Source organism: Zeus faber (genome assembly GCF_960531495.2).
Source record: "Zeus faber genome assembly, chromosome: 14".
Classification (NCBI taxonomy): Eukaryota; Metazoa; Chordata; class Actinopteri; order Zeiformes; family Zeidae; genus Zeus; species Zeus faber.
In genome coordinates, this window is record NC_137200.1 from 22,354,452 (window position 1) to 22,426,540 (window position 72,089).

Sequence of the window (72,089 nt, forward strand, 5' to 3'; positions counted from 1 at the left end):
AGAAGCACCTGAAGACCCAGCTCTTCAGTGAGTACCTCCTGTCCTAACCTACAATTACTTAGCACTACCTAGCAGTATTTATTGTTACACCAATGTTGTTGTTGTTACACTAATCTCTGTCGCAATGTAGCTTGAATGTTATTCTCCCTTGTAAGTCGCTTTGGATAAAAGCGTCTGCTAAATGACTAAATGTAAATGTATGTAAATGAGATACATGTAAATGTATCACTCGTTCTAGCTCTAGTTCTACCTCTAATCCTATCTCAAGTTCTATCTGTAGTTCTACTGTATCGCTAGTTCTAGCTCCAGTTCTCGCTCTAGCTCTAGTTCTATCTTGAATCTGGAATCTCAAGTTCAGGCTCTAGTTCTACCTCTAATTCTATCTCAAGTTCTAGCTCTAGTTCTACTCTAACGCTAGTTCTAGCTCTAGTTCTAGCTCTAGTTCTACTGTATCGCTAGTTCTAGCTCTAGTTCTATCTTCAATCATGAATCTCAAGGTCTAGCTCTAATCCTAGTTCAAGCTCTAGTTCTACCTCTAGTTCTACCGGATATCAAGTTCTACCCCTAGTTCTACCCTTAGTCCTATCTCAAGTTCTAGCTCTAGTTCTACCCCTAGTCCTAGCTTTAGTTCTAGCTCTAGTTATACCTCTAGTCCTATCTCAAGTTCTAGCTCTAGTTCTACCCCTAGTTCTAGCTCTAGGTCAAGCTTTAGTTCTATCGCTAGTCCTAGCTCTAGCTCTAGTTCTACCCCTAGTTCTAGCTCTAGTTCAAGCTTTAGTTCTATCTCTAGTCCTAGCTCTAGCTCTAGTTCTACCCCTGGTCCTAGCTCTAGATCTAGTTCTATCTCAAGTTCTATCTCAAGTTCTACCCCCAGTTCTACCCCTAGTTCTAGCTCTAGTTCTACCCCTAGTTCTAGCTCTAGTTCTATTGTATCGCTAGTTCTAGTTCTACTGTATTGCTAGCTCTAGCTCTAGTTGTAGCTCTAGCTCTAGTTGTAGCTCTAGTTCTACTGTATCGCTAGCTCTAGCTCTAGTTGTAGCTCTAATTCTAGCTCTAGTTCTATCTCAAGTTCTATCTTGAATCTTGTCTTGAATCTCAAGTCCTAGCTTTAGTTCTATCTCTAGTCCTAGCTCTAGTTCTAGCTCTGATTCTAGCTCTAGTTCTACCTCCAGTTCTATCTCAAGTCCTAGCTCTAGTTCTAGCTCTACCTCTAGTTCTATCTCAAATTCTACCCCTAGTTCTATCTCTAGTTCTAACCCTAGTTCTAGCTCTACCTCTAGTTCTATCTCAAGTTCTACCCCAAGTTCTATCTCAAGTACTACCCCAAGTTCTATCTCAAGTACTACCCCTAGTTCTATCTCTAGTTCTAACCCTAGTTCTAGCTCTAGTTCTAGCTCTACCCCTAGTTCTATCTCTAGTTCTACCCCTAGTTCTAGCTCTAGTTCTAACCCTAGTTCTAGCTCTAGTTCTAGCTCTAGTTCTAACCCTAGTTCTAGCTCTAGTTCTAGCTCTACCCCTAGTTCTATCTCTAGTTCTACCCCTAGTTCTATCTCTAGTTCTAACCCTAGTTCTAGCTCTAGTTCTAGCTCTACCCCTAGTTCTATCTCTAGTTCTAACCCTAGTTCTAGCTCTAGTTCTAGCTCTACCCCTAGTTCTATCTCTAGTTCTAACCCTAGTTCTATCTCTAGTTCTAGCTCTACCTCTAGTTCTAACCCTAGTTCTAGCTCTACCCCTAGTTCTATCTCTAGTTCTAACCCTAGTTCTATCTCTAGTTCTAGCTCTACCCCTAGTTCTATCTCTAGTTCTAACCCTAGTTCTAGCTCTACCCCTAGTTCTAACTCTAGTTCTAACCCTAGTTCTATCTCTAGTTCTAACCCTAGTTCTAGCTCTACCCCTAGTTCTACCTCTAGTTCTATCTCTAGTTCTAACCCTAGTTCTATCTCTAGTTCTAACCCTAGTTCTAGCTCTAACCCTAGTTCTATCTCTAGTTCTAACCCTAGTTCTACCTCTAGTTCTATCTCTAGTTCTAACCCTAGTTCTAGCTCTAACCCTAGTTCTATCTCTAGTTCTAACCCTAGTTCTACCTCTAGTTCTATCTCTAGTTCTATCTCTAGTTCTAACCCTAGTTCTATCTCTAGTTCTAACCCTAGTTCTAGCTCTACCCCTAGTTCTACCTCTAGTTCTATCTCTAGTTCTAACCCTAGTTCTATCTCTAGTTCTAACCCTAGTTCTAGCTCTAACCCTAGTTCTATCTCTAGTTCTAACCCTAGTTCTACCTCTAGTTCTATCTCTAGTTCTAACCCTAGTTCTAGCTCTAACCCTAGTTCTATCTCTAGTTCTAACCCTAGTTCTACCTCTAGTTCTATCTCTAGTTCTATCTCTAGTTCTAACCCTAGTTCTAGCTCTAGTTCTAACCCTAGTTCTAGCTCTACCCCTAGTTCTACCTCTAGTTCTATCTCTAGTTCTAACCCTAGTTCTATCTCTAGTTCTAACCCTAGTTCTAGCTCTAACCCTAGTTCTATCTCTAGTTCTAACCCTAGTTCTATCTCTAGTTCTAACCCTAGTTCTAGCTCTAACCCTAGTTCTATCTCTAGTTCTAACCCTAGTTCTACCTCTAGTTCTACCTCTAGTTCTATCTCTAGTTCTAACCCTAGTTCTAGCTCTAACCCTAGTTCTAACCCTAGTTCTATCTCTAGTTCTAACCCTAGTTCTAGCTCTAACCCTAGTTCTAACCCTAGTTCTACCTCTAGTTCTATCTCTAGTTCTATCTCTAGTTCTAACCCTAGTTCTACCTCTAGTTCTATCTCTAGTTCTATCTCTAGTTCTAACCCTAGTTCTATCTCTAGTTCTATCTCTAGTTCTAACCCTAGTTCTACCTCTAGTTCTATCTCTAGTTCTAACCCTAGTTCTAGCTCTAGTTCTAGTTCAATCTCAAGCTCACATTTTAGTTCCAGTTTTACTTCTGAGCATTAGAAACCTGCCTCAGTTTAATTGCAGCGTTGTGTTGTTCGCTCAGACCCACTGGCCTATCACAGCGGCCCTTATGAAAGGCGTCTCGCCGTATGGCCACTGCGATTGGTCGGTTCTGACAACCCGACGTGACATTGGAGGAAGCTCTGCATCGTGAAGTCAATGGCGTCGACGTGAACCGTTCGCACCTTTAAAACGGGTTAAGATTTATTGTTTTTCAGGGTAAACCGACTGGGGACGCGTCTTCCAAATGAAGTATATTGCAGAGTTTCCACAAGAATTACGTCACAATGCATCCCTGCATTATATAGGCTTATATTTTACATCATTGATACCAGGTGTCATGACATTTCACTGCATATATGTATGACCGTATGTATATGTATGTGACAAATAATCTCTTGAACTTGAACTTGAGTCATTGTATATGACTATTTTGTTTATTAGACCTCGCTCTGCCCCTGGTCTAATGAGCAAACTATTTTCCGTGTTAATGACTTCAACAGTCGGATTCTTCTCAAGTATTGTATTGGCGGGAAGACAACCGAAATGTAATGTTTCAAATCTGAGGAAAATCATTTTCAAAACAAGAAAATGAACGTTCATGCCGAAGGAGATTGTGCAGGTAATTGCCTAAGAAACAACACGCAGCACGTTATTTTTGAAATCCGTCATGTAAACGGGAACACGGCCACGGTATTCGCTCGTCCATTTCTTTTATCTAGTTCAACGTTCTTAATGTCGGTGCGTGATCCGCTTACAAACGTTGGTATTTCATTCACGTGGACACGCATTGTCTCTCATTTCAATGTTATCTCCGTATTTATCACTTTTTTTTTTTTTTTAAACATTTAATTAACAGTTAACGTTTTTCCATTCATTTAAAAAAAAAACCAAACAAACCCATTACGGTCATTTCACTTTACAGAACTCTATGGTGTGAGTGTAACGTCTGGGAAATCTGTTTGACCAGAACTTTCAAAAGTTTATTATTTATTATTTATTATTATTATTATTATTATTATTATTTTTTATTGGTGTTTATTTCGAGATTTCTCCCGAATCGAGTCTCCGCGTGATTCTGTCGTGTGCGTTCCTGGCGTAGAGGAGCCGCTACAGGCTGATCATGCCCCGCGGAAAGTGATCGTTAGGAAAGTGAGACATGGAAAGAACGGGCACCGGGACGAAGCCCTCCGTCCACCTGTCTGTCGTCCCCTCCGCATCTCCACCGGCGGACGCGACGCAAGCCAGCTTCGCTCCTTTTGTTGGCAGGGATGTCCGTCGTTGAACCCTGAAATACGTCCAAAGTGTCCATCCGTCGCGTCCCAGCGTGGTCCTGGGAAAAATAAGACGAAGATAATACGAAGATCACGTTTTCCAGTGTAGATTCACCGCTTAAATGGGGACTATTATGAATGTAACGTTTGTTTTGACGTCTACTATTCGTTGGTTGTCGTTTGCTGGCACTTCAGCGCCCTCTGCTGGTTGTACAGCAGCAGCAGCAGCAGCAGCAGCAGCAGCAGCAGCAGCAGCAGCAGCAGCAGCAGCAGCAGCAGCAGCAGCAGCAGCAGCAGCAGCAGCAGCAGCAGCAGCAGCAGCAGCAGCAGCAGCAGCAGCAGCAGCAGCAGCAGCAGCGTAACAAGTACACAAGTCATACTTTACCTTTGACTTTACCTTTGAGTAATAAGTGAATAAGTGGGCAGCCTCCTCCGATTGTTCGAGGCTGGAGAATCCCTGTAGCTTTGCATTAAATAGGCTGAACAAACGGCCGATTCCGCGTGGGGGGGGGGGGTAAAAATTATACTCGACTTCATTCTAACCGATGGTTAATACAACAGTCAGTGTTGCTCAGGAAGCTCTTTCTACTACACTTAAAAAAATCTCCAATTTCTATCAATTATCATTTTTTTTTCTTTTCTCATCCCAGTATTTACACTTTAACCCCACTCAAATAGATGAAATGTTTGGAGATGGGTTTTTTAAGTTCTAGTTGTAGCTCTAGTTCTATCTTGAATCTTGTCTTGAATCTCAAGTCCTAGCCTTAGTTCTAGCTCTAGTCCTAGCTCTAAATTATACTCGACTTCATTCTCACCGATGGTTAATACAACAGTCAGTGTTGCTAAGGAAGCTCTTTCTACTACACTTAAACTCACAGCCACAGCCTTTACTACAGCTTTCACTTAATATTGATGCACGGAGCAGCCGTCTTGGATTTTGAGGTCGGGGGCGGTGAGGGACTCGCGACTTCCCGAGTCGGAAATCCAACTCCAGGGGGTGGACTCGTTGAAAGTTCTGACTTGGAACTTGGAAATTCCGACTTCCCGGTTCAAATGGAACGCACCATATGCGGGCAAAATCTGGTTCCAACCGGTCACGGGGCGGCCATTTTCAACTGTTTCTTACGCTGCGGTCCATTTGAACTGGGAAGTCAGAAATTTCCGAGTTCCCAGTCGGTGATTTCAACCGGGACGCCCCTTGAAGTCAAACTTCCGACTCGGAAAGCTGGAAGAGCCTCACCGCCCCCCGACCTCAAAATCCACGATGGCTGCACGGTGCATAAACAGTAAGTGAAAGCTGTAGTAACGTCCGCGACGTTAACAATGTTTATTTTGTTTTGTTAAATCGCCTTGGGCGTGAACATATATGTGTGCACCGACCCCAAGAGCAGCACTCCATATTTGTTCCGTAGTTGTTTCCCCAAAGAACAAGCGCAACAGAGGAGGCGTCCATCTTGGTTTTCCGACTAGTTGTACCGGAACGCGGGCAGCTCGGTTGTGACGTCACTTCCAGCTCGGACCTCCAAATCCCAAGGTAAAATGGAAGGCAGCATTGGCGCGCGGCGTTCAGTCTTTCCTTACATCAACTGAATCTTAATGGGCATTTGTCATATTTTATGATCATATCGGGTCTTTTGTTCACTAGTAGTAAACAATGGGTCAAAATGGTCGCCGGGGCTCATGGTTGTGAGCGGCGTAGCGTCTGCATCAGCCACCGTGTTGGTGTGTAAGAGTCCGTACGCGACGTAAGTACACATTTTTTAATAACATGGCACAATTTACAGAACACAAGTTTAAATGCGGGGCATGCTGAAGATTCAGTCGCTTCGTGTTTTTTTTTTTTTTTTTTTTCCTTTCTCATTTTTGTACACGCTCTAAAAAGAGTTCACTTCCCCTTCCCCCATACGTGGGTAACAACAAAAGAATTTGCTCATTTTACAATGTTGGGTTTTTTTTTTTTTGTTTTTTTTTCCCCGCAACACGCATCGACTAACCGCTACGGCTCCGGTGGACGTCCGGTGAATGTCTGGATTAGAAAACACTGCACGACATGATCTTACAGTTCGAAGCACACAACTAAACCTTCAGTGGACTCCTAAAAAATAGATCTCTGCTCGCTAGAAACGCACGTCCGTAGTTGAAACTCGCTTTGTTTTGTCCTTCATCTTGTAGGTACAACGGCAGCTTGGGGGAGAGCTCTGAACACACTGTTTGACTGAGAGAACGAGGGTTATGGTACGTCCAAAACATACTTGACACTCCTTCAAATAGGACCAACGTGCTGCATTCTCTCCAGAGCCAGACTGAGGAATATTGAATTTTTTGACTGCGTCTTTCCCACACATTGGAAACCCTCTTAATTGCGTTAATTTGCATTACATGCGTTTTCATAGGATTGCCACAATGAAGTGTCCTATTTTAAATATTATTTTGCCATTAATCAGACAAATGTTATTTATGAAGCCGGCACGTCTCAGTTAAAGCTCATACTCAAGTCTTGGAGTTGTGGAGAGAATTCAGCCTTTATGCTTAGTTTTATTTCCAGAACAGTCTGTTGTGGTGGGAAGGCCGGGAGCCTAGATGTTTGTTGCATAGTTGAAGGTGGCGTGGGTACGATGTTAATTAGTTGCGTAAACCCAATGATGACAAAAAATATATAATAATAATAATCTGCAAAGAGCACATTCGGAATCTCCCCCCTCCCAAATACTCCTACTGTATGTACAACTGTTCAACATAAAGCTTTCAAAACACCCTTTTGCATATTTGTACCTTGGTTTCTGTCCACATGGAGGGAGCACATTGACTGTACACTTTATCTACACGCGTCTGTCCACAAGTCCACAAGTGCTTTGAGTACATGTACATCTATAGTCCACACCCCCTTGCTCTACAAGAGAAAGTACGCACACAAAACAGGCGCAAACTGAGGAATCAGGGGAGGGGGGCGGACACTGAAAATGTTTTAAAAATGTTGTTCCGCGATCAGTTGCTGTTGTTTTGTACAAAAAGAAAATGGTTAATTGTCAGGGCGTGTTCCTGCCAACATAAGTTATTCACAGCTATGTTACAGTCATGTGTTGCCCAAGGCTAAGTGCTTGGTGGGAGTTCAGTGTCGCGGGGACACAAGGCTGTGAGGCTTCGAGGGGCCTCTAGTCCGAGGGCCAGGGGGCCAAAATTTGGCTCACCGGGCCTCAATGTCTTTGTGGGTATGCAAGGCCGGTCTGTCTCTGATGTCGGTTGCCAGAGGCGTAGTCCGTCTAGGCGAGCCCGGCCGTGGGCCCAGCGTGGGGATGAGAGGGGGTGGGGCACTAAGAGAGGCAGTGGGCGGGGTTTTGTTCAGAATGCCGTTCTGGTGGGCAACAGCGGCGGCTGCCGAAGGGCTGAGCCTGGGATAGTGCATGCTCAGCAGGCCGGGGGCCATGAGCCCCGGGTGTCCCTCCAGGCCCGGGTGGTGCATGGCGGGGTGGAGCCGCCCGTGCTCGTAGTCCTCTCTGAGTGCGTGCAGGCGCTCGCGCTCCTCCAGCTGGGCTCGCTCCTGCTCCCGCCTCTGCTCCAGCGCATGGGCATGGTCCCGGTTAAAGTCATGGGGCTCGCGGTCCCTGTAGGAGCGCTCTGCCTCGTACAGTCGTGGCGCCGCCAGGCGGTGCAGGGGGTCGTTCCTCAGAAGCAGCTCGCGAGCCAGAGGGTCCCGTCTGTGGATATCCAGACCCCGGTAGGGGTCCCGCATGGGATCCCAGTGAAAGGCTGGGTAGGGGAACCGCTCGGCCCCCGGGATGGGGCCGATGCCCATGAAGGGTGCCACCATTCGAGTTCTCTCCAGGACACTAATGCTGTTTATAGGGTGGACTCCGGCCATGCCCATGGGCACAGAGATAGCGGAAGGAGGGTGAAGGCTAGGTGCGGGTGGGGCCGGGTGGTCGCTCACCCTCTCCATGGGTGCTTCTTGCTCCTCCTTCACCTTCACCTCGCTGTTCTTCTTCTGGTGCTCATAGACCAGCTCTCCTTTCTTCTCCAGGAGCCTCCCTCCACCGTTGGGGCGCTCCAGGCTGCCCTGGCGGATATAGGGCGAAGCCGCCCCCCTGTTGGAGGTCTTGTCCTCCGAAACCCTCCCATCTTGGATGATCGGCGTGTCCTCGTCAGGGTGCTGGCTCTCCTTCAGCTTGTTTTCATCCACAGTGTTGTCCTTCCAGGAGTCGAGCTGCTCCCTATCTCGATCTTTGGCCTTGCTGTCCTTGTCCCTCTGGGGCTCCCCGGGAGTGGGAGGCAGGGTGTTCCTATGGTGCTCTGGGGGGCGACTGTGGCTGAGCAGGCTGATGGTGTTGATGGGAACTGGGGACGGATGGCTTGAGTGACGCTTCTCCACAGACTCCCTTAAAAAAAGAAAAATGGTAGAACACAAGTTCAGATCATCATCGTAACTCTTTCAATCACCTTTTTGAGAATGGTCAACCTCACACTCCAAAGTAACCACTATAATCAGAGAACATGGTGGCACCGACCTGTCCTTGTCGTCTTTGCCTGATGTCGAATCCCGTTTGTCCGAGTCCCGGTCTCTCTCATGGGAGCTGGCAGAGGCGCTCCTCTCTGAGTCCCCGGGTTTGAGCCAGGGAGGAGGCGTAGGGAAGGAGGGTGGTGTTCGGTGGAGGCGGTTCCAAGGCTCCTGGTGGTTGTTATTTGGGCCGTTGTTGAAGTGCTGCTGTGCGTTGGAGCCCTCTTTATGGCCGAAAACCGAGTTGGGTGCAGTGAGGGATTCAACACGTGAAAACAACATAGGTTGAAGTTAAGTTCACATCTGGCTACCATGGTCAAGTGCAACTTCAAGTGCTTTATGTTGATAAAGCTAGCAAGCAATGATGTCCATGTGGACCCACATTCAGGCATTGGTCAACAAAACAGGCTTTTTCTCTCTCCTTTCCTGCCACCTTTGTTGTTCTGTTACTAGTCATGGCTGTTTCATATCACACCAATGTGATTTGTCAAATGCATACTTAAGAAATGTATGGCTACATGTTCATGCACCTGACAGGACTCTCATGCAAGCTACAGCTAAAGCAACCATTTGCATTGAGTAGGTTTCATGTGCATCCATGATTCAGTCAGCCAAATATTTATCCTCAATGACCATCGTTCCCACAGGGTTAAGATAAATAAGGTTCTATTATAATGATTATAGCAAAATGTTTATTTAGCCCACAATAAAGCTGAAACTCACTTAGCGCTGGATTTCCCAGCCCACCAAAGGCTGACGTACTGAGGGAGCCCAGACCTCCAAACGACGTTGGCCGGCCAAACGGCTCTAGAGGCAAAAGAGGCACATTAAGGTGACTAGAGTCACTACTTGGAACCAGTAGCCACCTTTTGGCTTCACCTCCAGCTTAGTGTCTGAATGGGAGCAGGCTCTTACCTATGTGAGGGGCTGGGGTAAGGAAGTTTCCGGGGTGGTGGGACGGGTGTCCGAAGGGACCTGCAGAGGGGTGTGTAGGACCTGAAGAGAGAGAGAGAGCGAGCAGTCAGAGGTAGGACCAAGCCACACCATGCCTGATCTGAGAGAGAGAGATATATAAAGCTGCATTAAGTGATATTTCTGCTAATGAATTGAATCAGAAGACTCTCTGTAATGTGAAAAATGTGTGCTAAATACTGCCAATCGCCTCCCAGATCTACGGCTACGTGTTTTGTTTTTGAAGGCCCGGCTACCTGTTTTCTAAATGGACTCTCTAAATGGAGAGTGCGTCAATGCATTTACATGCACTTAAATAATGCAATATTCCGACCTCCTAACCCCGATGAACAGACCTGGATTTCTCCTCAATCATTCCATTTATCGTGGCATGTAAACACCTTAACCCGGATATGATCGATGTATCCATGTTATTGAACAAACCTCCCAATGATAACAGTATTTTTTTCAAAAATAAAAAACTCAAAATGCACTGCTCCAAATTATTATGCACAACAGCGTTTCAAAACATTTTATAGGTTGTAAAGAACTGAAAATGGTCATTTGTTGAATTTGCAGCATTAGGTCATTTTTACTGAAATCAAAAGCTTAATCAAAAATCTTAACAGGCCAAGTTACATGTTAACACAGGAGCCTTCTTTGATATCACCTTCACAATTCCTGCATCGATTGAACTTCTGAGTTTTTGGAGAGTTTCTGCTTGAATTTCTTTGCAGGATGTCAGAACAGCCTCCCAGAGCTGCTGTTTTGATGCAAACTGCCTCCACCCTCATAGATCTTCTGCTTGAGGGATGCTCCAAAGGTTCTCAATAGGGTTGAGGTCCGGGGAGGATGGGGGCCACACCATGAGTTTCTCTCCTTTTATGCCCATAGCAGCCAATGATACAGAGGTATTCTTTGCAGCATGAGATGGTGCATTGTCAGGCATGAAGAAGATTTTGCTACAGAAGGCACGGTTCTTCTTTTTGTACCATGGAAGAAAGTGGTCAGTCACAAACTCTATATACTTTGCCGAGGTCATTTTCACACCTTCAGGGACCCTAAAGGGGCCTACCAGCTCTCTCCCCGTGATTCCGGCCCAAAACATGACTCCGCCACCTCCTTGCTGATGTCGCAGCCTTGTTGGACGTGGTGGCCATCCACCAACCATCCACTACTCCATCCATCTGGACACATCCAGGGTTGGTTGCACGGCACTTGTCAGTAAACAAGACTGTTTGAAAATGAGTCTTCATGTATTTCAGGGCCCACTGCAACCGTTTCTGCTTGTGAGCATTGGTCAGGGGTGGCCCAATAGTAGCTTTATGCACAACTGCAAGCCTCTGGAGGATCCTACACCTTGAGGTTCGCGGGACTCCAGAGTCACCAGCAGCTTCAAATACCTGTTTGCTGCTTTGTAACGGCATTTTAGCAGCTGCTCTCTTAATCCCATGAATTTGTTTGGCAGAAACCTTCCTCATTATGCCTTTATCTTCACCAACCCGTCTGTGCTCTGAATCAGCCACAAATCTCTTCACAGTACGATGATCACACTTAGGTTTTTGTGAAATATCAAATGTTTTCATACCTTGTCCAAGGCATTGCACTATTTGAGGCTTTTCGGCAGCAGAGAGATCCTTTTTCTTTCCCATATTGCTTGAAACCTATGGCCTGCTTAATAATGTGGAGCGTCCTTCTTAAGTAGTTTTACTTTAATTGGGCTCACCTGGCAAACTAATTATCACAAGTGTCTGAGATTGATTTCAGTGATCCAAAGAGCCCTGAGACACAATACCATCCATGAGTTTAATTGAAAAACATTTTTTTTAATCTTTTTTAACACTTAAACCCAATTTGCATAATAATTTGGAACGCGGTGTAAACTGGTGTGTTTGCCACAACTCTGCCTGTGTCTCTGTGTAGGAGGGCTCTGAAAATGCCACAAGTATCAGAGGATTGTAGACTGAGGTTTTTCCCGAACGGTACTTCCTTTCAATAACTTCACTATGCCACTCGCTATGTAAACTCTGGTTTTTCAGTAATCACATTATTCCAAACGCACTAAGTGGGTGAGTAAACAAGAGTCTTACATATAATAAATTATTAAAAAAAAAAGATTTGTTAACAAGGTCAACGCAGTAAAGACAGAAATATCTCTGTATGGTATCGCCCCTTCTCGCTAGACATGACAGATTATTATTATTATGACTGCCTCCTCTTGGCCAAATGTTTCCCCAATTGATTTTCTGTGACCCTGCAATTTGTGTTACTTCTCAGTCACCATAATTAATCTACTGGAAAAGGGAACGAGGCGATTTAAGCTAGAGTTTGTTTACATCAATTGTCATTGCCTTGAATTTTCCCTAGCTTTAATGCCTCAACTCGCCTGGGGGTACTGTGGTAAAACAAGTTTAATCTACTCAGCCAAAACTATCTAGAATACTGACCCTAAGTACTGTATAACCAGACTTTCAATATATTATGTTTTGGTGGCTCACTAAAGATAGCCAACTTAGTTTGAACAAAATGGTGATCTGTCCAATTAATTTTGGTTACCAGGAAAAGTAGACTATGGGTGAAAAAGGTTGCTATTTCTAAACGTATAAGCAGATATTCATGTAAACACTCTCAAATCGATACAGACCTTTTTGGGGGCTATTTTTGCCTTAATTGTAGGGAGAGACAGGAAATGTGGGGGGTTGAGATACACAGCCAGATTTGAACCTGAGTCACTACAAGGTGTTTTTCCGATATGATGCGCGCCACAAGCATGCCCCTGGCAATCTGTACTTTAAGCTCATATTAATATGTTGTTTGATTGTTGATGAAATGTACAGAACCAAAACAACAGGGAATGTGTTATTGTGCATTTACTCATGGTTAGCACCATGGGAATTTAGACTGAGCAAGATGCTCACATGCTTCCTTGTAATTCAGGCGCTACGACTATTACTGTGACATGTGATTAGTTTTTTCCTGTTTGAGGTGAAATCAATTCTGTGTTTGTTTGTCCTCTCTCCAATGAAGGCCATGCACATGCACTCACCTGCTGCGGAGAACAGCGTGGCGGGCCGTGCCAGGTCGTGAGGGTGATGAATGGCGCCAAAGAAGCTGGGGCCAGGAGGTCGACTGAGGAACTCGGGCTTGAGGCCAAAGTCCAGCTTGTGGGGATCAACTTGCATCTGCTGCTGGAGGACGCCGGGTACAGAAGTAAAAACATCATATGAAGCCCTTAATCAGGGTCCCACTGAGATTTGAACCCAAGACCTCCTTGATGCGACATTGTACCAAAATGCCGCCTATGGGTACAGAACACTAGCACCTTTACAAACCACTGTATATCTTCAGCAGTACTGATCCAACGAGCAAATTAGGGTTGCTGATGCCGGCAAATCAAAGTCACACATCCCATGTAATGGCTCTGCTCCCTTAACAAACTCTTTATGACCCGTTGTGTTCACTGAATGTGCTAAAGCCAACACCTGCACTGATTGTGGTTTGAAGATGGCCGATAAAGTCCTAAGACTAGATCAGCGACAAGGCTGTCTGAGGGCACTGTGTAGACAAAAATGGATGTCGCCTGCTGGTCAATAGGGACAATTTGAAGCCTCGAGATTCGATTTACTCCACCTTGCTCGAACAAGAGACCTGTCAATTAAGGCAACTACACCTCCAGCTATAGACATCTTTAAGCCTTAATATCTTTTTTATGGGACAATAATCCAATTGAAATTCCCAATCAAGACACCCATTAGAAGAAAGACCCTAAAGTCTGACTTTATTTCTAAGCGGCATCTAGCAGCCATTAGTGGAGCTACAGTTCAACACGTGTGTGCACAGATGAGTTCTCACCTTTACTTTCTGTTGGTGGTGGTATATCTGCCAGGCGATATGGACATGCATGGCACACCACTTCCCCGGTTTCTGCAAGGGAATTTGGAAAAAAGGTTTGTTAAACGAGCTTAGGCCGAACCCCTTTGATAAAGTGCATATGAATCCATTTTTTAATGGGGTGCTTTAAATAGGCTGTAAATAGATTTTAATTAGAATGGACTTGTCCAACAGTCTGGAAAATATGATTATGTCTCAGGGCGCATAATGTGGCATGCTCCAATACAGTCCACCTTTTACATGCATGATTCATTTAATTAAAAGCGCAATTATTCGACTAACAAGGCCCCTGTTAAGCAGTACATTGTGTTCTTGGGGGTATTGGGGAACTCCAACTCAATCCAAATTGCAAATGAAGCACTCACCCTGAGAATGGGTCGAAACGGATCCGCTAGCTGAGAAAGAGAGAGAGAGCGAAATGGAGGTCATTCTGAGGTCACCCAAACTCCTCTGATTGGAACATGGATTCATGGATTCCTGAGCAAGTTAAAATTTAATAATTACCCGGGGGTCCTTCTGTAGGAGTGTGTGTGGGACGGCGCCAGGCCTTGCAGACACATCCAGCGCGTTTGAGGTCTACAACCCAAAGACACATACAGCGGGGATGTCAAACCGGCTCACTGTACGGAATTCCCAGAGGTCAAGTAACCGGCTGTGTCTCACTTGGCCAGTAGGGGGAGCTGTCGCAGGTCGTCTACCGTCTCCTCCCCGTTTGTCGAGCAGTAAGGGAGTGGACTGATAAACATGGTCCAACAACACATTTTCTAGTGAAGCATGTGATTTGTTCACCAGACTTTGATGTTATTCAGGGTGATATTATTTGGGATTATGCAAATATTGACTCATGTGACGATGTTTAGTGACATTTCAGTTTGTGTTTCAGATGCCATGCCTATACAATCCCCCCCGTAGCTTCAGATGTATTTCTGTCAAACCGCTCCAAATGCTCATATACAAAGAACATAAAACTATCCTTAATCAGGCTTCCGCGCCCAGGTCTACCCACAACACCCCGCTCTCGTAGTTCTTGACGATTAGAGACGAGTTCACAAACCCCATCGGTATTTTCTGTGAGAGGCGGTGTCGTTTCGCCTTTGACTACAGCGTCCCCCTCGTTCCATCGTAAAAAACTAAAAAGGGACTTGATATTGATGAAGAGCCGGCGGTTTTCTGATTCATGCTAGCCAAACCGCGCTCCGACTCTCTCTTTATTAAAAACAGCGTTGGTCGTCTTACCTTGGGCTGGAAGGCTCCCTGCAGCGAGCCGAAGGGCCCTGTGGGGGGGATGACAGGGGGGAGGCCGGACATGGCGGGCGGGTACGAATGGAAGAGCTGTGGGGCGCGAGAAAAGGGGGGAGGCAAGCGTGAGGATGGCTTTGGTGGCTTTTAAGCGACGGACCTATAAATACACTGGTCCGTGGAGGAAAAAAAAAAAAAAAAAAAAGAGCAACTGCGCCAGTTGAGGCCACTTTGGTTGTAAACTAGATGTTCTCGCTACAACGTTTACAGGCAACTCATTGCATTCTGGGATACGTTAACCGCTTTAGGAAAATCAGATTTTGCGCTCTTTTAAGCGAGTCATGTCCCATTTAGCTTAAGGCACCTCGACAAGGCGATGTCACATGCTTTCCTTGAACAAGATTCAGAGCTAACAATTTGGAAGTGTTTCTATATTTACTCTAAAGCTCACTGGCCAAGAGTCTAATTTATGAGTTTGTTCCTTGAGATCTGCCGTTCATTGTGTCACATGGCGCATGTTTAAAAGCGAATGTTGCTTGTTGCTTCCAAAATGGCATACTCGAATACTATTTAGTACGCCAAATAAGTGTTTAGAATGCGGTCACATACTACCCCTGGTTACATGGTGGTAGGCAAGCGTATCCCACAATGCATTGCGAGGTTCTCTGACTTAGTCTTTAGAGAAACGGCGTGAACCCTCGTCAATCTCTGGCCATGACTCAAATTACGAATGACTCCTCCCCCATTGAATCAATTCAAGGCGAACGTGAGACTGAGCGGCGTACGGTGTGATGTTAAGGTAACTCGGGTCATGTGCGTTCCTGCGTTCTCCAGATAAGACCGAAACAACACGGAGGAGGCTCCTCATATCCTGAGCTGTCACGCGAAGGCACGTCTTTAAATGTGCCCTGTTTCCACGATTGCCCTGTTCCTCTCTGCTTGCTTTTATTATCTGCATTCTTTGAGGGGCGGCGGATGGACGGCATTTGTCTCGCTTTTAAACGGGAAATAACAGGACATCCTCTGCAGCTATTTGTTTAAAACTCTAACCCTAATGCAAATTTAACAAAACAAGTAGTTATTTGCACGATATAAAAAAAAACCTGCTGCATTGATCCCATTAAATTGTATTGTGTAAAACAGCGTCATGGGTAATATATCCAGATTTTCTCACGTTACATGTAACAGCGGTGTCCTTTTCAAAAAATAAATATATTTATATAATATATAAAATATACACCATATTGCTCTCCACACATAACAGTTTCACCTTTAAATTAATCTCTAACCAAAGGCTAAACAAATCCAGCATTTTTTCATAAATCATAAACCCTCAGACTAAAACAGAATGAGCCTATTTAGAGAAGCGAATGAGCGATAGTCTAGAATCTGGTGGGATGATGTTATGGGAAAACTCACGCTGTGTCTGTAGAAGGGGTCGACTTTTGTCGGGTATTTCTGCTGTGGGAGAAATGAGAAAGCGACAATGAGAAGGAACAATAGGCAAGAATACACAATCTATAAATACACTTGGACGACTGGCTCCCTCTAGAAGACATTCGGGGCAAAACATGGAAATACTTCACAACATACAGTACTATTCCCAGGACTAGAACATTTGTAGAAGTTCAGCTCACCGTGTTAAAAGGCCACCTCCACTGTTTATTTACATATTTAAGCCAGGGTACATTTTGGACAAACAACTGATTTTTGGACCAAAAATTCAATTTTTTTAGCTCAAAATGGAACTTTGCAAAAAATCTATATATCACATTGGATTATCTAAACTAGCACCTTTCAAAATAAACGTATTTGTTTGCACTCATTCTGCCTTTTTGTGACTTCGCACTTACAGCCTTTGAGAAATAACTGCTCCGTCAGATATCTATATTTAAAAACTCTCCACCTCAAACAGAGATCAGACATTTTAAAGGGACATTCGCTTTTTATTGCAGTTACAGTCCAAAGTAGTACTAAAAGTTGCTGCATTTATAACTAAGATGTAGTTGTTATGTTTCTTATTTGAACACGTCATGAGGATGTAAGATTGTATCGCTCAATTAACTCAGCTTTTTAGATGCAGACATACAGTATTTCCCTATTTTTTACAGGAGATCAGCTAGCTTATCTCATCTGCAGCCATGCATTGAGCGAACACAGTTAGCGTGCAGAACGAGAACCTCAGGGAATTAACATTTAGTCTATTCTGTGAGTCAGAATATACACACCGATCAGCCACAACATTAAAACCACTGACAGGTGAAGTGAATAACATTGATCATCTGGTTCCAATGGCACCTGTCAAGGGGTGGGATATATGAGGCAGCAAGTGAACAGTCAGTTCTTGAAGTTGATATATTGGAAGCAAGAAAAATGTTCAAGTGTAAGGATCTGAGCCACTTTGACAAGGACCAAATTGTGATGGCTAGACGACTGGTTCAGAGCATCTCCAAAACGGCAGGTCTTGTGGGGTGTTCCTGGTATGCAGTGGTTAGTACCTACCAAAAGTGGTCCAAGAAAGGACAACCGGTGAACCAGCAACAGGGTCATGGGGCCCAAGGCTCATTGATGCACGTGGGGAGCGAAGTCTAGTCCGTCTGGTTCGATCCCACAGAAGAGCTACTGTAGCACAAATTGCTGTAAAGGTTAATGCTGCTATGATAGAAAGGTGTCAGGACACACAGTGCATCACAGCTTGCTGCGTATGGGGCTGTGTAACCGAACCAGTCAGAGTGTCCATGCTGACCCCTGTCCACCTCTGAAAGCACCTACAATGGGCACGTGAGCATCAGAACTGGACCATGGAGCAATGGAAGAAGGTGTCTTGGTCTGATGAATCACATTTTATTCTACATCATTTGGATGGCCGGGTGCCTGTGCGTCGTTTACCTGGGGAAGAGATGGCACTAGGATTCACTATGGGGAGAAGGAAAGCCAGCGGATGCCATGTGCTCTGGGCAATGTTGTGCTGTAAAACCTTTGGTCCTGGCATTTGTGTGGATGTTACTTTGACACGCACCACCTTCCTAAACATTGTTAGGCAGGTCAGAGCTGTTTTGGCCATACAAGGGGTTCTACACAACCACCTGCCTAATATTGTGTAGGTCCCAAAACCGTGCCGCCAAAACAGCTCTGACCCGTGGAGGCATGGACTCCACAAGACTTCTGAAGGTGTCCTGTGGTATCTGGCACCAAGACGTTAGCAGCAGATCCTTTAAGTCTTGGAAGTTGTGAGGTGGGGCCCCCATGGATCGGGCTTGTTGTTCTAGCACATCCCATGGATGCTCCAACAGATTGAGATCTGGGGAATTTGGAGGCCAAGTCAACACTTTGAACTCTTTGTCATCTTCCTCAAACCATTTCTGAAGATTTTTTGCAGTGTAGCAGGGCGCATTATCCTGCTAAAAGAGGCCACTGCCACAAGGAAATACCGTTGCCATGAAGGGGTGGACTTGGTCTGCAACAACTGAAGGAAGGTGGTACGTGTCAAAGTAATATCCACATGAATGCCAGGACCCAAGGTTTCCCAGCAGAACATTGCCCAGAGCATCATGCTGCCTCTGCCAACTTGCCTTCCTTGTAAACGTGATTAATCACACCAGGCCACCTTCTTCCATTGCTCCACAGTCCAGTTATGGACACTCATGTGCCCATTGTAGGCGCCCTTGGCATTGGACAGGTGTCAGCATGGGCACTCTGACCCGTTTGCAACTATGCAGCCCCATACGCAGCAAGCTGCGATGCCTTGGGCGCCCATGACCCTGTCACCTGTTCTTTTTCTTTTTCAGCAATTTGTACTACAGTAGCTCTTCTGTGGGATCAGACCAGACGGGCTAGACTTCACTTCCCACATGCATCAATGAGGCCATTGGTGCCCACGACCCTGTCGCCAGTTCACCGGTTGTCCTTCCTTGGACCACTTTTGGTAGGTACTAACCACTGCATACCAGGAACAACCCCAAGACCTGCCGTTTTGGAGATACTCTGACCCAGTCGTCTAGCCATCACAATTTGGCCTTTGTCAAGGTCACTCAGATCCTTACGTTTGCCCATTTTTCGTGTTACCAACACATCAACTTCAAGAACTGACTCACTTGCTGCCTAATATATCCCACCCCTTGACAGGTACATGATGAGCAATGTTATTCACTTCACCTGTTGTAGTGTGGTGTGTTGTGTGATAAATAAAGTCTGTTTCTGTTTCTGTTCTGTTTCTGTCAGTGGTTTTAATGTTGTGGCTGATTATATATATATATATATATATATATATATATATATATATATATATATATGTGTATATATATATATATATATATATATATATATATATATATATGTGTATATATATATATATGTGTATATATATATATATGTGTATGTGTGTATATACACACACACACACATAGTATGTACTATTGTAAAATCCTCCATTCTTCACGCGAGGTAAAAATCAGCTCTATTTATTCTTCGTTGCCATGGTGTTGTAAAACCACACTCCTATTTTCTGTTTGGGGGAAAAAAACTGGAGGAAGTGATATTGTCTGGAAGTGAGTGGCCTTTAACATTTAGGATATCGCCAGCTGAGAGTCCGTACCCCCCCACCCCCCCAGCTGTGCTTTGTGTTTTCGGGGTCCCGGCGGGGGTCGTGGGCGTCTCGACTCAGGCTGGTTTTAAGTGTCGCACTATGGGCTCGGGAGAACATTTCCCCCCAGTGGAGGCTAAACACCACAGCCATAAAGAGGCTTTTTATGGCCTCATTAGCTGTCAGAGGCCTCACCGCGGTGCCTTTGAGGGATCATCAGAGCCGAGCTGAAAACCACGGGCGCGCTCACATGAGCGTGCATGTGAGTATACCCCCCCTACAAACAGCTGGGTTCTAATTCAAAGCACTCCCTCTCTCCCTGCCTTACTGCCCAAACGGGGCTTAATGATGTCATTAAATTCAGAATGAATTAAGTGTGTTATGTTCCAAAAGTTGGCGCTGAATCGCAAACCGCTTTGGGCGAATTATTGCCAATTTAGGAAATGGACGCGTTGGGTTTCTAGAGCCGTTCTGGGAGAGGAAATGAATCGCCGTGGCGATGGAGACACACATCATTGACATTGAGAAAACACCATTGGCAAAATGAAACTGGGTTCACTGCAGCAGATCAACAATGTGCTTACATGTACATATACATATAAATATGTATTAAATATAAACCCCACCAACAAGATGGTGATCCCATCCATTGCATTAAACTCAAACTCTTGTTACTACCACATGAGGTGTAGGGCTGGGTATCATTCCAATACCTTGAGACCAATTATATCTATTTTTAAATACTGGAAATACTGACTTAAAAGTCCTGAGGACGATTATTTTTGCATTTTTAAGCAAACGCACCTGAAGCTGTTCTGTCAATGCTGGATCAATTTGAAAGATTTGGATAGGGATCACTGGGATTGACTCCCAATGATCAAAAAACAAGGTTTAGGTAAAAAAAAAAAATACCACAGTTTTAACTACAGGAAAGTGACACATGATGCTAAAGATAAACTCATTAAGAATTGAACCAAGAGGAAACTACAGACTATTTCAAAATTAGATGCTACCGATGCAAATATCAATCAATATATTGAATTTCGATACCCACAATAAAATGTAAATTTGTTGTTTTTCCATGGGTTGAAAATTAACTGCCGCAACAGATCTTACATTACAATATTGATTGTAAAAAAAATGGCTCTATTATTGCACGGTTAGAGGCTTAAACTATCATGTGGTATAAAATGAGCAAAAAATTAAATAAAAATTAAAATGCTCAATCAATCAGTTATTGGTATAACAGTTAATCGTCACCAAAATGTCATGACTGTGACCAAGCCCTCCTGGCGGCCAACGCCCTTTCGGGGTCTAGCACCTCAGGTTGGGAACCCTTCAATACCTAAACTCCCATTGTTCTAACACTGTAATACAAAGCAGTCTGTACCATAAATGTATTGATTTTCTACTTAACATGGAGGCACATAAAAAAAACAATATCGATATATATATTTTATGTTTTATTTTATTTTTTATTCTAATGTGCCTCCATGTACTATACTCCATATACTCATATAAAAATATATATTATAAAATATATTATATATAATTCAAAATATAAAAAAGAAACATTTCTTTATATAATACACATAATACAATACATCAAATAGAAACATGATAAAATATGTAATAAAAATCTAAAATAAAACCCATCCCAAACAATTGTGTGCTACTCATCCTCACATTTCTGGCGGGGGTACGCACCATGGGCGGTGCAGGCGTGGGCATGATGGCGTGGGGCGGGAAGGGCGTGAAGGTGTGCTGGTGCGTGTGCTGGTGGGTGTGCTGGTGCTGGTGCTGGTGTTGGTGCTGGTGCTGGTGGAACTCGGTGCGCAGGTAGGGCGGCGGGCCCAGCGAGGCGCCCCGGTCGGCACTCTGCGAGGCCAGGAACCGCGTGTTGAGCTCCTGGCGCAGGAGGTCTTGTTCTGGTTGGGGGAGAGGGAGGAAGGAGGGTTTAGTGCGGGTTTGTTTTTTTTATTATTTGTTTTTAATTGGTTTGGTTTAGTTTCAGCTTTTGTTGAAAACCAGTCAGGTAAAAAAAATTCAGCTGCTTCGCGGCAAAAAACGACCAAAATAGGTCAAATACGACTGCGATGACATCACTTTCCCATCAGGCTTTAGATGTTGCCGAGACGTTAACTCTGCTCAGCCTTTTGGAAACAACAAAATCAACTGTTCTAATAATAAAGGTTCACTCTTGTGTGAATTGATTTTATTTTCAATACAATACATACATGAACATACAGTTTATATCTGGACTAATGCGCTTGTGGACTAATGTGGAGTTTTGAACCAATACTTGACTATAGGGAACTTATGGCTAAAATTGAATAGATCTGTGGTGACTATACTGTAGCTGTGGTGATTATGACATCACCTGACCGCAGTTATTTGTACTGATGGCGATCAATTCACCTGAGTAGGCGCTCCCGGTGGTGGGGTGTCCCGGCAGCGCGCTAGACGTCAGCGGTGGCGGTGGCGGCAGTGCGGCTGGGGGAGCGAACATGTTGGGGTGGTGTGGGTGAGGCGGCGTCTGAGGCAGGGCCGGGGGGAAGCCGTGGGGAGGGGCGCCGCCCTGGGTCGCCGCCAGGGGCAGAGGGGGGAAGGGGGAGGCCGCCGCCGCCACCGCGGTGGGCCCCGCCCCAGGAGACGAGTGGGGGTGGGGTTGGGGGTGGTGGTGAGGATGAGGGTGAGGGGGGTGGGGGTAGTTGTGAGGGAGGTGGATGGAGCGAGGGGCAGGAGCGGACGGGGGAGGAGGAGGAGGGCCGTTGGTTTTACCCCCAGGGGTGCTGCTCCTGCTGCTGCTGTAAGGGGGGGGGGGGGGGAGGGTGAAAAATTAACACCTGCATCCCCACTATTTAAAATTTAAGACTGATGATTTTTGGACAAATCATTTCTCTCAATAAATATTACAGGTAAGTATACAGTTTATATATATATATATATATATATATATATATATATACACACACACACACACACACACACACACACAGGTAAATATTAGGTAGAAACAAGGCAGGTTATGAGCAACATGATTCTATAAACTGGTATTAGAACAGTTTCCTTCAGGTCCAGAGCAAGGTAAGATAATGTAAGTGATAAGGTAAGAGATTAGGAACTGTAATAAATCCAACCAGAAATTTTAAAAGCAGAACTTCAGATGTAGTGGTAAGTACAGGGATTTTCTCAGATTTCTCTCTCCAGGTAAGGTTGAAGGTAAGTAAAAGGTGAGCTGGGTTATATCTAGAACAGGTAAGTGCAAGGTAAGTATGAAGTTCAGAGGCAGGTTTAGGGTTTGAGAACATCCGAAAAGATGACCCTGATGCCGAAATATGGATAAATTGGCAGGGTTCCGTCTTTGTCATCGCGTGGTTCCTGACAGCAGCTTGGGCAACCGCTGCTGTTGCCCAGCTCTCCAGAGCCCTGAACTAATGACGAGAGCCAGGAAGACAGAGGAGAACAGATCAACGCTGCTGCTCTCTGAGGACTGCGGTTTATGTTTTTTTTTTTTGTTTCGTTTTGTTTTTTGGAGTAATGGTTCATTCAGGCGCAAAAACGTTGGAGGCCATGCAGGACTCTTCAGTGATGCATGAAAGCGTAATATTTAATACTTTGGAATACTTTGGAATACTTAATAGTTTGGAGAGCTGCGTCGTGCCGCTAAACAGGTATTGCTGTCAGGTGGAAACTAAGAATTTTACTGTGAGATGAACAGCGAAAGGAAAGTTCAGTCGTTAAAATGATGTCAGAATGAGTTGCTGACCATTTAAACGTCTCATGACAGAGCATTGACTGAAAGTAACTGGATAAACCCAACCAAAATCAAATACAATTTTGAGAGGTGACGTTGCTCTCCAAACGCTTAGTGCTGCTTCAAGCGTTATAAGGGGCTGGAGTTTAAATGTTAAATAAATGCAGACCAAAATACTGGAGAAAAAGGGCATGTTATATATTCATTTCATTATGAAACACGCTGCGGGAATCCCACGGCAGCAAATCGGGTGCAAGGACCAGACGGTGATTTGTGAGTCTGTGTTGAAGTCCAGGAATAAATCACGGGCTGTTAAGCGCACCCACTCCCACTGTGGACAATCAGCACTCCTGCTTGGCCTGAAGACTTTTCAAAAAGACCCCAACTCTGTCATTTGGACTCCACTTGCCATCACGGGAGGTTTTGCGGAAGCCTTCCTTACAAACCGCCACTCGCCGGCTGTCGATGCTCGGAAAAGCCTTTGAAGTCGCCCTGCGTGGGTTATTTCACCCCTTCTGTAAAATCACGCAAAACGCTCACTTTCGCTCAAATGACTGGATCAGTAGATTCGACTAATTTGTTGTCCAAATCTACTCCTCCGTTTTCCAAATATACCTTGCTTTCAAGTTCTCAAGAAGTTTCTTCAAGAACACAGACGCGTACCAAGCTGGGGTGTCTGCAGGTATCAGAGACTTACATTTAATGATTTTTCAGACACTTTAAGACAAATTTGAACAAAATCTAAGACCGACGTCTTTCGGACTGTGGTGTGGGGGCGGTGTGGTTTGAGTGTCCCACCTGTCTCGGGTCTAGGTAATTGGGCCCGGGATCAGGGTGGCTGTACGCCTGTTGCTCGTTAGAGTAATCAACAAGCAACAGGTAAAACCACCATCCCCACACACACACAGGAGTCCTTGTCATGAAATGTATTCCATCCACCAATAAAATTGTTACTTTTCAACCCCAGTGCCTGTGTCTCTGTGTCAGTGGGCCTTGAAAACGCCACTCATAACTGCTACAAGGACAAATTAAGTATTGTAGGTAAGTACTCTATCTTTAGTGCATAGGGGTGAGTATTAGGTAGAAACAGGGTAGGTTATGACAGGATTCGATGAAGTGTTACATCAAATGTATTGATGGATGCAGAAGACCTCAGCTAATTTGGGCAAAAACAAACAGATAAATAAAAACACACAATGTTTATGTTAAAGTGAACCCCCATGAATTTAAATTTGAGCCTATTTAATGACTTTTATTATCCTAATATTTGTGAAACATAAAACGGAATTTAAGACTTACATGATACATGGACATCGACATGTAGTGTTAAATGGCTCCCGCATTTAAATTCAGTTTTGTTAACTAAGAATATTCTCTACAAATCCAAGCGACAAGACAGAATAACGAACATTCAACCATTTTCACTGCAAACCAGATTGTCTTAGAAGATCTATTAGAAGATAAAAAATACAACTCTGCATAATAAACCTGGACTTCATAATATATACTTTACTGATCTTGGCATGTAGACATGGTTGTGGTCTATCGCTACCATAGCATATTATTACTACACTGCTGCTATATACTGTACTGTATAATATGCACTATAGGACCTGTACTTACTTACATACTTTAGCGTAACTCCATTTGCTCAGTGCTACTCAATGTTAACTCTGTTGATTTATGTGTACATAAAGTGTGTTATTTTTATTTAATCTTATCCTTTTCTTGACTTGCATTAGTTAAGTCTTATCTTATCGTGCATCTCACCTGTGGCCGTTGAGTCCGTTGTAGGCAGAGAGGGGGCGTGGGTGGCAGCGCGAGGGGGGCCGGTGCGGCCCCACCTGAGTGGGGTGCTGCTGCTGCTGCTGCTGCTGTTGGTGGGGGTGGTGGTGGTGAGGTGATGGTAAGCCGGGTGACGGCGGGTGTGGGTGAAGGGTGTTGGGTGTGGCCGGAGGCCTGGGGTGGGACAGCGGCTCGGGCTGTTGCTGGGGCCTGGGCCGGGGGGCCAATGAGGGCTCCTGGCCCTGGGCGAGAGGCAGGGCTGCGGGCGTGGGAGGCCTGCGCGGAGCCTCAGCGTGCGAGGGCAAGCGGGCTAACGCCTGGGCCTGGACGCGGGCGTTACTCTGGGCCTGTCGAGGGGGGGAGGGGGGCGGCTGGGATGACTGGGAGGCAGCCGGAGGGAGGGCCGGAGCTGATGGCGCGAGGACCCGAGGGGGCGGAGTCCGCTTGGCGGTGACGCTAGGCGTGGGAACCTGGGGGTCCCGGCAGCAGCTGTCCTGACTCCTCTCCTGGCTCCGCTCTAGGCCTGACACCTTGAGGGGGCCCGGGCCATGAGGCTCCTGGCTGCCATTGGTTGAGAGCACATGGACACCGAATTCTGGGACTGGAAGGAAGAAAAAAACAGAGGGAGATTAATCAGGAAGTCAAGCTTTGGCATCGATAGCGTTTCATTTTTCACCAAATACAGCGTTCTGCTGTCTGTAGATACACCTTTAGAAAAAGGTTCTCCGTTGTACCGATACGAGTTATCCAGTTTGTCTCCATAGGGTAACCCTGTTAAGTGTTCATGAACATCCCTCTGCAACTTTGATGGAGGGTTCTTCCTTGACCCCTAGTATATGAGGGTTTCCCTCTTGAACCATTTTTTGGTTGAAAGATTTTATCCAGTACCATTTATGAAGAGGTCTCACTGGAACCCTTTTCATGGTTACTATGTTACTCTCAACACCCTTTGGGGTCTGAAGGGTTCTTCACACTGTACATTGGCCCTTTCAGACTTGGGCAGAAGCAGAAGTACACATCTAGGGGGACGGTAGCTCAGGCGGTAGAGCTGGTCGTCTAGTAATCTAAAGGTTGCTGGTTCGATCCCAGGCTCCTCCTGCTAGCATGCTGTAGTGTCCTTGAGCAAGACACTTAACCCCTCATTGCTCCTGATGGCTGCGTCCGTCGGTGTTTGAATAATTGTAAGTCGCTTTGGATAAAAGCGTCTGCTAAATGTAAATGTAAATGTATCTTTTTCAAGCACTTAAGTAACCACATGAAATAATCTTTCATTCAAAGTAATTTCAATGAAAAGTCAGAATTGTATAACTTTAGCAGATCTTTAAAAATTGTGGTTGAACAAAATGTAGTTCATAGTGACAACTTCTGGCACCCACTGCAGGAGACTCGTACTTCCCAGTGGTGTCACTAGGGTTGGTGTCACCCAGTGTGCAGTGCTTGAAGTGTAAATAAATATGTGCCGGTACTCCCCTTATTCACATGTACGGGACGCACAGGGTTTTTTTTTGTTCTGTTCAATTCGGAAACAGAGGAAAATAAACACATCTGCAATGAAACCACACTGTTTTTATTTGTTGTGTTTGGAGAAACCCTCTCCATTACACATTTCGTATCAATAAGTATGCAATAAGAGATGCACTGGGCCTGAACACCAAACACCAAATAGCGAAGATCTCATCAACGCTACAGCTCCTTGTCGACCAGAAACGCCGGGACTAACTGGGCAGGGAATCTCCTCCAGGGAGGAGTTTCGCTCTGCAATTACAACAGAATGAATTAGAGAGACCAAACAATGTCTGAGCCTCGCAGAACAACAGCTAATAAGCTCCATCCAGAGAGGAGCAGCTCTGCAGGGACCTCCGTCCACAGAACAAAGTGCTCAGACATCAGTAGTTAGCAGAGGGGCCCGTGGGGGAGGTGATAGTGCATACATAAACTGTAATTAAGTCCCTCTGAGCCTCTGGAGGCAGATGGGAGGCGTGGGGGCCTCCTCCGGTCCCCCGGCGCCGCTCGCTAAATCCATCTCTGCCAAAGAGTTGCAGACTGGGACCAATTCCGCCCCCTCCCCACGGAGCTCCATCTTGCCAGGGTACGACCTGCCGCCGCCCCGACCCTACACTCTCTGCCTCCCAGGGAGTAGTGATGAAAGACGGGGAGGCTCTTTTTTTTTTTTTTTTGATTCGGTGATTCAGTCTAAGTCGTTTGGAAAAAAAAAAAAAAAAAGATTTGTTCGATTTTCCAACTCCTCATGTGTTCGTTCAATTCAGTCGGTGACTGACGCACGGTGAGCGAGGGAGGACTTCCTGAACAATGATCGAGTCAGAAGAGACGGTTTGGCTCGGAGCTGTGGATGGAATTCTCAAAGGAATCATCTGATTCTGTCCAAAGCATTTATTTTGTCACATTCAATATGAACAATGTCAAATGCTTTTTTTCCTCCACATTAACTTCATCATCTGTAATTATTTTCAATATGCCAGTTGAAGATTCCCTCGCTCCCTCTCTCGCTCCCTCTCCCATTTACTGGATGGAAACTTAAGGAGCATGTTGAGCTCGCTGCTGGGCTTGCCGAGGAGCGTGCGAGGCTTGGAAGTTCACAGCTCTTTTTGCTCCCGAATCGAGATTCCGATTCAGCCTGTCTGTCGGGCTGCAGTGGCCGAGTCACAAAACAAAACAAACCAACAGACGACTCTCTGCCAGAGTAACTTTCAACTCCTGATTCTTGTAAAAAGATTTATTCGCGACTACCAAATTGTTTGGGGGTCTCGCATACCTACTGGTATATCCAGAATGACGATGGACCCACTTGGAGGGAGAAGCATTAGCATCAGGATGTTAAACAGGGTATTGGCAAACCAACCCCCAATGTCAACCCCCCACCCACATGCAATATTATGCTCAAGGGTCAGCAAAGGTGATGCTTGGTGCAAGATCACGATCAATAGCTACAATAACAGCTATTGCTCGCTGTTGGGAGAGCCAGCCGGGACATCTGCCAGCCCCCGTCCGAGACAAAAGACACACTTGACCAAATTGGAGTGGTTGTGCATCTCTGTTACTTGGCGGGGTTGGGGGGGGAGCACAGACAGGAAAAGAAACACTCAGCCCGAACACTCAGAGAGGCCGCGCTCCTCAAGGCTAAACCAAAACCCAACGCCACGCGCCTAGCCAGCTGGCACTTTCACTTCCACGTTCATCTCCTCCAACTTACTGGATGCCATTACTGCCCGACGGAGGCCGCGCTGGCAGATAATTCAGCCACAGCAGACAGAAAAGGGAGAGGAGAACTCCAAAAACCCTCCTGCCGCCGAGGTTGGCAGGGCTTGTTTTGGAAAATGTGCTAACGCTAGGGCTGAAAAGAAGGAAGGTGTCTGTTTTCTGGCTGTAATGAAGACTCTAGGGCCATACGGGGCGGGAGGAGGAGGAAGAGAGGAGCTCTGCACCTCGGCATCATCTCATCCCGCAGGGATTCATTTGTCAGTCTCCTTCATCCCTGGAAACAAATAATACCAAAAAAATAAAAAAATAAAAAAATAAATTGGATAGGCGAAGCCCCCAGCCCCCCCGCCTCCATTTTATTTCTGAAGAGCTCACAACCCTGCTAACCCCTCTACATGTCATTATCCCGGCTTCCAAACACAACAGAGCGCTCGGTGGGGTGTTAGAATAGGAAATGAGCCCCTGCTGGTCAAATGAGGAGTTGGCTTGGAGAGGTGGGGGCCCAGAGGTGGGGTTTGGGGTTTCGGGGGATTTTTGTGGGGGGGCTTTGTGAGGGTCAGCTGGGTGTCGCAGCAAGGCTTTCGCTAAGGATAGCTGTTAGGGGGGGACCAGCGTAAAGGCTTAAGAAGAAACAACTGATCATCCCCAGATAAACCCTCGCTCACAGCACAAGAACAACTTGATTCATAACTCGCAGTACAAGTACTTTGTTACTGTACTTGAGTTTGTCATTCAAGTATCTGTACTTACTTGAGTATTCATCTTAGGAGACTTTCGACTTTTTCTCCACTACATCTCAAAGCAAATATCTATTTCTTTTTTTACTCACGGTTGTTTTTAACTTTTTTATTTTAGTTTTAGGTTTATATCCATCAGCTCCATATCCAGGAGCTGTCACTATGATAACATCTGTACTATTTTATTGTAATCAGGATCTCCATGAGGTACAGTAGATTAGATTCGATTAGATTAGAGTTAACAAATTGTCGTTGCACAGAGTATCTGGCGACTGGGGCAACGAAATCCATTTCTCTGCATTTCACCATCCTAGTAACTGACGTATCTAGGAGCAGTGGGCTGCCATGTAGCAGCACCTGGGGAGCAGTTAGGGGGTCAAGTGTCTTGCTCAAGGACACATCAACACGCTACCAGAAGGAGCCGGGGATCGAACCAGCAATCTCCCGATTACTAAGCGACCCGCTCTACCTCCTAGTATTATATAATGTTATATTAGGGCACTGGATATCACAAGTACTTTTAGTACTTTAAGTAAGTAAGATGAATTGTCATTTTAGAAGAGTCATTTTGTCAGAGGATTTGCCCATTTTTAAGTAAAAGGTCTGAGTATACTTACTGTCACCACGACATTCAATGATGAGATACAACTCATCTTCCATTCAACCCAAATACACTGTTTTAAACTCCTAAATATTTGGATACTGAGAACTGGCTGAGATCCAGTCTAATTCCTTGTACCACATGGGGACATTTGGAGGTTTGACGAATGAGATGTAGCACAAAATGGAGCTGGGTCACAATTGAAGTGTACCAGAGGATTGAGCAGCGGATACGCCTGTAAACATAATGATGTTGATGATAAAAATCAAGCGCTGACATCATCGCCATCTTGAAAAGTGCTAACTGCCGGATGACATCCGACCTTTAGCGAAAAACATTAGACCCTGAAGACCCCACCCTGACGAATGTGGAGACCTCTGGGGCATCGATCCCCACACCTCCTGGTTGGATCGTATCCAGGCGGAGGTCACATCACGTCAATCGCAACAAAACCAACGGTCCATTCCACTCAGCCGTCTATTCCGTTCACCAGTCCATTTTGTTTGCCCGTCCATTCCATTCACAAAAAAAACCCCTTCCGCTCCTCCTCCAATCCTCCCATCCTGTTTGGACAGGACCGCTGACAACCCAGAATCCCAGAAGTGTCCGTCACAGCTGACAGACACCTTCACCGCCCCACTATCCATCTCTCCCCGCCAACTCTCTTTTCCTGCCTCTGTCTCATTCCATCTCTCCATTTACAGCCCTGTCAGTCCATCTCTCTGTCTCTCTCTCTCAAAATTTTGTGCACACACAAAAATATATATATATTATAACTTTTAAAATTATTATTTTAGAAATTGTTGAAAAATATATATTTAGTCCAAAATAAATATAAAGGAAATATTTATATTATTTGGAATGTTTTAAAATTAATCAAGATACATACATTGTAAAAACCTTCATTTAAAACCTGATATTTTTGGGAGCAGGCTGTTTAAATACCAAAGAAAAGACCGGGCGCCCGATTGATTAGAACAGCTAGAACAGTCTATGAGGTTCAGAAAACTGCATTACTGGTACTTAAATTACTGTAACGCTCCTTGAAGACAATATTTAATTATACGTCGATATTACGATCCTCGGATCCCAGACGATATTTAGTCTGATATCACGATATTGATATGATACATACGTAACCACATATTGCCCAACCCTAGCTCAAAATGTGCCTGGTCAGCATATTTTGCTATTTTAGATTTTTTTCGGACAGTTTTTTTTTTTTTTTATGCTATTCTGATTCAAATTCATACATTATGGTCATAATGAAACTTCACAATGACATCAAAACCATTTCACCCTCTGAGTTTAAGCCAGATATTCAGGAGAGTCTCCCACTCCTCCTGAAGGGACAGAGGAAACCCAGGAGTATTAGTAAATGGCAGCTGAGCTCAGCTCTCCTGTCACTTTGGCTGCATTAGTCTTCACCATGTTTCCTAAAGCCGAGACATTCCTCTCAGCCTGGAGACTCGAATAGTGATGAAAAGTTTGGCTTTTTTCAGAGATTTGTCTCTTCACTAGACACCCAGGAAGGAAGGCTTGGTACAATTTTCCACTCTTCGTTTGTTTGATTGAGTCGACGTAACGAGAGTCGGAAGAGTTGGTTCGGTCCTGAGCTGTGAAGAGAATTCTCGCAAGAATCACATAAACCTGTCAAAATTATTTATTTTGGTGGAACGCTAACGAGTCATTTATCAAGAGCTGAATCTCTTGACTCGGCTCTTTTTGTTTGTGAATTGAGAGTGGAGTCTCAGTTCAGTCTGTGTGTTTGCCTTCCGAGTCAAATAAAAGACCTGTTCGGCATGAATGAATCGTTCGCGGGTCTTGCATCACCAGACGTGACCCTCGACGCAGCCCTCATCTGTCTCGGGTACGTTTCAGTCGGGAAATTTCAAGACGAAGCAGTTGGTGCCGGAATAAGCTCGCCGACTATCCCAAAAGTTAAAGGCTAATCCAATATTTACTAATGTGAAGGTGCTGAGCGCCAAGGCTCAGACTGGTGCGATGCTGCGGGTAACTTAAGTCTTCCTGATCTCACGGCCAAAGCACTCGGAGAATCCCCTGACTGAGACTCCCCTAAATCCCTTCCTTGAAGCCTTGAAGCTTTGAAGCCTTCAGGCCTTTAGCAGCATTAACTCTTGGTAAGTAGCAGTGGTCTCCAGAGTGCAGTGGCGAGCCACGGTAACACCTTCACACCACCCAGGCATGTGTTGGACATGGCCCAGATGGGGGGCCGGTGGGGCCCTCTCGGTGTCAGGTGGTGATAGACTACCCTCCCTCCTCCTCGGCCGACCAAACCCCCAACCCCCCCCCCCCACGACTCTCCATCATGTCAGCGGCTTGGGGGTGGCGGTGCCCGGTTACCAGCTCTGGATGCCCCCCTGCTGAGTGGAGGGTCTCCGAAGCTGTTTTTTTATTGACGCTGCCTTCGGGGGAAGGGGGGGGGGGTCATCCTGGAAGCTAAACAGAAATAAAGTAAAGGGGAGGGAGCGGGCGGCTATTCTGGCCAAAGCCGCCTGACACTTGTAGTCTTACAGTCGGAATGTGGGTGATGGCGGCGTGGTGATGTCATCTCACGTAGCGACGCATGGCGCTGCCTCAACGGGCGCTGATTGAGCAGAACCAGCCGGGGGGGTGCTAAGAGGGGGGGCTTAGCACCACAGCCCCCCCCCCACTAACATCTATATTTCACGACTACCTTGTTCCATGCAGGCATTTTGCACGGTGAGTGTAAAGCCAAAGTATGTGTACATCAACACGCTGTACATGTATCAGGGCCTATATATCAATAACGGTTGCCCGGTGGCCCAAACCAGATTTGGACCACTGTCAACCATCTTGTGTGTCAACCACTTTTCACATGTTCCAAAAATACGAACAAGCACAGTTGTGCCTCCCGTCTGTTTAGACAACTGCCGCAAGGTAAATGAGTTTGAATCGATTCACTCAAAAGCGGCGACACTTTTGAAAACCAACAGCCGATTCCTCACAGTTAAGAGTCGGAGAGAGATCAAGCAAAACGGACAGAAAGACCGAGAGCAGCATCGGAGAGCAGGTAGGGGCCGTCGCCCGTCATCTCCTACCTTCCCTAGCCTCCATCCTCCATTCCATTCACACTGCCTCGGCCTCTTCTCTCCTGAGTCATAATGAAGCCATTTACTAACGGGAACCCTTTCCTTCCGCCCACTGTGGTCTCTGGTTACAGCCGCTCCTTCTAATGGCTTCTCCTTCTTCTAACTGTTGGTCTCACTTTGGTTCTCTCGGCTCCGTGCTCCTCCGCCGCTTCTCGCCCCCACCCGCACGCCGAAAATCTGCTGCTTGTACAAGACCTACGAGCATGGAACATATGTGAAAGTGTGAGGATCCCATTTCCATCGCCACCCCCGCCCGCCCACCCACCCTCACCCGGTGGGAGAGCTATGGCTGTAGGACCCTTCGGAGAGGCCAGCTCTTTAAATATCTCCCGGGCTGGAAGGTCATGGAGCGTAACGGGAGTAGACCCCCCCCCCCCCCCGCCCCCCGCTCTTCCCCCAGACTCGATGATGGGAATGCTGGCACAGGTGCCCTGCCGGGGGTGGGGGGGGCAGTCAACAGTGGACGAGGGTAGGTGGTGCTCATGGGGGTCCCTCATGGGGGTCTTGGAGATCCACAGCTGACAGATTCTCCACAGCTTGGACATCGCACCGTCTGTCCCGGTGTGAAAGGTCCGGGGATCAGCGGTCCACAGTGGTGTAAAGTCACAAAATATAAATACTTTGTTGCTGTACGGTACTAATAATTTTTCAAGGACCTGTACTCACTTAAGCATATATATATACATATACTTCTACTCTTCATTTCAAAGCAAATAGCTACACTTTTACACAACTCCATTTTGAACACAGTTGTGTTACTTGGACGCTGGGCTGTCATGGCCTGAGATGAGGCAACTGCCGAGCGACACGAGACCACTTGACCTCGGTCGCGTCGGGTGTAAAGTGAGACATCTGATTGGATGCCTCGTGAGGCCTGAGCCCTCTAGTGGGGAGGAGGGGGCGGTGCAAGGTGGCGGTAAGTATTAAAGAAAGAGGCAGAAAAGTTGCTATTAAGTTTAAAAAGGCCACTTCCAGCCAAACGTCACATCCACTTTTCAGTTCCCATTGTTTCTCCAAAAGGGCACGAGGCTAGTGTCACCATCACCATGGTAACCAGTGGTAAACAGAGCAGATTATCACCAACAGCATCAATGATGGAGAGCAAATGCAGTGAAACTGAAATTTTTTCAAATGTTCTTTTTACTTGCATATTTGGCTTTTTTGCATATTAGGCAATTTTGTAATATTTGGCAATATAACATTTTTGACTGTTAAGCTTTTTTAATGCTTATTGTCTGTACAGAAATTCACCAATCTTTACCACAGCAAATCATATCGTCCTTGTATTTGAAAATGTACTTGGCCGAATGAACAGATTCTGAAAAGTGATATGTGGAATAGATGTATTGAAGCAGAGTGCCATAGAAAAACCATTAAATAGCTCAAAAAAGCAATAATAAAGAAAATACTGTATAGTTTAACCCTGTAACACTTTGCACACTACAGCTGTTTTACATTACATTACATTACATTTCATTTAGCAGACGCTTTTATCCAAAGCGACTTACAATTGTTCAAACACCGACGGACGCAGCCATCAGGAGCAATTAGGGGTTAAGTGTCTTCCTCAAGGACACTACAGCATGCTAGCAGGAGGAGCTTGGGATCGAACCAGCAACCTTTAGATTACTAGACGACCAGCTCCCAGGCAAAACAGTTTTGTTTTGTTTATTTTGAGATTCGGTCACTGCATCCAGACACACAGGCTGAACTGAGACTCGACTCTCGATTCGCAAATGAAAAGGGCCGAGAGCCGCGAGAAAATAGAAGGGTTGGAGCGACTGAATTGAACGAAGCGAAGTTGGAAAATGTAACTTCTTCTTTACGGTCACTCGTAAAGAGCCGAATCGGCAAAAAAGACAGAACCTTTCATCACTACACGAAACAACGTCTGCTTCAAATCCCAGACAAGGGTGAGGCGTCATAATTAATAACTGTACTCATGCATGGTGTGATGAATGAGGCGGCGGCGGTGGTTCCCAGTCTGAGCCAGGTCACCGCAGAGTTTTAAAAGCTCTGTTTGCGACAGCGTGGAGTTCTTCCCGGCGTAATGCTCGCTGTCGACAGTGGCACTTGGATTTTGGCACCGAAACCCGAGTGTGTGGGCCGTGACAAAACATTGATTCAAAGGCAGCTTGGTGGGAATAACAGGTAAATAATTGGGTTGAAGAAAACAAGCCCTCAATCATTTTTTCACAGCGGGAGATTCTGAAAGCTGGGGCTGGGGCGATATTGACAAAATCATACTACCTACTAATCAATACTACCAATAATTATTTGACAAATAACAGTCAATAACAATAGTCACCCCCAAACAGTAGTTTGGGGGTGACTATTCATGCTTTCCTAATATATTTACACACAAGAGACATTTCAGAAACAATCAATCGCAAAGTGGATACGAGAAGTTATTGATCAGATCAGCTAGAATAGTCTATGAATTTCAGAAGACCGCATTACTTAGTGTGACACTCCTTAAAGACAACATCAAACTATATTGCTATATTACGATAACCCGAATCCCAGGCGATATTGTATCACAATATCGATATGACATTGATATATCGCTCAGTCCAAGTTCAAATTATGTTAGTTAAGTCAACAAGATTTGAGATGGAAATAGGCATAAACGGACGATAATGAAAACCGCGGACTATTTCTAGTCTCATAACACAACATCGATATTATAACGCTAAATCGCCTGGGCCAAGACATGGTGTCCCATTTATCAGGTTCGCTTCATCTCAAAGATCAAAAGTCTTGTATATACTATAAAGTGCGGGACAGGGCATCGTTAGCATTAAGTCGGAAAGATATTTTTTTCTACGGCAACATCAAACAATTCTGCGGTCTTTACCATATGAAATGCAGATGGCGATACATCCAATGGATGTGAAAAATATGGACTCCCCCATTCAACGATGCAGGAGTCTGGCCTTGCTTAGCCCTCAAACTCGCTCGAGCCCCCGGGAGCGCTGGCAAGATGGCGCCTGAGCGAACAGACTTCCCTTTAAGTGGCTTTGGTTACGCGTCGCAACACACAGCGACTGCGCTGTTCTTAAAACATTTGTTCCTTGTCAGTCAACAGCGGCTCGGGGGGAGAACAAAACACAATAAAAAGCCTGTTGAGCCGGCAGACTTGAAACGCAAGAAGAAAATCCCGAATCTCCAGAACAATCTCGTGGTCGTGAGAGAAGCTGGAAACAGATTCTCAGCGCATGCCGAGGCACAAACAAACACGGAAGCCAAAAGGGAAAAGAGTTGTACCAGTCAACGGGTCCGGGAGTGACACCGTCGTCTGCGTTTCACCGCCCAGTTGGACTCTGAATTGGGGAAACTTCTCCGTGGAGCCCTCGCCTTCTGTCAACTGCCCCCCATCCCCCTCCCGCCTCTACTCCCCCCAGGTCCGCAGGGGTGGACGCTAAGCAGACAGCTGGCAGCCTTTAAGTGGTTGACGGCTCCCGTTTTGAGACACTCCGGCAGCCTGCGAGGACCTTTGAAAGTGCCACTCGTCGGTGCTGTGGAACGGGCTGGAAATGACTATTCCCGCTGCACTCGGCGGATTCCTTTGGCCGGAGGGCACGACGCAGGAGTCCCCGTCCGGACGTAATGCGCAGAGTGACGGCTCCGGCTTGACACTCTGGCACCGCAACGCAGCCGCCGGGGAGGGGGGGCGAGTTCTAGGGTTGTCTCTGGGAAGAGAAATCTGTCCCCGGAGGAACATCAGTTAGGCCTCTTTCACCCCCCCACTTGCCCCACTTCCAATGGGACTCCCAATGCCGTCCACACTGTCTAGCTGAAACTGAAACTACAGTCTACGCTAAAGTACGATGCAGATAGAAGACAAGAAAATTCCAGTGGGACCGTGACATGAAAGCGGCCCCCAGTCTGAGAATCTGGCAAAATATCGATTTGCACGTCGCCCCTGCCCCTCAAAACGTCTCCAGCCCATCTGCGTCCATGCCGGCGTGACAAGTGCCGACTTATCACCCTGTTCTCGGGTTCCTAAGCAGGACACCCAGGCTGGAAACAGAAACTGATCTGTTAATGGTTTTCTCCCCCGCCTCTACCGTCTCTCCATCCTTCTCCCTGTTCCGCAAACCCCTGCGTTTGTCTGCTGATCAGGCTAAAAGCCCATCGTCTCCATCGTGGGAGGAACCAGTATTGTACTCAGTGCTCACAGCCCTCTTCCCCATGCTTTCCCCACAAAGCCTCCGTGGAGTACGGCCACGTCCGCTCGCTTTTCAAAATAACACCACAAATTAACAGACGAGGTCTCTTGGCAAGGTTGACGGTGATGAGCTACGGCTGTGGGACGGCAGCCTTGGGAGAAGAGACGACCGGGGCTGTTTATTTGAACTGCACTGAGCCGTCTAAACTGAGCTGCCCCTGTCAGCTGCCCCCCCTCCCGCTCCCCTGCTCCTGTCAGGCCCCACAGCTTTAGACGAGTAGTTGTGGTGAAAGTGGGGAGGGGGGCAGACAACCTGATAGCCCCCCCCCGGGCAGCGGCTGCCCCAGGTTCGGGTTGCGACGGGGGAACAATAAGGCCCCTGTCCGAGGCTTCCTCCTGATTGGAGGCATGGAGTCCAGTGTCGGCCGCAGCCGGGGGATTCATACATCAACCTGAGCGCGGTGCGGCGAGGACGGAGCGCAGGGATTAGTGGGGGAGGGAAGAGCTTCCAAGTTCAACTTCCCAAACCTCACCTCCTAATGGCCTGACAATGCTACCGCCACCACCCCCAATAACTCGCTTCACTCAGCTAAGAGCTAAACCAGGCGTCGCAACCAGCCCAGAGCTGCTTCCACAGATCAGACCCCTTTTGCACTTTCCTAAGATTGGCATGGAAAAAAAAAAAGGAAGCCCCGTTTGGGATTTCTGTTTCTTTACAACATTGTTTACAGTCGAACCGGACACGTGGAATAAGGGGGGGGGTGCCACCGGGATCCCAAAATGTAATCACTCCCTCGGAGAGCAGCGTAATCTCTAACAGATGGCGACGGCCCGGACGACGCTGATGGGTTTGGGCAAGCTTCTGAGAACCGAGGCCAAAAAAAACTAGCCCCACCGATGGCTGGTGATAAAACAGAACATTTTGTAGCTTGTGGGGCGTTGTTTATGTAAAACTCACATGCTTTAAATTTCCTTTTTGCGATGTCCATGCACTGTAGAACTTAAAACACGTAAAACACGTTCCTGGCTGCCATTGGGAGATCACAACATATACTGCAACAGCACCGGAGCTGGCGGAAACTCGTCCGAGGCCTTCGGTCACACCGGGAATCCGTACTACAAACGCTGTCAGTCAAACAGATATATGGAAACATTTTACTTCTACCTCACGATTCACTGCAAACCACTTATTTTCTGGCAGCACAGAATTGTACAAAACAGGATGATTTGATACAGCCAATATGTTACGCTAGGTTTTCATCTCCTATTTTTTTCTCCTCAAATGTCGAATCAGCCTTGCTATTGGTCCACGGCACAATTTCAGGAGTCAAAAGTCAACCGAGGGTTAGTCCACTCGACACACAAAACTTTCTGACGATTTCCCTTGCTACCGGAAACACATAACACCGATTGCAGTGATTGCGTTGGGTTTAACAGATTGTTTTGTAAAAAATGACGCAGTCATTGCAAATGGACACGAGCTTGGTTTAGAGCCAAACGTGAGCCAGGCGGCCTGGCCACTGGCTGTGGAGGGCGGCCCGAGCTGGAAAACACATGCAAGGTATCAGTGCAACTAACAAGCCCGGATCCAGCCTAGCAGTTAGCTCTAATCTGCCCGGGAGCCTCTCTAGGAGGTTTTTTTGTTGCATATTTATGAAAATCAGAGAGAGAGAGAAAGAGCGGGCAGGAATAACAGAGGTTAACATTTTTTACTCTGGAGGGAGCAACTCAAGCCTTGCTTTCATGGATGCTGGCCCCATGCACCCCCTCGAAGGTATTCATCTTTTTATGCTCGTTGCAGAAAGGGGCTGAAGGAAAACCACAGAGACCTATTTCACCCTGCGTTTGAAGAGGGATTTGCAGGGTTTTCCAGTGATTTCACCGCTGCAGCCAATTAGTTGATGCAGGAAATGAGCATTGCTGTGAGCATGGCTAGCAGTCTACCAGTCCAAGGGCGGAAGACATTTTTATTCTTTACACTGTGGTTTGCTGGACACCTTCATCACCTTCAACGCCGCATTAAAAGGACTTTGACATAACATGTCAATTCAACCCACTGAACTGTACAAGACTGGACCACAAAAACCCAGGATGCTTGCTCCCCCTATTCTTCTCCCCTCACCATGACCAATGCCTTCGTCTCCCTGAGCAGGAAATATTAGATACAGTACAAAAGAGTAAATCCTGCTTCACACGGCTCAGAGCTACGCCTGTCCACCGGCTGAACTGCTGATCACAAGCCTGAAATCTCATCCGCGGTGTTAAACCCAGACATCTCAGTACATGTGTCCTCAAAGCTGCCGCGCTGGGAGTCTGGAATAGAGCCTCGGCTGCGTCTAAATCCGCCTGGCTGGAGGGTATCGTATTTATCAATTGGACATTACAAATAAGCTAAAAAACTGACCGGGGGGAGACAGGATAATGAAAATGGCCGAAGGCGAGAGGGCTTGGGGAGAAGAGGCTTTGACTCGTTGAATCGTTTCAGATCGGAATCCCATCGAGAAGATCATCCCTCTCTTCACTCTTTGGCAATGTCACCTCCACAGGGAGCCGCAGGCCAACGCCACTGCCACAACTGGCAACCGGCCTTTTAACAAATCAACACCAACCCCAACTGGGAATGTCAACTCGGTTTTTTTGTAGCCGCTGGTGTTGTGAGTTTGCTTTTTGACACCTCTAATGTGAGAATGGCGAGAAGTCACATTAGTCCGGTGGAGGCTGGTGAGACCGCAATCTCCCCTGAGGCTGGTGGAGGTTGGAGCCCATCTCCTCCGTGTCGCATCACCTCCTCCGTCAATCACAATCACACGTCACCGGGACGAACGGACACTGAGGAAGCCCGTTCAATATGGCCGTTATGCTCAAACCCTTACAGCACGGCTATTTCATGTATTGGTCCTTTAATGAAAGACTGCAACTGCAGCCCATTTCCTTATACCAATGCTGGGGAGAAAAACGGCAAGGGGAGAGGGGAATATAGAAATATAGGAAGCCTTAGGGGGAAAAGCTAAAGCCCCCACTGTAACTCTGACTCAACCGGGTGGAGGTAAAGACGGCCAACATTCCCTCTCTCCTTCCATCGCTCAGCCTCGGTATTGTCTTTGTAACAGAAGACGCTGTTCTGAGCCGGCTGAAGCCCACTGACATAAATCCTTCCTCACCTCCAACTGGCGGAGTATGTATGAACACGGGCCGTTACCCCGGGAGAGCCCCGGGCTTCCAACGATCTACGGTGGCTTAGTGTTCGATTCCTGGCAGCTAAACTAGGGGTTTGAAGGGTTGCGGGCAGTAAAAATAAGTAGGCCTTTCACTTTGATCTCTGGAGTGCAGCCCATTCAAATGTTTGCGTTTCGGGGATGTAGGCCTTTAATTTGGGGGTCTGATGTCTGATGCGTTCCAGGCCCTCTTTTGGGGGGTCTTAGTGCGGCATGTCGGATATAGGAGTGTTTACACAGCCCCTCCCCCCACAACCCCCTCCGGTGCTGAAATAAGTGCATTAAGATGGATGGATTTACTTAAGTCTCTGACCTCGGGACATTGGGGAAACAAACTCTGAATGACCTCTTTGTGTTTTTGGTGGTGGTGGTGAGGGGGACGGCCTGGACTGGACCATCAAATCAACTACAGTAGTAGCTTGAAAACTCTTTGAAGACGTGTCCACCATCGACAAGTCCACAAAGTATGGATGTTTATTTATGGACAACATCAGAAGTACTTCACAAGTACACAACCTAGACTGGACCATCGGCTACAGTAGCAGCCTAGAAAACGCCTTAAACACACATTGAGATGCCTGGAAAACTCCCTTAAAAACATTGTAAACGCCTTGAACGTCAATTATTTTAATGTGAGATATACACCATTAATAAAACAAAACAAATATAGTACTTTCCAATAGCAGTGTAAGAGAATATAGAACCTGAGGAAATTATATAAAATGTTTATTTTGCTTATTATGTGTTATTTTGCTCATTATGTGCTTATTATTATGCGTATTATGTGTTATTATTTTAAGTATTCCGATTGTGGGAAATGTAATATTTTGAAGAAAATTCTACAAATTTCTTTTCAACAAGTTGCCTGCTTAAAAAAAAAACAAGAATCTGCCCCCCAACAGAATTTTTTTTTTTTTCCTGGACCTGATTAACTCGGCTCTGGCTTGACACTCCGGCACTCCGGTCCAATGTTTATGTTTCCGTGTAAATGTTGTTTGGTTCTATGTTTAATTGTCTCACCCGTGGTGAATCTCCCCCTCTTGGAGTAGTGATTAGTTTTTTATGGACCAAAACATGGTAAAATAGTTCTCCAAAGAGGGGGATTAGTGGATCTGGTCATCCCACAGGTCGTCCACAGGACAGAGTTTTCGCAGCAGCTCTTGATGATTAAAGAATGAATAAAGAGTTGCATTGCAGGTTGAGAAGTTGAACTCCACTTGCAGACTAACTCTGTCCTAGATGCAATAGCATACAAATACTCAGCATTGTACACCAAGCATGCTGACAGCACAGGTAAAAAAAACAAAAACCCAAAAAACAAATATAGCTTTTCTTTATTTTATTTTATTTTTTTACGGCTTAGCTTATTTTTTAAAGCTATATAAAATAAGGTTTTATATTTTCCACATACCTGTGAGGTTGTCATTTTTTTAAACGAATCCAACCATTGCCAGGTATGCGATGAGTGCAAATTCAGCTGTTATTTCATCATCTAATAGAGAACTGAATATAGATTATAGATAGTACATTATAGAGACTAGAGTGCTTACTGGAACCTCTTTTTGTCCTCTGTGGACATTCTTGTGGCAGCATCCCATAATTCCCACACAGCACAGGGACTTCTTCATTTCAAATTTATGAGAGAATTTGAATCAAGGTTCGAATTTACTACGGACCGCCATGGCTTTAGGTGTGATTTAGCACATTGTGGACTATGAGTGCTTTTTGGAGATAAATGGCGCTTCCAGTTACACTTCATATATTATCACACCCCATGGATGTTGAAACCATGTGGAAGTCCAATTTTTTTATGGACCACATTGCAAGTAAGTAGAAAATAATTCTAAAATAACTTTCCCACTCTATTCTCCCTTTACTCTACCTCTACTCTACTCCCCCTCTGCTCCCCTCTACCTCTATTCTACTTCCATTCTACTCTACCTCCCTCCACCTTTACTCTACCTCCATATTACTCTACAAGCGGTGCGGTGAAAGTCGGAACAAACTTTTAAATGAGGCCTTGCAGATCTAATATGAGTGAAGATTCAGAAACTGGATTGCTTATTTCTCGCCTCAGATTCGTTCAGAAACAGATTTTGGAGTACCGATAAGGTAACGTAAACTGGAGTAAAGCTCAAACCCCATTGGCTCACAGAACTAGGGGCCTCAGGAAGGTGGCTCCACCCACAAAAAAACTGCTAGTTTTGAAGGCGTGTTACAATGGCTCAAATGCACAATCCGGTCGTGGTATTTTCAGCAAAAAAAACATGCTTTGCGGACCTCAGAGACATGCATTAACTTTTTGAAATGGAGTATAATAGGTCCTCTTTAAGATCGCATCAAGCCGTCGTCTACATGTCGATGGATAAACAGCGGATGTGAGTCGATGCATCACTCTATGAACTGAGAGCCACGGGCGGGCGCAGGGGTTAGGGTGGGTTTATGGCTCGGCGGTAAATCAAGCGGAGCTTCCTTTGATTTGTTTGCCTTTTGTCTGCCCCTGTTAGCCGATGGCTGCTTTTCAGAGCGGTTGAAATACAGCCGCCCTGCCCGGGGGGTGGTGGGGGTGAGTGGTCTACGCCTCCATTTGGGCACAGGATATGGAGGATATGAAGCTCCCACCACCTCGGAGAGAGGCTTAAAGCACTGCAGGCAACAGGGGGGACACCTAATAAAGCTACGATCCAGTGGGGGACGCACCTCAGAAGTACATTTTCATATATGAGGAATTTGCCGTGGAAAAGGATTGATCTGAAAAACAAGTAGCCAACAAAAGCCAACTGGAAATAAAAGTGAAAAAGTTACTGTAAAAAGGCACGATCTGGGGCTAAGTGGCAGTATGGTTGCTAGTTTGGCTTTGAGTATAAAATATAAATATTGATGGATATTCTGTACAGGATGAATACATATGTATTAACACGGACATGGATAACAATGTAGGTATGGCTATGTTATTACAACGTCAACCTTTACAAATCCTCTGCTTACTTTCTGAACATGCTCAATTTACAATTTAACCTTCCATGCAGCTGAAGACCACAGCTTTTCTCTAGCAGTAATGGCGTCCGGAGGGAAGAAAAGGGGAGGTCACGGGGGAGTCACCACCCACCACCGCCGCCACCCACCACCGCCACCACCACCACTGCCACCTCTCCAGAAGAAGAACGAAAGACCAGCGAGGGAGGGCCGGACCTTGACAGCTGTTTGGAAAGCCAGGTCCTCTTCCAGTCAGGTCATCAAGCTGACTGATAGATATTATATAGATGGATATTATATCAATACTGTATATTAGACGAGAGTGGATATCCTCTGGGATTTTTGGTTTGATCCTAATATCGCAGTATATACATCTTGTCTCAACGCCTCGACCTGCTCCGTCAAAATATTCACAAATTGGTCACAAATTGATTGTCATTGACTTTTATTGAGTATCAGCATTCTTCAAAACATATTGTGATGTATCGCACCAGCCCTAACTTGGGTTCTCGCAGGTCCCCGCCCCCCAAAAAAACCCCAACGGCATCAGCGCCGCTAACAACACCACGTGCTCGCGCTCCTGCCATCCCCCCACCGGTGGTGTACTGCGGCACTCCAGCTCCACACTTCACCACCGGGTGTGAAGTGGTGCGTCGCCGCCGGCTTCGTTTTCACATGAGCAGCGGTGAAAGATCAGCGCTTAATGGTGGAGGACGGGGGAGCTGAGATGTAGAGTCAAATGTTCAATTCTCTCCTCTGGTTGCCAGGTTTGGTTTCAATACACAGTTTTTTAGGTTTATTCGTCTGGTTCATTGTTAGGTGTTTTTTATTTTCATTATTGATTATCGTTAATCGTTGTTGGGTTTTTTTGTCTATTGGGTATTTGAAGGTTTATTTTTCTGGTTTAATTTTTTATTGCCAATTCATTTTTAGTGACGGTGGCTTTTGAAAGAGTATTCAAGGCTAGGGGGCTGGGGGGGACCTTTAATCGCCTGATGAAGCTCTGTGCTTGGCTGCGTTGGCCTGTCCTCCATGTCCGAGTCGGCCGCTCTGATACACTCCCTGGGCCATCCCTCACACGGCATCCCCCTGAGCGCAGGCTTCAGGAATCAAGGAGCCATTCCCAGGCCTGGAAACCCCTTAAAAGCCGATTGGGCGAACCAGGCGGCACTCGTTTGATTTTCTGTTTTTTTTTTGTTTTTCTTTCTTTTTCTGTTTGTGCTAATTCCTGCTTTCTCTGTCCAATTCCCTCCCACCCGGGAGTAAATGAATCAGTTTAGCTAAGCAGACACCTGCGGGGCGGCCGTGACAGCCTGGGTAATTACAGCCAACGTTAAATGACTCTTAAGTTAATGGAAGCTGTGCCTGGGAAAACTAAAGCCTCCAAAAGTAGGAAAGGCAAAAAAAGAAAGGTTAGTCCGTCAGTATCAAACAGTATTGGAAAAAGCAAAATCTTATAAATCATTATTAAAAAACCCCCGTAGATTTCTGATCTTCATTTATTGTGCATGATTTGAGTTTGCCGTCTGGACTCTACTGCTCATCGCTCCCGGTGAGGTGTACAGCAAACACAGGCATACTCAGGGAACTAGAAATATAGAAGTGATGAGCTCGGAGGGAAGAGCAGAGCCCGACAGGTGAATGCAGGGGAGGTGGAGGGAGCGCAGCAAACAGGAAGCAAAGCAGGCAGAGCAGGAGGCGTGGGCTGCTTAAACAGGTGGAACAGGTGGACCAGGCCGGCCCGCGCGGCGCCGTCAAGTTGCCCGACAGAACGAGCTCCGCAAGGTAGGCACCGCTTTCAGTAAGTGTAACACCATCATCAGGTACGAGAAGGAAGACTCAAGACCGAGATGAAGTGTGTGGAGCTGCCGTGCCATTTTTTTTTTAAGCGGAAGAAAAGCTGGAAGTTGTCACTTGAATCACAAATCAGACGTTAAATTACAATATACTTCAACTCACGTTCATCCATTCAGAGGTATCCGTTCCGACTAGGGATGCAAATTTAAAGGAATTTCCTTCGGTTGTTGTAAACCTTAAGAAACAGGCGTTGATTATTGATGACATGAAGGTTAATGACGACACCAGGACGTGGCGCCGTGGTGCGCGGGGACCAACGGGGGACGGCGCACACCTCTGAGATTTTTGTGACTTGCCGGGAGGAGCGTTTCCCCTCATTTCAAAATGGAGACGTTCGAGGCAAGACGCGCCGAGCTGGTTTGCGCGTACGGGAATATTTACGACCCTTCTTGGCGCGAGTTGAATATTTTTAAAGTTTTGCCGTCCTCCGCGACAGAATGAACCGGATGTCACTGGGCAGATCAAGTCTGGTGTATATATGGACAACGGGAGGCTAAATTCTTGTGTATAATAACGGACACTAAATAATTTAGTTCAATATACTGTATTGGAGTCATCGCCGTAGCAACGTATTGCTTGTTTGGTTGTGCCGTCGCACCTCTTCCTCACTCTGGGTGTTTTTAGTCCCCCCGTGCCGTTGAGAAAGTGCCGCTATCCGTGTCCACCATCTGAACGCAGCATTCGTTGTTGAGGAGAGATAAACACAGCATCCTCCTCGGCATCGCTGTGCGCGCGGCCTTGTTTGTTGTTCGTCGTTCTCCTGGAAGCCTCCGCCTACTTCTACTACTTCCTGCTCCACCGGGCATTTTTTTTTCCCTCGGCTGCCCCTGTCGTTACCGGCGAGTACTACTACTTCCTGGCTGGGTATTTTTATTTCTCGAAACTTCCCGCGCCCGTTCATACAATGACATACAAAGGTTGTTCAGTTCTGATTGATAAGGCAGAATCTTAATCGACTACATTATTAGTACCAATTAATTGACAGTCGATTGATTGTTAACATCCCTAGTTCCTAAGCAGAAGGTTAAATTTGCTGTTGACGGTGATGGATCGTAAAAGAGTGAACGTCCCAAGCCACCGTTTCCCGAATTCAGTAGAACCCCGACTTTCCAGGAGGTTTGAGAACCAGCCGTGGCGACCATAGCCCCCCCGGGCTCGACGCTAATCCCACAAAAGCCTTTGTGGTGACCAGCGAGAAAGCCTCAAACCGGCCCGATGGAGACCTTCATCCCTCATCCCGCCACCTCCTTCCAATATTGACATTCCCCACAACACAAACAAGATGCTTTCCTCCGGGGTTCTGTCGGGTTATTGTGCTGGTAATCTCCCCAGAAAGCCGGAGAAAAGAGCCTCCCACACAATAAACAACATCCAGCTTTCTTTAATCTCGACACGACCCCGTAAGGAAAAAAAACAAAAAACACCACCACCGGGACCCCCGCCGCGCACCTGGATTTTTGGATTCCTGTACTCGGCTTTTGCGCTCGGGACAGACATCAGCATACGGCGGGGGAGTGGGGGCGGGGGCCGGTAAAAAAAAGGAATAAAAGAGGAGATATTTAAATGGAAATGGAGGCCGAGAGAGTGAACTACTCCCCTGCAGTAGCAGAGAGAGAAAGCGTATTTTGTGTACCGTCCCCCCCGTCCCCCCGTCAGGTCCTTTCACCGGGGCAGAGAGAGAGAGAAAGAGAGAGAGAGAAAGAGAGAGAGAGAGAGGAGGGCTCTGTTGATTTAGGGCCGCACAAAGGGGGCCTTAATCCTTTCAAGGGAACCAAATCTGCCCACGGAGAGGGGGCCTTCAAAAGAAGGAAACCACCCTGTCAAGCGCGGCCATTGAGCCGCCCCCCGATGGACGGCACAAATCAAGCCCTGTGAGGAGGGAATCAAAGGCCAGAATGTGGGAAATGTGTCCTGAGGTACCAACAAATTTGGACGGGGGGACGGGGGTGCACGAGGGCCTATCGGTCCTTCCGACCACCATTACAGAGGAATGTCCATTCAAGCTGGGGGGGTGGGGGGCTCCTCCATTATCCCCTGGGCTGGAGGAAAATGGGGCTGCTTTTAACAGCAAATTAGTGACTGGATAATGAGGTCACATGTGGTGGCGGCACACCGAGGCCATAAACCGATGCCTTTCCTGCCCCGGCTGGGTTCCCCACAGGGCCGGCACATCCTTCTCTTCCTCTACCTCATCACCTTCCCCCTCCTCCTCCTCCTCCTCCTGCTGCTGCTCCTCCTCCGCCGACAAACACAACCTCCGCCGCGTGTTTCTCAACAAGTGGAGGCGCCGAGCGGCCCCAAACGTGATCGTTTCAAGGCTCGAAGGAGCAAAACAAAGAGTTGACATCCACCGACCGAGCAGAGTGATCCTAACCTTTAATTGCAGCGGTGCTGAAAAACCTCTCGGAGCCCGCATCGGAGACCTGGAAGAGAGAGAGAGAGAGATAAGGGGTCGTTAGACATGTGTTTCCTGCCCTGGCACACTTTTTACAATGAATGATCCCCAGCGACACCACCGTCGTGTTAACCGCTTAAATCGTCAGAAACATGTACACATGATGGACAGCTCGTTGTGACGCACGACTCGTGAACGACTTGTTCGTAGCGAACAACTCCTTTGAATGATTAGGAGTCGGGAGCCACTCCGACAAAAAAGTGGACGAGGAAGAGAATCTTCAATTCACAAACTGAAAAACAATTAACTCTTGTCCATCGTTCAGAAAGTCCTTCCTTGCTCACCGTGCGTTGAACCAACCGAACCCAGTGACTCATCAAGAACCAAATATAAAAACAGATTTCAACCTTTCATCATTGCAGAAAAATCGCCACATTCAGAGTGAAACTTGCTCTGCTGAAGACAGGTTCTGGCTGGAACTGATGAATTAGGCGATTTAGGGCAGCCTTGCAATTTTGATCTTGCAACATTTTATTTATATTTTTTTCAAGTGGAATCTGAAAACTGAAATCTGAAAATGTTCACAGTACACCTGGCGAACTCCCAGCTTCACGCTGGTGGAAAAACACTGCATTAGAGCACCGTGTGAACGGCTGGGAATAGAAAACAAAACTGAATCAATGGAGGCATATCAAGCAGACAGGAGCTTAAAAACAAACGGCGGTTCCACTGCGCGCCACTGGATGGCAATGTTGGTCCGCGCCCCAGCAGCGCCCCCGGACAGGAGCCCAGGGGCTGCTGGCTTCCTCCGTCTTTTAAGACCCCCCTCAGGTGAAACCTCCAAGTCAAAGACCCACTGGCATCTAAGATCACCCTGTTCCAATGCCCCCAACCTCCAGGTCAGCAGGCTTGGATCAACACCCATGAACCAGGGCCTGACAGAGTAGGTCCAATTATTTCAGAATAAGAGACTCCTTTGGGGTCATATCTGTGTGGCTCTCTGAATAATAATAATAATTATAATAATAATAATAATAATAATAATAATAACAACAATAATCTCGTTTTTTAACCTGGTGTCGCGGTTCTTCCATGAAGGATCGCGCTCAGTCCCCGTCACCCGTGAACTGATGACTGATCTCATTGGAAGCCTTGAGGTCGCACGGAATAAACGGATAATAAAGGACATATGAGAATAAATGTTGATGTCTGCAAAAACGCTGTCTTTCGTAGACAACGTGGGGTTCTCCACCTTTAAAGTCCTCCCTATCCCCCATAGCTCGTGCTGGAGAATTGTGAAGCGTTTTAAAGTCATTATTATTGGCATTTTATTGGATTTATCTTTTTGACATCCCCCCCAACACAACCCACTGGATATGGATGTCGGATGATGCGCGTCGGCATACCTCGGTGCGGCCACGGTGCCAAGAAATAAGTCCAGATTTCACTTTTCACCTTATAGCAAAATACACCCCCCCCCCCGGGGTTCACATTCTGCCTCTCGAAATTATTTAATTCCAGTTCGGGATCCCGTGTGAAGAAGAAGAAGAGCAAAACAACAAAAAACAAAAAACAAAAAAAAAAAATCCCTCTCCAAGAAAATCCCACCGCCGGAGCCCACGGAGGACGCTGCGCCTTCGGACAAAGGAGACGCGTCTGGTCCTGGAAAGATCCGTCTCTCCCCCCCCCCCCAAAAAAAACAAAACAACAAATAAAAAAATAAAAATTCCTTGGCGCACGTATGATTAAGTGTGATTATTTCGATATAAATCTCCCTCTGGAAATCATCCGCGACGTGGGGGGGAAAAAAAACACCAAAAAACCAGGATCCGTGGTGCGGCTGCGTCCGCGGAACGAAACGATCCGATCCAACAAAGCGCACGTACCGCGGCTTGCTCCGCGGAGACGACGAGACGCGCGGGAATCACGCACAAGCCGCGGGTGGAATTCGGAGGTGGAGCTGCTTTTCCCGGTGCTTTTCTTCTTCTTCTTCTTCTTCTTCTTCAGCCGGAGAGAGGTTCTCCTCACCGGCTCCGAGCGTCATACGCGCACACACGCGCGGGGACGCGCACAGACACGCACACACTCCCCGTTCATCCACAGACGGGCGGCTGGAGCGCTGCCGCTGCCGCTGCCGCCGCCGCTTAACCGCCGCTGCCCCGCCGCTCCCGTTCCTCCCACTTCCTGGTTCCGATCGGACCTGGAGTCCACCTCGAACCCGCTTCTCCACGACACAAACCGTTTATTTTTTGTTTGTTTTGCCCTTGTCTGCCCCCCCGACACCGATAGTATGGTGGCTGGAGAGACGCGCACGGCAGTGTACCGTGTGCGTAAATGAGAGCTCTGCAAGCGGGAGAGAGGGAGGGAGGGAGGGAGGGAGGGAGGGAGGGAGGGAGGGAGGGGTGGTGCTGAGACAGAATGATATTCTTTCTCTCAGACTCCACAGAGTGAGATGATGTCAGCGACTAATGAATTCCCCAGCAGGCGGCGGCTGCTGCTGCTGCTGCTGCTGCTGCTGCTGCTGCTGCTGCTGCTGCTGCTGCTGCTGCTGCTGCTGCTGCTGCGAGGGAGGTGCAGGTAACAAAACGCTCTTTATGGAGCCCCGTGCGCTTCCTCTACACGCACCACACCTACGTGCACCACCTCCGGTCTCCCTGCGGGATGAACTCCCACCCCTGCAGGGAGGTCGGGCTCGTGAAGCAGGCCTGGAGCCGCTGGCCAAAACGGAACCGACAGCTTAACGCGTTCTAACCTTGTAGGGCAGCGGCGGGGGAGGGATTTGCCGGTTCTATCCCCAGCCTTGAAGGCAGGGCGCTTCCAGGATTCAAAGACATCAGCGGCTTAGCCAAAGAGGATCCTCCGTTTTTTTTTCTTGTTGGGGGGTGTCCCCGTTACGAGCAGTGTTTTTTTTATATAGTTTCGTTCAATAAGGAAACAGAGTAAAATAAAATACATCTAAAACAAAAACATGTTTTTATTTTCTGTAATTATAGGAACGGGGCACGGGGACGTGCACAAGAGCAGATATCGCAAATTGTGGACCTATTGCTCCCTCTCCATTACGCCTGGAGGGGCGGGGTTGGTGGCACGGAGGAACAGGGTATCGACACCTGCGCTAAACGGGCCCTGGGTCTAAACTATTAAAGACTGTAGTATTGATGATCTCCGGCGTCTAACTTGCAATAAGATAAAGACATTAGTCTAAGAAGAATTGAATTTGCAATTATCTGAAGAGACAGCTCTCCTCTCTCTCTCTCTCTCTCTCTCCATCGCCGGCGATATGCGCGAGGAGGGCAGGGCCGGCTCCCTCTGCCTGCCTCCAACACACCAGGAGGTGAGGGAGATTGTGTCCCGGCCGCCCCCTCTCCATGCGTAATGCGCAAAAAAATAAAGAATTGCTAATTCTGCCCTTCATTTGTTTGAGTTTTTCTCTGAGAAAATAATTAAAGAAACAACCAGTAAGAGTACCCTTTAAGTACGGGATCGATAAGCAGTATCGGTAAGAGTAATTGTACCATTAAAATCTCAATGATACCTGTCCCCGTTCCTCCAAAAAAAACAACTAAAAACACACTCGACTTGAATAGTCTCAGTCGACTGACAGGTTGACTGATGATTAGACTCATTGACTTTCAGGGGGCAGCCCTAGTTTAATGCATGATCGGAATGACAGATGAACAGATCCAGGGCTATCTTTTTATTATTCTTATTTTTGTAGAACATTTTTTTTTTAATCAGTGGCTATTCATAAAACATTGGGGGCTGGAGCCCTGGATGCCCACCCCTACCCCCACTGCTTGAAGGTAGGAGGTGGTATCTCAAGTGTTTGGTTTCTTCCATGGCCGATTTTGTGACAATGGCGAATGGCCTGCAGTGACGCTTAACTCCGCCCATGTGGTTTTGCATGTTTTGGTAAGCTTGGTACCAGGCCCAGACCAGGAGGTAAAATCAGCGGTGGGGCTTTGTCACAGCACAAGCTTAGTTAAAAAGCAGGTGCACAGGTTCTGGCACAATGGCCACTGGTGTCCACTGTACCATGAAAGGGTGCTGTGTCAAATTCCATCCTATTTATCCTTCGCCACATTGACTGTTTTTTGGAGGATCACCGGTGTTAGTGGGACGCTCTGCCGTTCACATGTCAGTCTGGGGCTGGGAGGTAATGCGCCCTGGCGTGGTGTTGCTCAACACTCTTTGGATCGCTAACGCTAAGCTCCAGCAGATAACCAGAAAACCAACAACAATCTTCATCTAATGCCGGGATGTTTCTTGGAAATCCTCTTAACATCACCCCCCTCCCCTGCGGCTGGTCTAATGAGTATTAACCCGCTGCCCGTGAGGTCATTTGGATCTACAAAAGAGTCACGCTGGAGACCATCCCCACCTGCCAGCGCTGATACCAGTCGCCGCCGCCCAGTTCTCCACAGGGCAGAAAACAGTCTAAGCCCCTTCACAGCCGGGACGCTAATCTGCTCCCTTTTCCCCCCCTGGTTAACGATGGAGGATAAACATCCATTTGCTTGGACGGCTTCAAACAGAAAGTCACGATGCCGGGCTCTGGGCGTTGTATCACATTAGTGCTCTTCCTTCAAAAGCGCCCCATCATTTGCCTGGTTTCCTCAAATCGTCCGATGACTAAGCTCAGGTTCTGCCCCAGGCAAAGACATGGTGGGTTGGATGATGAGGATGGAAAGGAAGGTAGCGGTAGGTGGTGCGTAGGCAGCGGTTCAAGTCAAACTCTGCTGTTTTTTAACCCAAGCCTTATTTTTTGGCATCGTTGGGTCAACCCAATGGGTGGTTGGTATCAGAATCTATTCAACTGCTCCAACATTGGGAGAATAGCTATCTATCTATCCATCTATCTATCTAGCCATCTATCCTTTCAACATCTATAGATATCAATGTAAGGTCTGGGTGCTGTTACACACATGCACACGCCAACATGGCCTTTTCATCCTGTTTCTGTTTCCATAACCCGTCCTGAAAACATCAATGTGTTTAAATCAACTCCACCCCATCAAACCAAACGACCACGACGACCACAACAGGAAGTGCTTCCAGAGGGACGGTATAACCGGTCGCTCTGGTAACACTGGGAACACAAGACCAGTTTAGACGTGCCGGGCGCGGGGTCTCTCTAAAATTAGCTCCATATGTAATAATCGTGTTTGCCGTCGTACAGCGGGCACTCTGACGTTTAATGTGGCGGCCGCGACGAAACATGAAGCGCAGAGAATTTCCGGGCGGTTTTGGCTCCGGATGCGTTACAGATTTGTATCGACGCCGCCCAAAAGAAAAGAAAATGGCTGCCGTCTCCATTTTCTTCGGGGCCCCGACGGCGATGCACCGGCGCGAGCGGTTACCAATGGGAGTGGAGAGCCGAAACGATCGGCATCCGCGGCGCCAACCGCACGTTAACCCCCCCCCCCCCCCATTCGAGTCGAACGAAATGCTGGCGGGAAAAAAAAAAAGAAACGAACAGACGAGAAGGGAGGACGACGCGCACAGAGAGAGGGGCTGCGGATAGAGCGCCGGAGATCAAACTAGCGGAGACGTCTGGATTCGTGCTACGTATCACGGCGCCTGTGGACATCGGCGGAGCTGACGTTTTGTCATCTTTTATTCCTTCTTTTTTGGAACCGCCGTTCTCCACTTCAAAGCGCTCTCTCCCTCCGCTGCACCCCCCCCGCCCCCTTTTTTTTATACATGAACTCTTGCTCCCCGATTCCAGTCGGGGGAGGAGAGCGGCCCCATTCCTCTTCCCCTTCCTCTTCCTCTTCCTCTTCCCAACGTTCTTCCAAATCTCCTCGTGTAGGACATCTCTGATGAACGGCTGATGTCACATGTTAGAAGCTCGGATGGCATTGGCCTGCAGCTCTCTTCTCTACCTCCGTCTACTCTGCCTCTACTTAGAGGTGTGGACATTTCTCGATTTTGGGAGGCATCGCGATGCGGATGTGGACGATTCGGCATCGATGCAGTGACAGAACCTAATCAGGAGACTGGAAATATAATGAGGCCTACATGAAAAAAAAAAAAAACCCCGACCCTAACATTAATTTCTAATTAACAGATTTTATTGTGATTAAAATAACAGCCTACCCAAAATTGAATTATATCCATCGTGTTCGGGAAGCTCCGGTGACGAGGGAGATCTGGAGATGCTGGACCGGCCAATCAGAAGCCACCCGGCAGGGCGTCCACCCCCGATGATGTCAGAGTTTACGGAAGAGGTACCGAACTTCGACGCTAAGCTAGCGGGAGATGGTGACGGTGCGATACCGTAACCATGACAAATCCATACAGGACGCACTGACACGTGGCTCGTGTCGGGGAACATGGACGACTACAAAGCAGCGTCTTAGTAACCGAGGAGGGCTGTGAAAGAGGCAGAGCGTCTGCACTGAGAGAGAGTGAAGTCTGAGTAACAGCTGTCTGACACCGGACACGTGGCGGGGATTGCGGACTACAGGTACTCCTCACTTAACAACCTACCTGTCTAACCACCTACCTGTTTAATGACCGTTCGGACTTAGGACCAGCTCTCTGACCAGTCTGTATTGTGCGCTGCGTGCAATGCCGCGGCGTCTCAGGGTCACGCATCTCATTGCGCATCACTGTTCTCAGTCTCGTTCCCGCAGTCTGTCAGTATTCACTACACTAGCGTTCGCAATTGCCATGCCCCCTTACCATGAAATAACACTATAAATACTATATACACTATATATACTATATACACTGTATATACTATATACAATGGCAACGCCCCCTTACTGTGAAATAATGCGGGTCCTGACTTATCGACCAATTCACTTAACAACCTGGTCCTACTGTATGAAGGGAAGTCGGTCGTTAAGTGAGGAGTACCTGTATTACCGTCTACCGAGGCAGAGTTACCACCATAGTGAATGCTGATGCTTTCGCATTAGCTCCCTCATTAGCGCAACAGAACCGAGTTCCGCCGCCGGAGGTGAACACCAGGAAAGCAGCCGGTCCGGGGGGCATCCCCGGACATGTTCTGAAGACCTGTGCTGACTATCTTAATGCCTGATTCTATATAATTTACTCAATATCAAGACCTAACACAAATAAAATTCCATCCATTATTTGACGATTATCCACTTGTTTTCACAGGCGTGAGGTAGATTGATGAAAATGTAGATATTGACCAAACTAACATCCGAGTAAGTTATGTAAATTCCCAAAAATAGCCAAATATACAAAAGAAAAATAACACCCCCCAAAAATTGAAACAGATAAATATACACAAAATACTGAAAAATAACTTAAATAGCCGAATATACAAAAATTTATTTTTTTTCCCTTCTCATTGGGGGAACGACATATTTATTCCCATGTTATAACACTGTTTACCGCCGGCGTCGACCTACGCTAACAGGCTAAATGCCTCGCTGCCAAAATATTTGGCGGGCTTTCCCCTAAACCCAGTTAACACTCCTCCACGCAGGGACAAACAGAACAGAGCGCTTCACAAAGCTCCACACGCCGATTACCATGGCAAGATAATGGGTCTATACATGGAGCTGAGACTGCGGTGATGAATTTCACACCAGCTGACGTTTGCCCTGGCACAGCGCCACCCACCGGCAGATGGGAGCCAGTGCAGTGTTTACTGTGGAATAATCAGACTACACGTGTTTACTAATGAGATTAACACGATTGTGAGATCATATACACAAAACATGTTGGGAAGTAACAAGTATCCCAAATAACCCAGCGTTATAAGGATTATTATCATATTAGTAATATTATTATTATGATGATAGAGATTAACCTAGGAGGGAAATTGCAGTCAAATAACATCAAAATAGGCAATAATAATGATAATCAAAATAATAATAATAATAATAATAATATTAATAATAAAGTGATTGCTGATATGATAAACAATAAATTTAAAAAATAAACAACAAACAAGAACAATTTGGCATAATGCGATAAACCTAGAAATTAACCACAAATAATAAACCATAAGACTGTGGTTCCAATAAACCATAAAAAAATAAAGGACAAAAAAAATGTAGAATATCAAAATTCCATCTGTTTCAAAGACGCACACATGTACCCACACCTACGTACGACAATGGGTGGACTAACGTGCACACCACACTTCTTCTCCTCCTCCCATTCCTCTCGAGGCGGGATGTGTTTGTCTTTTTTCTTTTTTTAATGTCATTACATCCAACACTTTCTCTCACACTGAATTGCATTTCCAATGACAGCCGTCTCTAATCTCCACCCGCCCCCCGACTGGCCCTTTCTTCCCTGAATCCTCAGACACAAATTAATCTGTCACTCACCGCTCATATTAATAGGGAGATGAGACGCAAAACGCACACATAAAAAAAAGAAAATAATGCAACCAAATAATAATACAATCAAAGAAAAGTGATTTCAGAATCATAATCTGTTCATTTGAAGTACATTTTCAGATAGGACATTTTGTATTGGTGAGGATTTTGTGTATTGCTGGACAGACAATTGGCCAAAAAAGCTTAACAGTCTTAAAATAAACAAAGAAAGATCCAAATATACAAAGAAATAGCAAAATAATCAAAAATGGTCAAATTAAACAACAAAATGGCTAAATATACAAAAATAGCCAAATACACAAATATTTGGCCAAATTTACGAAAATAGCAGAATATACTAACACTAATTCTATGCACAGGATAAGTTATGTTAAAAGGCAGTAAGTGGCAGCATGGTTGCTAGGTTATGGGGTGATATCGGTCTTGAATATCCATTTCCGGATATTCTAGACAGTATTCCAACAGACGTGAGAATAAAAATCTGATACAACGATGAGACCACTAAAAGCACGGTCTCTTCCTCTAATAATAAGAAGGATTCCTTTGAGAGTGGAGATATGAAACTCCCACCGCATGTCTTACGGCAGGAGAATCCTCTAAAAGCCTGTGGAGACTGCTGTTATCGTCTAATCTAACCTCCGGTCTCTGGAAGCAGCCCGGGAGCCGTCCTTGATAAATGGACCGTTCAATGGTTCAGCGGTTCAGCGGTTGACGTTATCTGGGCACGGAGGAGGCAACGATCAATCAGTCAGCGCTTGAACGTTTTTCCACCACGTTGGATTTCCAGTGCACTCGCATTTTGTATTTGATCCATAAAGTAAGTGATGCCATGTTCATTTATATAGATCCTTAATCACAGGACAGTCTCCAAGGGTTTCACATGCTCCACGTTTCAATGGTTGACATTACAAATCAATGGCATCCCCATTGATTTCCCTCGCTTTAAGAAGTAAGTGACTAGAAATACAGGTGACGAAAAACCCAAAGACCTCAATATGGGATAAAGCTTTCTTTATGACATCCAAGTACTAGTTTGCCATCCATCCACTAGTTCGCCATCCAGTCACTAGTTTGCCATCCAATCACTAGTTTGCCATCCATCTACGAGTTTGCCATCCAATCACTATTTTGCCATCCATCCACTAGTTTGCCATACAATCACTAGTTTTCCATCCAGTCACTAGTTTGCCATCCAGTCACCAGTGTGCCATCCAATCAATAGTTTGCCATCCAATCAATAGTTTGCCATCCAGTCACTACTTTGCCATCCAATCACTAGTTTGCAATCCAGTCACTAGTTTGCCATCCAATCCCTTCAAGCCATCTGGGAAACCTTCTCAGCCATAGAACTGTTCGTAGCTTTAACCCCCAGATCCACATTGACACATTCTCAGAAATGAGTCTAACAATGATGCTGTCTCAGCATTCAGCATTCCCCTCCCCTTCTGCTTTCCGTGCGTTGCCATTTACAAAGTCCCCTACAACAACCTCTGAGCTCACAACCTACGTACATGCTGAAAATGGCAAGTTTTTACAAAAGTGTTGAATAAGGCATTGTGTATTAAGTCAGGCCTGCTTGTTTTTTTTTTTGGTAAATGGTTGTAAAGGTATACAAAAAAATATGTGGCGTTTTCTTGTGAGGATTTATCCATTTTTAATGCCAGGGCTTGCCTCCCCAAGCGGGGAAACAAGTTCCCACCCGACACTATTTTGCAAGGCCACCGTTGTTGCATCCTGGACTTAGTGCCGCCAAAGACGATTGTGATTGGTTTAGAAAACACCAACAAGACAGAGCGTTCTTCCCCTATACTAGAACGACAGCTGATTGAGCCAGACCTTTCTCCAGCGCTAAAATAAAGTGTGGAGGTAGGTCTGGCTATGCAAGACTAGGGGTTAAGTGTCTTGCTCAAGGACATTTAAGCACACTACCAACCGGTGAGTGAACCGGCAATGTTCTGATCACGAGATGACCCGCTCCACCGCCTGAGCTACTGCCCCCATATGGCACATATGGTTCCACCCGTAACGCACCATCCCCCTCCAGTGCTCCCAGTCATCTCTCCCAGATGAAGAAGATTACAGACATGGCTCTCGGGTAAATGTCGGTCCAGTCAATCACCCGCCAACTCCCCAACGGAGAGGAGTAGAAGTGGAAGTGTACCCTACAAAACGACAAAGAACCGCACGGAGTAATCCACGTCTAAAATGCCATTTTTTAAATTCCTGTTTGCGATCTAAATCTACAATGTACGATGAAAAGAAGAGGAGAGAGAGTGAGAAACAGAGTGATATAGGGAGAGAGAGAGAGAGAGAGAGAGAGAGAGAGGTAGGAGGACAAGTATGAAAATGTGTCTGACCTCCGATGGACCGCCCACCCCCCACCCACCCACCAGAGCAGTCTGGCCGGGGGGGATTAGCTCTCCGAAACGCTCCGTCAAGACTCTCTCCCTCCCTCGCTCGCTCCTTCCCTCCACCCCTCTCGCCCTCCCTCCGTCCCCTCTCCACAGCTCTCTCTCTGGGGGGACGGGAGGGGAGATGGCCCCACACATCAAACAGCAAGCCAGCTGACAGGCATCTCTCTCTCCCCCTCTCCCTCTCTCTCTCTCCCTCTCTCTCTCTATCTCTCTCTCTCTCCCTTCCCTCTCTCTTCTCGGCCGGGACCCCCCAAGGGCCATGGAGAGGTTTCTAATTGCATTTCACAGGGGCTGAACTACATAAGGCTGTTGTTCAGTACAGTAGCCGTCCCCGCCGCAGGGGCAGGAGGGAATTGGGGGGGGATTCTAGATTCACGATTCATCATTCGTCCCATGCAGCCGCACAAGGACGGTGCAGTGAAACAATAAAAGGGCAAACTCAAGAGGCAAAACAAGGAAGACAAATAAATATAATTGAATTTTTATTTTTATGAATGGATAAAAAATTTAAAGAAATACAGTTAAATAAGAAACGGAAACAATAATAAATTCATAAATAACCTAAATAAAAAGTCTATTCACAACAAGAAAGTAAAAATATAGCCAAAATATATGCAGTGCATATGAATGTTAATGTATGTATGCACTGTATGTACAACTACAGCAACTGCTATACTAGTACTGTATGTGCTATGTTAGTACACTATAATAACTTCAGTATGTACAGTTACTAGGGGATGTTTTCCACCGTTGTACAGTGATGTATAAATATACAGGCTATTAAAACCATCCAAGCTGCCTCAGCCCTGCTCCTTTACCTCTGTAACAACAGAATCTGGAAGGATAATCCTCCCCCCTGCCTCCCCGGGCTACCTAAGTGCTAATTCGGGGCCAGAGACCGGGGGTCGGGGCGGGGGGTCTGTCTGTTGACAAGCACGGTAAGGCTTTGCCTACTTGTGCATGAGAATATTTCATGGGCCCTCATCTCATCTCTCCAGGCCCCCTCGTCAGATTTGCGCTTTGGCCCGTGGCAGCCTTTTCATTACCGGCGTGTGGTGGAGAGGGCCAAGTGTCAATCCAGCGCCCGAATCAGGGTGGAGGATCTGCGATCTGAGGGACCCCTACCCGCCCCAACCCCCACATCGTGTAGTTTTAGCATTTTTTATTCTTTTTCCATCCTGTATATATCTGGCGGGCGATCTTGCTCAACGCTGGTTGCAATTACACCCTTTGCAGATAAGCCTCAGCACGTCAAAGCCGCTACATGATGCTTTGCTCTGATTAACATCAACACCGATGCTAATCAACGCTAGCGTCTGAAACGGAATCTAGTCACCATCTATGCAGGCCGCGAGCTGAAACTCCGGGAGGAAGCAACGGCGTCTCGACGATGGGCCGCTTCTCCTTCTGGTCCCGATTGAACCGCAGGATTATAAACTATGTCATAGGAACAAGCGTGTGCTGGAGGGAGACGGCATCAAAGCCGGGAACATCAAGACAAGACAGAGCGGAGCCTTATTTCGGTTCATTATCATCAAAGTAGATCAACAAAGAACGGCTCTCAGGCTCCTCGGCCCTACACTGCACTTATGTAATCTCCCTTTGCTATCGGATCAGCGCATGCCTCCCTCATGGCCGTGCGTGTGGAGGAGCTTTTCCTACTTTCTTCGGACAGAGCGTGGACTTTTAGCGGGGGTAGTACAGTAGCCGGTAGTTTTCCAGGAGGGCGCGTGCTGGTGTTGCCCCCGGAGCAGCGATCCCTTAATGCGTCTCCCAGTTCTGCGGTGGCGATATAAGGCCCCGCTTGTCTGCCGGCGATAGAGCCGCCTTTGAGAAGGAACTGCACGTCTGGCCGCCGGACACATTCCATGCTGTTCCTCTACAAACTCTGCGCTGCCGCCGGGCTCCCGGGGTTCCTAAATGTCGGCTTTGTAAGGCCGCCCCGGCTGGCCGCCTGACAGGATTATTGGAGTGGACCCAGGCTCTGAGGGCACACATACAGTATGTGTGGACCACTTTGCAAATGCCTGCTTGTTTGTTTAGGTAATGGCGTTGAATGATCGTCCTCGTCGGCTTGTTTTTCTTCCAAAAGAGCGACACCCGGAGAAGCAGAAATTGAGTGAGCCAAAGTCCGGTTAGAGAATGAGTGTCGTGTAAAGTGCACAGTAGAGGATCTTCACAAGGGTCTTCCTGAACCAGATTAACCGAGGTCCTTGTTCGGGTTCGAGTCCACGTATTATTATGGCCAATTGAGTTCAGTTTGGGTCAGCGGGCATTCTATCGCCTCGGTTTCCCGTTCTGTGTGTCATTAGGTATGACCCACCTGAGTTGATCCCGGAGGAGGCCCTATCAGCGCTGATCACAGAGGAAGGTATTGAAGATAGATTACGAGGCATACATATTTGAGAAGCAATTTTAACAATGGGATCTGGTCGGATCAATAAAGTCCCTGACCCGGCCCAGGCCTCGCTCCCCTTGGACATGGATTGGTTAAAAAGGTTTGGCTCCAATCTAATTCCACGTGTCACGACAGGGTTCTGGTCCAATTTTTTTGGACCTGTAAAGACCTCAGGTGCATGGGGGCCACCGAGTGGATCTGTCCAGCATTAAAGGGGACCTATTATGAAAAACATACTTTTTCAGTGCTTGTGCACATACATTTGGGTCTCTGATGGTTCTACTAACACACAAACTGTGAAATAAGACAACCCAGTCAGTTAATTGTGAGCTGCATAGTTCAGAAAACATGTGGTGAAATAAGCCTTTCAAATTTGCAGCCCTTATCTACGTCATTCAGGGCTTCAGTAGAATTAAAACCGTCCTCCATCTGAGTCAAGCCAATGGGGTTTGAGCTTTAGTCCCGATTCTGTTGTTTTGGAACAGGATGGATTAAGAGGCATGTTAGAATAGCTGGAATGCATAATCTGAGTGGTACGGCAAAAAAAAATCAAAAACATGTTTTGGGGACCTCAAAGACCGACATTAACTCGTTGAAAAGGAGCATAATAGGTCCCCTCTAAGCCCAATCGTCTCATCTAGGCTTATCCGTGCACTGTGTTTACCCACACCGAGCCTCCGCCACCTAATTTGTGGCTTCTGGCTTTATGTGGTGCTCCGAAACGCACACAAGCAAGCACACACACACACACACACACACACACACACACACACACACACGCAAGCCTGTAAGAGGATTTCACTCTGGCAACAGGGACGGGCTGCGCTGTTTATCCTGCAAGAAAGCCCAAGTACCTCACACAGCTAGGGCCGACACACAAGCATAGCTGGTCATGCAAACAAGTGAACAACCCCCCCACAGCCACCGCCACCCCACCCCGACACACACACACACACACACACACACACACACACACACACACACACACACACACACACACACACAAATACACAAACACACACACACACACTGGATTCCTCCCTTTGCTTCTCAACGGATGCGGTGGCAAACAGCTTGTTGTCCTGAAAGGGATTTGATTTAGTTCGGCGAAAAGGCCACGCAAACATTGTAGAGGTCCGCCAGGATGGCAGGGCCTAAGCTGCACAAGCCGCGGCGTTTAACGGCACGGCGGCGTTTCATCACAGGGTGCTGCTGGAGAAAAAGCACAACATACAAAGGAACCGGGTACATTCGCGGCCCTCTGAAGTTGCTTGATGCAGATACAAGCTGATGGTGGTGTCTCACGGCTGTACGGTTTACAGCAGATCATGATAATTAAGGACCATGTTCTGGTGGTAAAACAGTCCCCTGCATCACTTTCAGTGTTTGTATTCATGGTGTAGATTCGTTTAGTGCATTAAAAATACATGCGTAGACATAAACAGGGGGGTCGGACAAAATAATGTAGACACAACATTAAAAAGGAGTCTAACTTTGAAGACTCCAAAGATACACTCCACTAATGAATCCACTGCATTTGACCCATATCTGGGAACTGTGGGCCCAGGCACACACACCGGATCCTGACTGATGCCTTGCTCGGGGGCATCAGCGGGAGCATCAATGTGGGTGGGAGGAAACCGGAGCAAACCCAGAGGAAATCCATTTGAACGTGGGGAGACGCAGACTCCACACAGAACCTAGAACCTTCATGTTGTGAGGCAACAGTGCTAACCACTGACCCACCAAACCATAAAGTACCTAAAATACAATTAGAAATGCAGCAGCAAAACTGAGTCATGTTAGGTTGATAGCCAATTAAAAGCGCTGTGACAAAAAGCACTTTGATACGCGGGTTTTCAAAGAAACAACAAACCGACAACAGGCAGAGCTGACTAAGCATAGCAAAGAGCCCAAATAATTGGCGCCAGAATTGCTGGTGCGAAAAAGGTGCTGAATTATTTCAAGTCAAGTTTATCAGTCTCAAAGGGTTTCACATGGGGTTCCAGAGGTGTATCCTTGGGGTGCAGTCAACCCCCACTACTGGATCCACCCCTCACTATGTCCTTGATATCGATGTGTTGCTAGGTGTGGATACAATTACTACAAAGTGAATAATGAAAAGGTTATAAGATATAGTATGTATTCATTAGGTCATGAATTGACCCCCAAAAAGGTCATTTAAGTTTTGGAGTGAAGCTCATTCTCCTATAGTGTTTTGTTGAGCGAGTTAGCTTGCTCCGTTGACCACATTGTTGTGTGATAAGAGAGGAGGCTGCCAGGACAGAAAGTCATTTAGCCAGAGCCTGGTCCTGGTCTCATGGGGTTGGGGTTAGGGTTAGGGTTAGGGTTAGGGTTAGGGTTATGCAAAGAAACGTTTTGAAAAATTACCCTCTCTCTACTCTAGTTGGCTCTACTCTACCACCTTCCACTCTACCTCTACTCTACCACCCTCTACTTCTCTCCTCCCTATACTCTACCTCCCTCTACTCTGATCTACCTCTTCTCCACTCAACCGAGTAGGGAACTAATGAGGGATCCATCTTTTTGGTCAATGTCTTGATGATTGATCAGTTTTCCCATAGGTGTCAATATGTGACGCCAGCGAGAATATGTTGGCGACTACAGGCCATCATTTGGCAGTAATACTACAATTTAGACAGTGAATTCAAAAATCTGTAAACCTTTGACACCAACTCCTGAGGGACGACGCCTTGAGGGACGCCACTCGATAACAACGGCGTCAAAACCAAAACTTTGGTTCCTCTATGCTTTGCTACAGTGATGTTCATCCTGATGCATCATTCCTGGAGACCTCGCCCAACAACCGCCCGATTCGCTGTGTAATACAGATGACGAGTGTAGAGTGGCGCTGGTGAGGTTTAAGCAGCCACACCTGTCTTGGGTCTAGGCAATTGGGCCTGGGATCAGGGTTGCTGTACGCCTGTTGCTTGTTAGAGTAATCAACCAACAACAGGTAAAACTCACACACACACACACACACACACACACACACACACACACACACACACACACACACACACACACACACACACACACACACACACACACACACACACACACACACACACACACACACACACACAAAAGAGAGGAGCCCTCGTCATAATATATTTTCCATCTGCTCCAGGCTTGTTCCACCTAGCCCACTCGCTACAATAAAACTAGTACTTTTCAACCCCATCGCCTGTGTGTCTCTGTCGGAGGGCCCTGGAAACGCTACTCTGGTGGCATGTGGCAGGCGAAACTGCCACTACGAGTTATTTAACGCAACTACAACGACAACAGCATTATGTTCCTCGTCATTTGAAAAGCAATTTGCCACTCCCGGGGATGGGAAATGCTCATGTTAAATTGAAGGCTCTGCTCGGCGCAGAGCCATGAAAAATTGAGCGCCTCCTTATGTCAACCGGGTTGATTTAGATCTATGACATGGATACCTTTAGCTTAGTTATTACTAATTCATTGACGGGAGGAAATGGCTTGTTGGTTGAAACATCATTTGGGATTCAGCCACAGCACACAGTGATCAGGGTGAGAGTTGATTCAGCTGCCGAGCGTTTACCTGCAATCATTTGCCGGAAATCTGGGCTCCATCTTCTTACACCAGCAGTACTATCTAGATGTGTAATATACAGTACTTATGATATATACTTAATATACAGTACTCTATACCAGGACCTTCTCAAACTCTTCCAAAAATGTCACTACAGGTAGTCCTCACTTAACGACCTACCTGTTTATTGACCCTTGAGACTTAGGACCAGCTCTCTGACCAGTCCGTATTGTACGCTGCCTACAGTACCACGGCGTCTCAGCGTCAAGCATCTCATCTCATCACCGTTCTCAGTCTCAGTCTCGTTCCCGCAGTCTCTCAGTATTCACTACACTAGCGTTCGCAATCGCTACGCCCCCCTACCTTGAAATAACACGGGTCCTCAATTAATGACCAATTCGCTTAACGACCTGGTCCTAGGGACGGAACTCGGTCGTTAGGTGAGGGGTACCTGTCTCTAGAGAAGAGTTGGGAAATTCAGAAATTTGAAAGACATGATGAGAAGCCTTCCTTAAAATTTGCTCCTGGTCATTGGTCCCAACTATGTTATTTTTTGTCAATGTTATTAACCTTTTGGCTGTATTTTGTATCGGTTAAAACGACAATGGGTGTATTAAATATACAACACATATATGTATTGAATACTGTTTTATACTACAGTATATTGTAGTATGTTTTATTAAAACGCAAAAGCAATAATAAAGCAATAATTATAAAAGTTATATATATATATATATATATATATATATATATATATATATATATAACTTATATAATATTATATATATATATAACTTATAAAATTATATATATATATATATATATAATATTATATAAGTTATATATATATAATATTATATAATGATATATATATATAATTATATAATTATATAAGTTATATATATATATATATATATATATATATATATATATATATACACATATATAATATTATATAAGTTATATATATATATATAACTTTTATAATTATTGCTTTATTGTTTTCCCTAAAATCTTACATCTTTCTGGAGGGGGATTAATCTTTCTATCATCGCTCACTCCTTTGTTCACTCGTTAAAATTTTCCAAAACCCGAAAGTATCCTTTAACATGTTGTTGGACTAGAATTGAATGGAAGATGTGGGGGCATCGGGGGGGGGGGGGGGGGGGGGTTGACCTTCGGGTCCAGACGCACCAGAAAGACCTGTTTGGGTTTTGCTCTGACACAAATAAACCCAGCCTCCCACAGACCCCCTGGTGGTGCTGGTGGTGTGTCCTTGTCACGACACCCCCCCCCCCCCCCCCCCCGCCCTCCACCACCACCACCACCACCAGTGCTCCAGCTGAGAAAGTAATGGAACAGATAGAATGGATAGCAAGAAAAGGGGAGAAGAAAAAAAAAGTAGGTTGGTCGGGCGGTCGGGAAAAAAAGTTAGTGGACCGCGGCCCCCGCCAGGACGTAATGACAGCCCGCCACTAATGGCCCCCGTAATTACCGTTTCCCAAAATGGCGGTGATTACTCTTGTTTTATGGCCCTTTCTTTCTCCTCGGTGGCCGGATGGCCGTGACGACTGCCGTTAAGAGAAGAGCGACAAACAGATGAGTGATCAGTCGTTTTTCGGACCCCCGCTGACAGGGGTCCAACCAGAACCAATGAGAGTCCAGAGGCAGATTAAAGGACGAAACCATCAGAAATTACGGGCCAGGCGGTTTCAACTAGACTGTGGAGTTATTTTCTACAACCAAGGAGGATTAAGGACTACAAAGTTAGACTCCATCACTCCATTTTGGAAAATTTGGATATGACACACAAAATGAAGTGTTTGGAGCAGCAGAAAGAACCTTGGGAGGCCTGACGCCTTGAAACCATGTGCGAGGTATGTCTTGTTTGGAGAAGAAAGGCAGTAGCTAAAGTACAGAAGACCACCTCCCCAAGGGTGAAGCTTGAGGGCGGACCCATGATGGTTTGGGGTGGAAGGACGAACGCATTCCATCAAATATCAGAGGTCGGGTGTTGCAGCAAGACAATGACCCGAAGCAAACCCCAACACCAACCATGAAGAACCTCCAGGAAAGACAGGACGAGGTATTAAGAGGAGCCCACGGTTGTTTTCAAGAGATTCTCGAGGATCTCGATGTTGGAGTCGGTCCAGACATCGAGGTTGAGGAGACATGGGGTGTTCCAGCAAGACAACAACCCAAAACCAACCTCAAAAACAACCATGACGATCCTCCAGGAAGGATGAGGGAAGACATTCTGGGACAAACCAACCAATCAACTGAATACCCCTCCCCATGGGGGTGCAACATGGCGGTCTCCGTGGAAGAGGCGGTGGTTGTGAAAAACGCGAAAGGCCCTCTCTAGAGCCAGTGTTTGGTTTGTCTGTTCTGGGCTACTGTAGAGGAAACATGGCGTTGCAACATAGCGGCCTCCGGGAAATGTAACCGCTTCACGGAGGCGCTTGTTTTCGAGGTAATGAAAACACAACAATTCTTATTTTCATGGGATTATACACTAATTAAAACATGCTTATGAATATTATATTCCATTTCTGACAAGTCCTTCCTTAAATTCTACACACATCACCTTTAAGCAAAAGGTCTCAGAACTTCTTCCACCATTGTTGGACATTTTGCTGGACGATTCCAGCAGCACGTCTTTATCTTCTTGGTTACAGCGGAAATCAGCTGGTTTTGGAAATAAAACTTCAGTTTCTAAGTCATTATTCTGCCGCAGTACCAGGATGTGTGTGTGTATATATATATATATATATATATATATATATATATATATATATATTTTCCAATCCAGCTTTGTTTTCCAGATAAGAGTTGGTGGTGGTGGTGGTGTTAGGGTGCGGGGACGGTTTGTAAGAAAGCCGCCGCAGCGTCGCCAGCGCTCAAAATAATGACGCCGGAAAAAATCCCGAGCAAGAAAATGATTTAATTAGCGCTCTCAGGTCGAAAATTAGAAACTGAATGTTCACCAGGAGCGAAGGTGAGAGAGAACATCTTAATTGCTGGAGCGGCACCGAGAGACCTGATGATTTGTGACGTCTCATCGCTAACGCAAATGCTAATGCTAATAACTGTTAATTAACTGTGCGGCGAGGACGCACACACACACAGACACACGCACACACACCTCTCTGGGGAGGTGTGTGTGTGTGTGTGTGTGTGTGACGGAGGAGAGTTGCCGCAGGGTCAGATTGCCGTGTTGCTAATGGCCACTTGGGAAACGCTAACGCCATCAACCCAGGAGAATGACAACGGCGTCGACATTGTTATTGTTTTCGGATCGATCCGGCTGCGTGCGTCTGTTAGCAGTCTCAGCGCTAATTGGTTCCGCCAGGACGAGGAAAACAAAGTCGAGGCTGCGCTCCGAGGCTGTTTCTTTCTTTCTTTCTTCTCTTCCCTTCTTCTCAACTTCCCAAACAGATGTTCGCAGATGTCGCTTTTTCCGGCATCCGGGACGGAGCCCGTTGCCGTCCGGGAAGGGCGCGGCGCGCGTTCGTAAGCGGGGGGGGTCGCCTGTCCCTCGGGGGGCAACCGGGCAACTACGCCCGTGAGCAGATCGGCCCCCGAACCGGAACCCCGTGACAGTCTGGTAATCCGGTTCTGGTGTTTCAAATTTGACAAGGTGGAGTCCTGGGGGGGTCTTCCGGCTTCAGCGGCAAGCGTCAGCGTGTCCCACGTACCGCCGGATGAACCGCGGCGACCGGAAAGAACACCCGGCGTCCCGAAGCCGTAGCCGTGGCTTTCAAGATCAGAAGTGAAAGACAGTTGACAGTGATCCGCACAGTTTGTTTTTTGCGGTGTCGAACAACTCGCCGGCTTCGTTCCCGACATCCCGCTGGCGTTCTGACAGATGAGCAACCGCTGTTGCTACGGCGGCCCTGACAGCTGGGAGGGGGGGGGGGCGGCTGAAGGGCTGTTTTTTCCTCAAAAAGCCAATTAAGCAAATGTCTAATGAAGACATGCAACATCTCTGTGCTCAGGCGATATCCAGGAAATTGCTGCCTCCACTTTTTACCGGAGTCATTTCTGCGTCAGGGTGTTTGCACTGACGTGAAAGCTCAGAGTACTTCTTCCGCCGAGGTTGTGGTCAAGAAGAGACGGCAGCACAGCAGTCTCTCGCAAAAAATTGACCCGCCAACCTTTGTGGAAAAACTGAATATATGAAATGGCAACATCACTCGAAATGTCCAACTTGATGCGGCCCCTCGCCCGCTTTTCAAAACTCCGCTCCGGCTCTTGAGCCAAACGTTTGACCGCCCCTGATCCAAGCGGGGGAAAGCGGGAAGGAGCAGACTGGCGGGCGGCTTAACCCTCGGAGGAGACGGGGGAACACCTGCTCCCCCAGAAAAGCAGCTCCTCCCCGGGCGTGGGGGAGGCGGCGGGGGCTCCGTGCTCCGGAGCTGCCGTGGAGGGGGCAGGAATGCAGCGCTGCAAAAACAGAGCTGCTCTCAATCTTGGGCAGAGCGAGAGCTGCGGTTCTTGCGGCATCGTTGGTTGCCACTCATTGATGTGGACAGGACAACTTCCGACGACGAGCGTGAAGTTGGCGAGGAATAAAAATGGAGGTTGAGCTAAAACCGTACAGTACGGTTAAAGACGACAGGACGAACGCATTTTGTGGTAACTTCCCGCGCAATAAGCACCTCGACTTTACCGCATTTTGTGATAAGCTATTACATCATGTAAGTGTTTAATTGTAAATGTTTAATTATTATTATTATTAATGTATTAATTAATATTATATGGCTATTACATAATTTAATAGGTTATTACAAAATGCTGCAAAACTTAGGACGTATTGCTTACGAGGTGTTTATTATTGAATATGGGTGTCGTATATATATGTATTCAATTTTTGGCAAGTTATAACAAAATTATGTGCGTTTAAATAGTGCGTGTAACATTGGAACTAATATGTGGTTCCGTCACTTTGAAAGTAGATAATAAAAACAAAGAAATACTATCTCAGTTAAGAAAAAGGGAAACAAAACAACATTCCACCCCAACATGCCAGCTCAGATCTGGCTAAATCCAGGCACAAGTTTCTAATCTTCAAAAGCTGGTTTTATAAGTGCCTAACGACCGGGACCACAATAGAAAAACAAACCATTTATTTTCCTCTCCCAGGGAAGTAAGTGGAACCATATGGAGCACGATGGATCCAGGGTCCACATCTGGGAGCACCACCGCGTTAGAGACCCAACACCGGCCCATTGGCAATCCAAAGCACTGCTTTACTCAACATGGTTCTCAACATGGGCTCCGGGGACTGTAGGAGGCCCGTCAAGAGGTTCCAGGGGATCCCCAGAAAAATGATTAATCGTTCATTATTGTAATGATTTACATTTATTTAATTAACAACTTAAGATGGTAGCACAGTGAGAGAATGTACAATATTGACTGTTTGGATCCTAGTATCAGTATCATCTACTTACTAGTGTATAGGCACTACATGATATCTGACAATAAAAATATTCAAAAATAAAATCAGATTGAATCCCAGAGACTGAATCTTATCAAATGGGCTCCGTGTTCTAAAGTGTATTAAACTGAGGATCCTCCGTGTGAAGGTTGAGAATCTCTGATATAGAGTGTGCTGTCATTTGTCAACACTGGCATTTAGCGGTCTGTAAAGAAACTGCTTAAAAAATATATTTATTCAAAACAAACAACAACATTTTTCTCAGATTGGAAACCCAGAGAAAACATCCCATCAATGGGCGTCCGTGGCCAAACGTAAAAACAGATAAGAACTCGAGATAAAAATATACAGTTTAAAACGACGGCTTGATGTTTCTAATGGCGTAATATGAAATGACTTGCCTCATTTTGCAATAAAAAACATGAACTCAAGAAGTAATATGTTTTGCGGCATTTTGTAATAAGCTATTACATAAAGCATTAAGCTATTGCTTAATATAATAACCTATTACATAATGAAGTGGCTGTTTAATATTGTGGGAGTTGGAACAAAGTCTAATTTTATCAAGTACTAAAGTGTGACACTTGTTGTTTGACCTGAACAATTTAATAACAATATAATAACATTGTAATAACACTGTATTAACACTGTAGTAAAAAATTCTAAACTCTTTAAAAAAATTCAAAAGGTTTATTTGTCACATACATAGAGCACAGTGAGCCGCCTGTAGTGAAATGTTTTAAGGCTCCAGAGACTGTGCAGGGCAGAGTATTACAAATAGAATAACAATTATATATATTTTTTTCCTCTTCTATTTACTTATTTATTTATATATAAATAATATAAAAAAATTACAAGTAGGACAAAATAAAAAAATCTATATACAGCATTTAAAATATACCATCAATCAACCACATAAACAATGTATATGTGTACTGTATGTTTATGTACATATTGTTTGCTGTGCAATGTTTATTAATGTTTAATAAGTAACACTAACCCATCCGTTATTAGCCGTGTCCATACTGTTGTATGCTATTATTATTATCTTTTTTCCCCACTCTATTCCACTAAAACCTAGGTACATTCATATTTAACACAGATGCGTATCAAAGTGAGGCTCCTCGATGTGGAAAAGGTTTAGAGTCACCGGCTCAACTGAAACGCAGGCCGGGAACCCGCTCTCCTCTGAGACGTTTCCCTTTCCCCGCTCACTTTTAGTCTCATTTCGTTTTTGCTCATCAAAAGGAAGCCATCGGCGAGGCTCAGGGCGCGGTAAGTCTCCGGCAGCTGGAATAAGAAGAAGAAGCCGCCCGACTACGGCCAAAAACAGCTGGATCGGCGCGCGGCGCATTCCTGGGAAACCATCTCTTTAAAGGGGATTTAGGTTGAGGTCACAGACGGTCGAGGTCCCTGGGAGTTGGATTTGTATCAGTTAAGCATGACGCCGGCCCGTAAGGTAACTATTATGGGATGTAACCACAGCAGCAGCAAAGCGGGCAACACAAAAGACTTGTAGGGTAGAGACGTGAGAGGGCCGTTTGGCCGGTCGTCACCGTGCCGCCGGCGATGAAACCTCCTGATTAACACCTCCCCCTCCAGGTCTCAAGCTCGGTTTAACAGCGTTTGGATGCATCACTCTCTAATCCAGTGTTTCACAAGCTTTTGTCTGCAGCGAAGCCACAAACAACGTCAGAAACATGTAGAACTGTGCTTATTATTATGGCCTACTAATAGTTGGTGATGTCAAGAAGCAAACGATTCGTTTGTAATGAACAACTCTTAGAAATTAGTCCGAGTCAGGAGTCGCTTCGGCAAAACTGAAATTAATTACTGACGACGAAATTAAAGTGTATGGGTATTTGACATAACTCATATTGAATGCGACAAAAATATTTAATTGTGACAGAACTAAATGATTCTCGTGAGAACTGTATTCACAAGTCGGAGCCGGCGACTCTTCTGACTCGTCCGTCGTTCAGGAAGTCCTCCCGCGCTCGCTCTCGTTACCGAGCGACTCGTCAAGAACCCAAGTCTCTAAAAACAGTTGAAACTTCCATCTCCACCAATAGTCGTCCTTTTCAGTGTGAAAGTTGTTCTGCTGGAGCTGGTATCCTGTCTGGAACCGATGAACTGGATTAATTACTGCCTCTTGTCCATTTGGATCTTGCAACACAAAAGCTCATTTCCATGGCTTTTATTTTTTTAAAGAGGTATTTTGAAACAATTTTGTTTTGGCGCCACCTGGCGAGCTCTCACGGCGCGCTAGTGGTTGAAAAACACTGAGCTCACGCACAACAAAGGAGTGTTTCTTATCAGAAGGAGCTGGCCGGGGTTAAGACGCTGCACCACCTGAGGGCTGGCTGTTTTAGCCGGGGATTTAAAACCTTCACACTAAGCCACTCTCCCTTTTCCGACACTCCAGCCTGCCCTCCCCCATCTCTGCCGCCCGTGCCTCCCATTCAGCCTCCAAACAAACAGAACAGAGACGAAACTCCTAAACCTTGCCAGGTTATCTGACTGACTGGCTGACAGGCTCATGCTTCAAGTCCTTTCTTTTTAATCCGCTGTTTCACTTTTCCTTATTTTGTATTAATTATTATGATGTATTATTATTATTATTTTTATTATTATTATTATTATTATTATTATTATTATTATTATTATTATTAATGATAATA

The 72,089-nt window shown here is 46.3% G+C and overlaps 1 protein-coding gene across 3 annotated transcripts; it reads right to left on the bottom strand.

Annotated features, from left to right (window-relative positions):
- Window positions 1-6,023: 6,023 nt before the first annotated feature.
- On the bottom strand, window positions 6,024-32,765 carry auts2a (activator of transcription and developmental regulator AUTS2 a). 3 transcript variants are annotated; one of them, XM_080013882.1, is made up of 14 exons: window positions 32,585-32,765; window positions 24,930-25,545; window positions 21,821-22,209; window positions 21,110-21,330; window positions 16,240-16,281; window positions 14,818-14,913; window positions 14,086-14,157; window positions 13,947-13,976; window positions 13,543-13,614; window positions 12,737-12,878; window positions 9,655-9,735; window positions 9,463-9,546; window positions 8,750-8,963; window positions 6,024-8,620 (listed from the first exon to the last, which is right to left on the bottom strand). In XM_080013882.1, exons 1-14 carry the CDS (start codon window positions 32,610-32,612, stop codon window positions 7,432-7,434), a joined length of 3,276 nt encoding a protein of 1,091 aa, XP_079870008.1. In that variant the 5' UTR covers window positions 32,613-32,765; the 3' UTR covers window positions 6,024-7,431. The 3 variants fall into 3 exon arrangements, with proteins under 3 accessions (XP_079870008.1, XP_079870007.1, XP_079870006.1); XM_080013881.1 differs by having other exon boundaries at window positions 12,737-12,875; window positions 21,089-21,330; XM_080013880.1 differs by having other exon boundaries at window positions 21,089-21,330.
- Between the last annotated feature and the right edge of the window lie 39,324 nt (window positions 32,766-72,089).

Bases quoted from the DNA above. Each gene is read 5' to 3' on its own strand.
- auts2a (XM_080013880.1), bottom strand. From the start codon at position 32,612: ATGGAATGGAGGATGGAGGCTAGGGAAG. The intron at 22,210-24,929 runs GTGAGATGCACG...CCCCCCTTACAG, and splicing joins AACGGACTCAACGGCCACAG to CAGCAGCAGGAGCAGCACCC. The intron at 8,621-8,749 runs GTCGGTGCCACC...TCTTTTTTTAAG, and splicing joins GGCAAAGACGACAAGGACAG to GGAGTCTGTGGAGAAGCGTC.